This window comes from Sipha flava, unplaced genomic scaffold, assembly GCF_003268045.1.
Source record: "Sipha flava isolate LNK unplaced genomic scaffold, YSA_version1 37_pilon_pilon, whole genome shotgun sequence".
NCBI classification, from domain to species: Eukaryota; Metazoa; Arthropoda; class Insecta; order Hemiptera; family Aphididae; genus Sipha; species Sipha flava.
In genome coordinates this window covers 2,905,983-2,978,071 of record NW_020273087.1, presented here as the reverse complement: position 1 = coordinate 2,978,071, position 72,089 = coordinate 2,905,983, and the positions used below count along the sequence as shown (strand labels likewise).

General features: G+C 30.0%; 5 protein-coding genes and 1 non-coding gene across 8 annotated transcripts; 4 read left to right on the top strand and 2 right to left on the bottom strand.

Moving 5' to 3' along the window:
* The first annotated feature begins 2,441 nt into the window (after nucleotides 1-2,441).
* Nucleotides 2,442-2,523, top strand: Trnas-uga. Its single transcript has one exon. It is a non-coding gene; the product is annotated as a tRNA-Ser (tRNA).
* Nucleotides 2,524-39,959: 37,436 nt separating this feature from the next.
* LOC112688164 (transmembrane emp24 domain-containing protein 7) lies at nucleotides 39,960-41,039 on the top strand. Its single transcript, XM_025561231.1, has 3 exons — nucleotides 39,960-40,257; nucleotides 40,329-40,574; nucleotides 40,663-41,039. Exons 1-3 carry the CDS (start codon nucleotides 40,096-40,098, stop codon nucleotides 40,903-40,905), a joined length of 651 nt encoding a protein of 216 aa, XP_025417016.1. The 5' UTR covers nucleotides 39,960-40,095; the 3' UTR covers nucleotides 40,906-41,039.
* A 3,232-nt stretch (nucleotides 41,040-44,271) lies between these two features.
* On the top strand, nucleotides 44,272-46,053 carry LOC112688159 (charged multivesicular body protein 5). Its single transcript, XM_025561225.1, has 4 exons — nucleotides 44,272-44,515; nucleotides 44,579-44,730; nucleotides 45,173-45,338; nucleotides 45,428-46,053. Exons 1-4 carry the CDS (start codon nucleotides 44,447-44,449, stop codon nucleotides 45,704-45,706), a joined length of 666 nt encoding a protein of 221 aa, XP_025417010.1. The 5' UTR covers nucleotides 44,272-44,446; the 3' UTR covers nucleotides 45,707-46,053.
* Nucleotides 46,054-46,434: 381 nt separating this feature from the next.
* On the bottom strand, nucleotides 46,435-47,246 carry LOC112688236 (putative lipoyltransferase 2, mitochondrial). The gene has a single exon (XM_025561335.1). It carries the CDS (start codon nucleotides 47,200-47,202, stop codon nucleotides 46,525-46,527), a length of 678 nt encoding a protein of 225 aa, XP_025417120.1. The 5' UTR covers nucleotides 47,203-47,246; the 3' UTR covers nucleotides 46,435-46,524.
* Nucleotides 47,205-48,859, bottom strand: LOC112688234 (Werner Syndrome-like exonuclease). Its single transcript, XM_025561334.1, has 7 exons — nucleotides 48,469-48,859; nucleotides 48,077-48,210; nucleotides 47,868-48,006; nucleotides 47,706-47,791; nucleotides 47,497-47,641; nucleotides 47,339-47,440; nucleotides 47,205-47,252 (listed from the first exon to the last, which is right to left on the bottom strand). The coding sequence occupies exons 1-7, from the start codon at nucleotides 48,523-48,525 to the stop codon at nucleotides 47,205-47,207; spliced, it is 711 nt and encodes a 236-aa protein (XP_025417119.1). The 5' UTR covers nucleotides 48,526-48,859.
* A 219-nt stretch (nucleotides 48,860-49,078) lies between these two features.
* LOC112688233 (adenomatous polyposis coli protein-like) lies at nucleotides 49,079-62,660 on the top strand. 3 transcript variants are annotated; one of them, XM_025561333.1, is made up of 26 exons: nucleotides 49,079-49,285; nucleotides 52,090-52,219; nucleotides 52,321-52,403; nucleotides 53,978-54,052; nucleotides 54,136-54,445; nucleotides 54,522-54,809; nucleotides 54,902-55,131; nucleotides 55,225-55,407; nucleotides 55,471-55,619; nucleotides 55,706-55,968; nucleotides 56,051-56,174; nucleotides 56,246-56,606; nucleotides 56,663-56,771; nucleotides 57,308-57,425; nucleotides 57,491-57,576; nucleotides 58,253-58,365; nucleotides 58,440-58,504; nucleotides 58,586-58,673; nucleotides 58,935-58,996; nucleotides 59,064-59,157; nucleotides 59,219-59,359; nucleotides 59,857-59,966; nucleotides 60,049-60,119; nucleotides 60,188-61,078; nucleotides 61,133-61,562; nucleotides 61,662-62,660. In XM_025561333.1, the coding sequence occupies exons 2-26, from the start codon at nucleotides 52,099-52,101 to the stop codon at nucleotides 62,593-62,595; spliced, it is 5,499 nt and encodes a 1,832-aa protein (XP_025417118.1). In that variant the 5' UTR covers nucleotides 49,079-49,285; nucleotides 52,090-52,098; the 3' UTR covers nucleotides 62,596-62,660. The 3 variants fall into 3 exon arrangements, with proteins under 3 accessions (XP_025417118.1, XP_025417117.1, XP_025417116.1); XM_025561332.1 differs by having other exon boundaries at nucleotides 52,071-52,219; XM_025561331.1 differs by lacking the exons at nucleotides 49,079-49,285; nucleotides 52,090-52,219; nucleotides 52,321-52,403 and adding exons at nucleotides 53,382-53,632; nucleotides 53,747-53,903.
* Nucleotides 62,661-72,089: the final 9,429 nt, after the last annotated feature.

Below are 72,089 nucleotides of genomic sequence, written 5' to 3'. Positions count from 1 at the left end.
AAGTGACTGAATAGCCATTCATTATTGTTATAATTGTCTTCATAATTAAAATTTAAAATAAGTTACGAAAAAAAATATATATAAATATATAACACTTGAAATGGATTGAGTAATATATTTTTAAATAGTGTAAATAAACAAAATCACAGTCATATAATTCAATGAAAAACAAAATTATAAATTATAGTCTATGAATGTACTGATATAATATCAACAATAAAAAAAAGAATACTGCGAATGAGGGACGCTATAGCCCATCTGCCCTCCCTGGTTATGCCACTGTGCGATGGCATTGCGTAAAAGCATCAACAAAAACTAAATGTGCTTCACAGTGTATGTTATGTTTGAATTTACTTCTTTATTTTACTTTGCTTGTACTCCAAAAGTGTACCCAGGCATGGTAGACGCCCCATTGAAATACACCGAAACAATATCACTGTACTAAATTTTTAAATTTTGTGATACCACTGATATCTAACTCATTAAAAATTGAATGTACATCAATAAGTTTCAATATTTGAAGTCCGTCAAATCTTTCAATAGGGTTAAATTTATCACTATATAAGTAACGAACAACAATATACAGGTACATTTGTTCACGATCAATATATATAGGAAATAATAGTACAATAATAATACAGAAATAATAGATACTGGTTTATTTTAAATATTTGATATTATTTAGCCGATCATAGTATTTTTAATACTAATTAAATTCATCAATTTGAACTTGATTGCTTATATAAGTTGCATTACTTGCTCCATTTACTAAATTACCCTTAATAATAGGATCATACCGAGAAAGAAGTTCTGTTGTTTTTAAAATTAATCCTTTTTCAATACTGTACTTTTTTTCATTGTGTCCTCTCTTCTTGATAAAGTAATTACAATATCAATGAGTATCTCTTCATAATAATTCAGTTTGAAAGTATTTGTCCTGTGGTTAGCAAGGCTCTGTATTCATAGTATGCAGCTGCATATCCCCTCCATATATGCGCATGTCTATGTATTATATTGTAAGTTATAATCTATCTATTATTGAAAATTAAAATTCTATTTACTCATTGACTGATCAGCGTATAGGCAAAACCATCATACCGGCTGATTGGGAATTTCGGGAAATTTACTTATTTATAGAGTAATACTATGTATTGGTGCAATAAGAAAGGATTTATCAAAAACCGTATTTTTAAAAGTTGAATCCATTTTGGGCTTTGGGCTGGATTTATTAATTTTTTCACTTTCTAGTTACCTAGAAATTATTTTATTTTGTTTATTTTGAGCATTTTAATAATAATCAAATTATATTGAGTTGTATGTAAATTAATACAATATAAGTAAATAAAAATCACTAGAGTATACAGTGAGTGTGAGTTTTTTTGAACTACATTTATTTTTGAATGGAAACAGTTATTATTAATTGCTCTAGTCTAACATAGTAAAGTATCTCTAGGGTGAGGTTGGGTAAATCAGTATGTATCAGTAAGTATTAAACGAAATAATAAAAAGTGTGTAATTTAAGAATTCGTATTCGTAACAATTTTATCAAACATTACTGTATCACAGGATTAGGATTTAAAATAAAAAGCTCTATGCCACATTAGTTTTGTTAATAAAATGCATTTTTACAAAACTTTAAGGCATAATTCTAGTTTAGCAACCTATCGATTTTTTAAATTTTTTTTTCCCCAAAATGTGTGTTCTAGGGTCTTTTATAAGTATGCTAAAAAAAAGTAGCCCAGACAAACTTCGTTTTGATGTCATTGATGAAAAACTTCAAAAACTTCATTTTTTTTCATAACGCGTATTTTTTTTTTAAAAAATACTTAGAATTGAATATTTAATTTTAATTTTCACATATTTACATTTTTATTGTCCCTGTTACTTACTTGAGGTTGTTTTGCATAGCAAGTCGAGGAATATTTTCGATTTGCAGAGCGAAGCGATAGCGACGAGTGCCGAAACACTAGTATAATAGTTTCATTGGCCATTGCCGATACCACACGCATTGTTTGCAAACATTTTTGTTTCATTTTCACACTATTATACAATTTTTAGTGAATTATTCTTTATAAATACTTCGTATGTAGGTGGACCGGGGTCAATTGTTGAAATTGACGAATCAAAATTCGGAAGGGGAAAAATATCACAAAGGACATCACTTCAAGTTTTTGAAGTTTTTCATCAATAACTTCAAAACGAAATTTGTCCGGGGTTCTTTTTTTTTACATACTTATAAAACACCCTAAAAGACATATTTTAGAAAAAAAAAAAAAAATTAAAAATTGATAGGTTGCTAAACTAGAATCGTTCCAAATTTAATATGATTTATAGCTTCAGTCCGTTTGATTGTTTTAAAATGCGTTAACACAAAAGCCGTGAACAGTAATAGCAATAAATAATACCTCTTAAATTTGTAAAATACAATCAGATATTGTAATGCTGCGGTGTCCGAGCGGTTAAGGAGTTGGACTTGAAATCCAATGGGTTTTACCCGCGCAGGTTCGAGTCCTGCCCGCAGCGAAACATTTTTTGCATTTTTATCATCATCACCCACCGCCTTTCCGATCGTGTTCACTCTGCAACTCGTAGGCGCAAGAGAAGACAGTAATAATAAACCATCGAAGACAATCGAATATAATCGCGCACGTTTGTTCACGACAGGTGAATATTACTAAAAACGAACGATTCGTTGCCGCGGCGCGAAGGGAACCGAAAACAAGGTGCGGCTCGAAGAAACTTTAACGCGTTATCTATCTACACGGGCAGGATTACTGCGCATGGAAATGAGCAATAACTTTAATGGAATATAAACTCATCCCGGCCTCGGTGTATTACAGGTTTGTCCGGTGATCGGCCGGCCGGTCGTCATCGGACAACGCGTACACACGAATAATATACTGTGCGCGTGCGTTGTCGTGTATAGTGGTGTCGTCTTCTCTAATGGGTCCATTTGCATGTTTTATCTATAGAGGATTACGTGCCTTCCTGTCCTTTCGCGTCCATTCAAGAAACCGTTCCCATGGATAGCCTCTCTCCAACACACACACACACACACACACACACACACAATATTATTATTGTACACGACGACCGGCCGATAATTCATTCACGTTTTCCTACTCCACCGCCGCCGCGAGTCGAGAGAGTTGAACAACCGACCGCGATTCTCCTCGCGCCATCGTCGCCGTCGCCACTGTCGTCGTCGTCGTCGTCGTAATACCGGTGCACACAATAACGTATCATGTGTACAAGTGCGTAACGGTCGCCGCCGTGCACGCGTATACGCGGCCTACACCGTGTGCGTGCGAGCGGCCGCGCGTCCAGTGTGCTCAAGTTCTTTTATTCGGGTATACGTCGCGCTGTGCGTGCATCGTGTTTATGTATTGTGTACGTGTGTATGGAACACAATGAACGGACATCGTCTGCCGTTGTTATTAGCGTTTCGGCTACCGGACGACCGCCGTGCGCGCAACACGATAACGCACGAGGACGCAACAGAAAATAATAATCGTGTTACGGGATGGTCACGATCAGTTGATGAATGACCGATATCGCTGCAGATATCCCTTCCATTCGTGTACCGTAGTCGGTTTCGTAGAATATTTTATCGAACCCCGTGCGGTGTATTATTACATCCGACTTAACTAATACGCCCACTCCGCGTACACGCGTCCGTTGCCAATTACCGTTTTCCAATTACCGCGATCGGCTAACAATCAGTTAGCAGAGTTATATTAATGAGTTATGAAAGTAAATTCCGTTTGCGTTAAGAATTTTTTTCGAAAAGAAAAAGTTTCTACGCGAATTGTTCAGGTACTTATTGGTAAATCAATCCAATCGGTACAGTAATAATAATGATTCATACACGTGTGCATAACATCGTCAATACAACTAACCAATTACCGTCAATTTTTTATTCATTACGACTTCTTATTCACTCGCGCACTATATAGTATGATGTAAAAACATACAATTATTCGATTAATTGATCTTATCAATAGGTTAATTACGTACTTTATTCGCATTAATAAGAATTCGACCGGGTCGCGTAACGCATCGCTCCTACTACGTCGATGAATATTTTAAGCCGGCAATTTTATTAAATCTGTTCATGTAGATAAAAATTGTGTACGGTATGTGTGTTTTTTCGAGGAATGATCGCATGTATACACATGCCTATACAGAACATGAAAATAATCGTAAAAAAAAATTTGAAGGGCTGGATTACTTATCTAATATGATACTCTGTATGTGGTAACCTTTTTTTTCTGTAAACATTTTTATGGTGAGAGCATATTATGTTTTTATGTTCCAACCATTAAAATGTAAACGACTCCTGCACTTTAGGGTGCATTGTTAATAAGTGTACACCGCACGAAGACTTGCGTGTATTTAGTGCTATAACCAGACGAAAAATGTCGGATTTTAATAACGCTTTTGCTACCGGAAAATATTGTTTTATTGTTTGTTATTTTATAATATAAACACTTTGTTACAGCGTTACAGGTGTTTTTACATTTCTAATATCATAAAAACCAATAGAATTATTTTAAGCACTATACACTCCAAGTGTATGTATACAAAAATATGGACTGGATAATATTTTGTATAATACTTATAAGCATTTATTACATAAGTATATAATATATTATGCCAGAAAAAAAAATCATTTAAGTATCGATGATGGAATTACATTTATGTTGTAGAATTTTATAATTAGTTTTCTTAATCCTATGTTAAATAGTCTAATCCTTTAATAACTGTTTTGGAAATCTTGTGATATTTATGTAAGGTTTTATTTGAATATTTTATTTGAATTGTTATTAAATGTCATCAAAACAAAATATAATTAAGAGTCTTATCTATTTTAAAATGTTGATTTGATGCAATACCTAATTTTTAAACTACCTGAAAAAACGATGATGTATTTATACATGAAGAGGTTATTATCAGTTTAATTATGATAAAAATTATTGAATTTATATTGTGACAGGTTAGAATACCTATAGTTATTATATAATTTTCCTATGATTTTTTATAGTTTATCTAATTAAATATGTATCAAACAAGTAGGTTTGGAATTTTGGAAAGTAAATGTATTAAAAAGTATCATATAAAAATATTTTAGAAATAGTAATATATTACTGTAAAATCAATAAATTTGTGAAAATTGAATTAAATAATTTATAAAACTATGTCTTTAAGAATCACCAATCAATGTATTATTAAAAATTACAATACATATAAAAAACTTTGCATTGCGAAAAAGTGTTCGAGTTAACTAATAAACTTTCTTCTTTTTCTTCTTTAGCTTAACGGTCCCTGTAGGACTTGAGCTGCCACAAAAAATTCTCTCCATTTATCCTTGTTCAATTCCAAGTCAACTGACACATTTTGATATCTTTCTCTACTTCATCTTTCCATCTCATTCGTGCTCTGCCTATTGGTATTTTTTTATGTATGGTTTCCATTAATACTTTTCTTATGATATCATTATCAGCTATCCATACATGTCCAAACCATTCCAATTTTACATTATTATTTTATCTTAAACTATAATGAATGAAATGAAGGTTATGCGTTGCATTTTAAATATTGCATATATAATATAAGTTTAAACCAATTGTAATTAGTTTGTAAATAGTATTTGTCCATATTTTGAACTAATAGTTCTTCATTTATTAAGTAATATATGTCACAGATTATGAATAATAAAATATTTTAATATTTTTCAATTCGAACAAGTACGTGATTTTTATCAATTTTAAATTTGATATTATGTATAATATTATAATACGAATGGTTTTATCTATGAATAATGTATTGTAATTTATTTTTCTTAATACAAAAAAGCGATTATTACAACAATTGGAGTTTTACAAATGATCAAGCATTATAAATTATTACAGACATTTTTTATTTATCTTTCATTCATTCAATATTTATAGGATAACATTTTTTTAATATTATAAGTTTTTTTTTAAAAGAAATGTATTTATTTCTTACAAAAAAAAAAAAAAAATATATATATAAATTTAATATGTTTTGTAAATTTAAAAATTTGAAAGATATATTTCCTTCCAATGTGTAGTTATAAATCCAATAGATTCTATTAGATTAAACAATAACGTATACAACAATAGTTTAATTTATAAAGAAATAGTAATATTTTTACTTTAAACATATACCTATCATTGTATTTAGTAAATACTTATTTCTTGTAAATAGAAACATTATTACATTTAAATAATTAAAAATATTAAAAATATAAAATCGTAAAATTTAACTACCCAATATTTATTTATTTTTACTAAATAAGCTCCCGTAGGCTTAAGTACATTATAGTAAAATAAAATAACATAATGAATAACGAATTGATAAAATTGATAAATATGACATATAGAAAGAAAAAATAACTACAGTTAATACAATATAAAATAATTAAAGCAAGATAACACAAAATTTTAATATGTGGTATTTTTGCAACTGATAATTTATTTCGTAGTTTAGCTAAGGAAATAATTTTCATATATACAGAGGTCAAATTGCAGAGGTCAACAAACACAACACATACGGAATCAACACTCGGGAGGTATATATCATTTACAACCAAGTTGTTGATGCGTTAATTTTTTCTATATTTTTTATAATGACATCAAATTAATAATATTACTAAGGAGTTATTATTTAAAATTGTCTTAGAAACATTGTATATTTGTATTAATACTGAAATATCACTTATTATGCTTATGCATATGTTATGTATGTAAAATGTAAATTATCAATACCTGATAGATTATAGATATATAGGGTGTCTCAATAAGAACGTAGAATTTAAATATGTTATAAATTAAATTAATTTCTTTAAAAAAAAACATAATAAATATATCATTATCTTCAGGAGAAGTTAGGGTTTAATAGTGAAAAACAATATCAAGAATATGACCCTCCCTACAGGCAATTATTCTTTTCATAAAATTTACCATCACTCGATCACTCATTGCCCCATCAAGTTCATTGAGGACAAGACGAATTTCTTGTTTAAGTTCCAAAATAATTCGAACTTTGTTTTGTTAAAATCGTGATTTAGTGTATTCCCATAGGAAAAAAATCACATGGCGTCAAGTCACAAGATCGAAGTGGGTAGCTTTTGTCTCCACGCAACGAGATTAGTCTGTCCAGGAACTTCTCGAGCAATTGAGTGATTATTTCTCTTGAAATGTGAGAAGGTGAAACTAAACATTTTTTATGTTCATTTGGTCCAAATAAGGCCAAAGAAAATTACTGAGCTCAGTAGGTATTCTTGTATGGTTACAACAAAACAACATAACTTGTTACACTTTAAGAGAAACAATCCCTCTGCTGCGTGAGAAGTTTCCGGACAGACTAATCTCGTTGCGTGACCAAAACTACCCACCTCGATCTTGCGACTTGAACGCCGTATGATTTTTTCTTATGGGTATATACTAAGTTACAAGTTTACCAGAACAAAGTTTGAAATGTCTTGGAACTTAAGCAAGAACGAATTTAATGGGGCAATGTGTTATCCCATTAAGTTCGTTCTTGAAAAAAAATGTGTTATCCGGTGATGGTAAATTGTATGAAAAGAATAATCACTTGTAGGGCTAGTAGGGAGGGTCATAAGCCCGATATTTATTTTTCACTGTTAAACCTTAACTTTTCCAGAAAAGAATGACACATTTGTTATGTTTTTTCAAAAGAAATCAATTTAATTTATAGCAGATTTAAATCCTGCGTTCTTTTTTAAACACCCTATATATATTTTAAATATTTATTCATTATATGTGTACATATATAAGTATAATTAACGTATATATATATATATATATATACATAGCAATTAAAGATTTAATTTATACAAATACTGCGAATATAAATTAACATTATCCAAATAACAATTATACATATTATAATCTACTTATCAGTCTTATATATTAAATTTGTTTAAATTTAAAATTTATAATTCTTTTTGCATTCGTTATATATTTTATTTATAAATAATTACTTTGAATTAACATAAATAATTTGCGAATGTAAAGTCAATCAAGTCGGTTAAAAACTAAATCTAGTTAAACAAGCCATAAAAAATAGGTAGATATCTTTATTATCGGATATTAGAAACTACTTTAATTTTTATTCTTGCTTCTTTTTTTTTTTTACTCACTTCCCTCCGCTTTATTTAATCAATTTCGGTTTGCCTATTTTATTTTTTAACATTTGTAAATCTTTGGTGATGACATATTAATGGTAAAACATTTTAAATTTTATGTATTTCATGTATTTATTTGAGATTTCAACTTTTTTTTTCAGTAATTAATAAACAAAAAAATGTATTTAAATTGAAGACGGTAAATAGTCTAATATAATTTACGTTTATTTACCTATTATCTCGGGAGATGTATTAAATATATTATACATCAAGAACCACACTGAAAACAATGTATAAGATACCTAAATATAAAAGGATTCTAATATTACGTTTGAAACATTGACTATATAATATAGATATCGTTGCGCAGTTGTGTAGGTTACCCTATTATTTAAAAATTATTCTCCGACTACATCCATATCTACAGACAACAGTAACCTCCGGGTGATTTCGAAATGAAAAAAAAATGGTCAATAACCGAACAGATCTATATATATACACATACGTATATGTACAACATAATAGTAATCAGGTTATCTGGCGTCAGTTCTACGTATAACGTCTTTACAATGCGCGATTAAAGAAAGGTCAAGTAGAAATAATAACACGAAAAAATAAAAATAAAAATATTATATCGATAGGTTATAATATTATAATAACTTTACTATATATTATAATATATAATAATAGGTATAGGTACCACTCAGTATCGTCTGTGTTTCAGACGAATCCATTGTCCAATAGGTAATATTGTCGATTACAATAAACAATGAAGCAAGTCAAACCGGACGCATTTCGTTAAAAATGTCAAATTTTACGCTGCAGCGCGGTACGAAGGATGCGTAGTAAGGTGCAAAACAAAAGTGTATTACTGATTTCACAACGAAGGACACCCTCATTTACGAGAAGTGGTTTATCGGCGAGGTGTACGTGAAAAATTTGAAGGCATCAAAAAAAATGTTTGATGTGTAAAATCGAATCGGACCTAGACGAAGGTCCCTTGCCCTTCTCGGCTAGAGCTGTTATGTGACGGACGGCGGCGGGCGGCGTGATGATGGAAAGCAATAAATTTCATGACAATCGGGTGCCATTGATGTACACAACGACTATACGGCATGCGGTGCCGTGTGTGCGTGTGTGCGAGTGTATGAATGTGTTGTATGTGCGCGCGCGCTCGCGTCCGTTTTGTCATGGTTGACGCCACCGCAGCATTGAGACGAAAACAATGGTGCTGGCGGCGCTTAAAGTGGCGGTGGCGGCAGCTGGCGGGCGTTGTACACACGGTGACGGTGCGGGTGTACTAGTAGGTTTTCCGTCTGCCGTCAACCGTCTGTGCATATGTGCGCACACGTACACACGCACACACACACGCGAGCACGCACGCACGCACACACACACACACACACACGTGCACACACACACACACACACACACACACACACACACACACACACACGCACGCACATGCACACTGTAGTAGACGACCGGGACGTACAAGAAAAAACAGCCGCCGTCCGCCCGTGTGCAAAGACTGAAACGAGCGCCGACGACCACGACGACAGGGTCGCCCCCGGTAGATAATTACCTCGGCCGCCGTTTCACCTGTTCCTGTGGCGCCATAATCATCCGAATCGCCCCTTTTGTTTTTATAATATTTAATCACGTATTGTACTGCGCGACGATGGTGTACGATCGCGACGAGTATTATCGTATCACTACTATTATTATTGTACATACGAATACAGTTGGAGACATTGAAAAGTGTACGTGTGCTGCGCACGATGACAGGCGCCGGGCGACGGCGCTACCGTGACGGAAAGTGGACGCCGAAATTTCACCGTGTGCCCTACAAAAATATCAAGGGAACCCGACGACGACGACGTGCGATACGTGTCTCTCTGTATACCTGCAACCAGCAGCGACACGAGGCAATGACCTTTTGTGTTAATTCGTCGGACGGCGAGCTATACATTGGACGAACAATCGGGTGGAAAGCAAATAATATGTGTATACCTATACATGTAGTGTTTATTATAATAATAAAATAAATAAATACCCTTTCGCGTGCCCGCTGTCCATTAAATGTTATATCCCGAAAATGTCAAACATGACGACGCCACCGTTCCGCAGACCACTGTAAACATTTGTCTCAACGTTTCCGCTACACGATTCGGACATTTTTCAAAATATATTTATTGTTGGTTTCGAAATTCATGGCCATTCATAAATGTGATCAATGGTAACGATATTAACAATAACAAGTTCGCTATGAATGAAGACGACATACACACTATGCATCTTATTGGATTCGGAAAACCTATCATAATAACCATTCAATTTATTTTTTATTTCAAACTTCTGTCCAAAAAAACAAACGATTAAGTTATTGTTGTACATATAATAAAAGAATAATTTTAGTTCGACAATGAACTATTTATTAAGCTAACTTGATTAGGAATATTTACTCGTTGGGAAATATTTATCATTTGTAATATTCGACTGTATCTACAAAGTTCGAAATCGGTGTAATTTTTATAATAATACTATATAATGTACAAGATACTCGTAATATAAAACGTATATTTCACTGTTAAAAATCTAACAAATAGTCACTGTGGGGAAGTAAACAATATAGTTAAAATTGTATTGACTCTCAAACAATGACAATTCAGATGCATATATTATAAATCACACACACACATGTGTGTGTATATATATGTACGTATTTCACTACAATTTATATTAATTAGTTAATTGTTTATTTCAAGACGTCAAACCTGACCTCATATTTGACCTACAACTTTTAGTGTAAATAGTCAACCAATTAAATATCGTCAAAGTATTTTTATATCAATTATTATACTCCTATGTTTATTATATATAAAATCCCTTTCCTCCCCTAACCTACAGAGTAATTATAACTCCATATAAAATGTGTAACTTTTACATATACATTTATAATTATTGAACAAGTGTAGGCCCGTATTTAAGGGGGGCACGGGTAGGAACATGCCCGGGGGTGTCATGTCTCAGGGGCGGCAAAATATTTTAGCAAAATTAATTTTAAAGATTATGTAACTAATGAAAAAAAATAAAACAATAAAAAAAAAAGTATGTTTTATTATGTTATAATTTGTAAATGAAAAAAAAATTGTATTTTTAATATATTATAATTTCTTTATTAAAAAAAAAAGAAATTGTATGTTATACTAAGTTATAATTTGTTTAATTTTTTAATTAAAAAAAGTATTAAACGATTTTCATTTATAAGTTATATTTTAATATTAAAGAATCTCGATTATGAACGAAATAATAAGTGTTACCTGTATTGTTATAGTTTATTTTTTATGGGAGAGGGCATAAATTATATGCCCGTGGGCACCAAATTTTTAAATACGAGCCTGAACATGTGACTAGAAATACGAAAATTATTCAATAGAAATTTAGTTTTAACATAATATTTATATTTATATGCGAAATATACAATGATCAATATTATTTTATAGTGATAAAAGTATAAGCAAATAAGAACTTAATTATAATATAATACATTGATAACATTGATGAATGATATTTAACTATTAAGGACATAATTTCGACTTTTTTAAACCAAAAATAATCTTCCAAAGCGCAATAGATAAATTCTGAAAAGTGCTTTATAAAAACTAAAAATGCCCTAAAAACTGCAAAATATGCACTAAAAACACATATGTAGTTAAATTTGTTATAAAATCCAAAAAAAAAAAAAAAATCAATAAAAAAAACTACATTCATTTAATCAGTATTACCTAAAACATATTTTCTGCTTATTGACCTCTACGTATTTGGACATCAGAAAAAAAAATACATTTGCATCAAAATCCCAGCCCTATTTATAACTATACTTTTAATTGATGGTCGAACTGAAAACAAATAATGAATTTACTTTACAGTTTATTATACACTTCGTACACTCTATACTTCGTATACTTAGTCTATCAAGTTTCAAAGAAAATAATGGACGTATATTGATGTAATATTATAGGGGTCAACAAAAGAGTAGTGAGGATATGGAATAGAATCATCAATGTTATTTTAATGGTCTTTAAAATATTGTTACGTTGGTTTCATTGTTATGTGTATAAATGTTTTTAAATAGAAACAACGATGAGTTTACGCCATAACAACCGTCATCCAACATGTACGATTTTTTGATACCTCAACAAAAATCACCATGAATTCACATTATATACAACAATTGTATTATTTCTTCAACTTAAGCTTCTTGCGTCCGAGTACATTTTCGTATGATATTAATGTAAGATGGTTTTAATGCATAAATGTAAAAATCGGAACGCCGTTTCTGTACAATGTTATTCACTGAATAAATTATGCAAAATAAATGTGGCGTAAAGAAAATATTGGCATTGGTTTAACGCACAAAACGTTAAGAATACAAGTACCAAGTAATGCGTTTTTAAGATTACGACATGTTATTGCTATTTGCTATACTGGATAAATGCCGATAATTCAAGAGATATTTTTGTTTTTCGTATGAGCCTGCAGAATATAATTTATCATTAAATTAATTCATACTTTTAATGGTTAACCATTTATTTAAAAACTTTAAGAGTATATTATATTCAAATATAGTTCATTAATATTGTTATTTTTTCAAATGAAGTACTTACTATGTATCATCGTTAGATCCCCAAACGGCTCCTGTCAAAAAAGGTTTTACAAACCGGTAAATTCCCTAACGGCTCCCGTCGAAAAAAAAATATACAAACAGGTATAATTGTATAATTGTAAACTCTACAACAATTATTGGACATATGCACGCCTATCTTCCAAAACACCCTACATAAAAACTGCGCGATAATAAAAACACGATCCTTGTATTGCTGTTGTTACATATTATATACAGTTCCTGTGTATCATATTTTTAATTTTAAAATGTATAAAATGGAATACCGAAAATATAGCAGGAGCGTAATGTGCATGTAAGCATTATAAGCACTGCTTGCACTTAAAAAAAAAGGAAAAATAAAAAGTATCTATTGACTATTGTTAGTATAATTACAATTCAAATTAAATCTTTATTTTTTCAACTTTCAACAATGTTTAAAATATGTTTATAAAGATAATGTTTTTGACGAACCCGACAATGTTGTGTTATCGTTGTCCGTCACCCGTCGTGTCAATATTACCGTGAACTATAGCAGCTACAATATACAATAACTACAACTATATTAGTGTTTTATTAATACTTTGTTTTTACGTGTCGTGTAATATATTTTAAAACTGCTTACGTGAGCTCATATGTATGATGTAGGTTTAGAGCCCGTAGAGGGGGCTCATATTAATACAATATTTGTCAGCACTTTGGATCTTGCATACACAACGGTAGTACTGTTTATTTACGTTATACGTGTAGATTATAGACTTTTATCCGTATTATTTTCGAAAACCGCTATGGTGTAATTGAAATGTGTACTCGAATGAGTTTTTATATTAGAATTTATCATTATATCAATTTATTTTACGATGGAGCAGTCATCATGTTGTTCTGGTGTGAATATAAATATTAATAATTATTGTAAATATATAATTCAACAGTTATTAGACAAATCTTTTGGATCTTGTACTTTTGCTGAAAAACAGAATATTTTAAATAAAGGTAGGTCAACTCCAAAACTTTTATACTTAAAAGCGAAATGTAAAAAAAATGTTCGGTATTTTAATTTTTCATATTATGATTGTAATAAATCGGTTATCTGATTGCCAAAAAACCCAAAAATTATATTGTTGGCTTTGTCTTCTATTTTCACACGAATCAAATGTTTGGTCGAACATACTTGCAACGATTAGAATAATTACCATAATTTAAAGCATCTTCACGAAATAAGTCGTATACATATTGAATCTTAAATTCCTTTAAAAAAATTTGGAAGTGTAAAAATAGAAACATGTCTAAGTGAAGTGTAAAAAAAAAATATAGAAAAACATAATGAGATATATTATAATATATTTTCCAATTTTCAATTTCTTAGTTTTACTGCATTTACATATTCTCGGAACCCACACTTCGCCACTGAAATATAAGATATATTGATAATGTAGAAAAAAACAAAACATTGAACTATAGTTTATTGGAAATATTGACAATATAATGTCAATAATTTGTCGATAACAATTTTGCTTATACAATTTAATTTGATATGCGATATGGTACACAATCGTATCAGCTTGAGCAGTTTTTTCAGATTTCATTCTGTTCACGATATTCGCCATTGTTGTATGCGTTCATTTAGTTTTAATATTTTTCTAACATGTTGAAATGTGAAATGCGTGAAAAAAAAATTACCAAAAAATGTTTGGTTTTCTTTTCATAAAAAACTCGCTAGTGATATAGAGCGCTGGAAATGTATAACGCGTGGTTGTAAGTCTTATTTTAAGCGAAATAGTAATGGCGAAATGTACGATGAACATCTGGAACATAACCACTCATATTTAGATAACAATGTTATAAGGAGGAGGAAAATAAATAATAGTTTAAAACGTAAAGCTCAAGAAAATTTGCACGAAAAGCCAGCGAAACTTCTCTGAAGTCAACTTGAACCGAACGATTTAAATGTGTTCACGACACAAGATATCAACGCTATTCGTAAATCTATATATTATGTTTGTTTAAAATCGCTATCAAAATTACCTCAATCGACAGAAGATGCTCAAGATAGTTTAGACATTGTGTATATTAAAACTTTGACGGGTTAGATTTTATTTCTTAATGATAAAGCCTCAAATATTGTTATTATTACATGTAACACCAATTTGAATATTATTAAGGAAAATCGGTGTATTTATGTTGATGGCACCTTCAAGTATTGTCCGAAATTTCCATTCATGTTTTACATATCGGACATTATATACCCCTTATTATCCATTTTTTACCAGATAAAACCTCAGTAACCTACGGAAAAGTTTTCTTATCGTTGTGTGATCACTTAAATTCAGAAGTTGTTTTTGTAGATTTTGAAGAAGCTATTACACTATGTATCACGAAAAACGTGGCCATCGGTAAACATAAAAGGACATAGATTCTATTTGGGTCAAAGTTGGTGGTGGATGATTCAGTCAGTGGGACTTGCTTCACAATTCAGGGACAAAGATTCTGGAATCTGAAGAGCGCTAAAACATTTATTTGGCCTTCCTTACTTACCACCTTCAGAAGTCTTGGATTGTTTCACATATGATTTAATGGTTATCAAACCAAAATACGATAAAGTAGATAAATTTTTCGATTATATTTTTGAAAATTACATTATGCCAGATAGTCGTTTCTCTCCTGAAATTTGAGTTGAGAGTTCATCTTCTTTTTCTTTAACTACAAATGGATGTAAAGTGTTCCACATTAAATTCAACAAAGAATTCAATACTACTCATCCAAATATTTTTAAGGTTATTAACATACTAACTAATATACAAGCTGAAACGAAAATCTAAGCTCGAAGTCATTTTACTACTCCAAGATCGAAAAAAAAACAAAAGCTCGTCGAAAAAATCATTCACGAGTTGCCATCAAATAAAATAGCACGTATGGACTATATAAAAAATTTCTGCCTAACTTCTTTCGACGGGAACCATTTGAAAATTGACCTTTTTGTAAAACTGGAGCCGTTTAGAGAAATGGGAATCGAAAGGGTTACCACCTATCATAGATCTATATTCAATAGTTATAAAACTATAATTTTGAACACAACTACGTAATTAATGTTATTAGGGAACGTACTTTATTGTAATACAAAAATCAAAATATGTACTTAAATATGTACTTATTTTTATTGAAGTATGTAAAAAAAAAAAAAATTAAAATATGTAATAATAACCGCTTAACAAAAAAAAAAAATAAATATAAAAATCTTATCTCTTGTCTAATTATTAAAACAATATGAAACTACATATTCTTTAAGATTTAAAAATGTAAAATGGTGACGATTTGTTCGTAAAATATTTTTGTATTGACTGAATGAACGTCCCACATCAGCAGACGTTATGATAGCATACTTCATATTAATTATATCAAGTAGTGTGAGTTTGACATCCAATAATTCTGTTGGATTTAGTCATTGTAGTATATCTCTAATTATTTTTAAATTTATTAGGCCTTGATTTTTTTCCATCACATATTTACATTTTTCTCTAACTATATTTCCTATGCAACCCTGACATTTTTCTAATTTGTTTTGTGATTCTTCAACAACGCATAAACTTTCTGATAAGGGCATATTTCGAGTTTCCAGTTGTTTTATAGTATGAATCAAAAACACCAAAATTAGCCGAAATTTATGTTAAATTATTTTTTATATTAATATTTTCCATCAAATTATTTGCTTTACCGATAGCGGTGGCAGTTTCAGTATTTAGATTTGAAATTAGGTTTTTAATTTTTTGATAACTTATCACAATGATAATGTTATTATATATTATTGATGGGGGTTTAAAGGTTCATTGGCATTTCGCCTAATAATAAAAACGATTTTTACGAAAACATTTCAAATAACATAATCTACACGCATCACAATTTAATTAATGATTTGTTTGGACGTTTACTAACTTATATTATTAAATTTAATTAAAAAATTATAATACGCATTTTACATAATTCTATTAAAACTGGTTATCATAGTAAATAATAATCATAACCTGACCACACAACATAAAAAACGTAATAACAGTTAACCATTTCGTTGACATTTTATACGAAATAATAGAAATATGCTTTTAATTTTTTCTTAATAAATTACACGAGTGCGCTTTGCTATGAATATATTAAGCACATAATTGATAATAATTCATTTAAATATTGGGCGGAAAACAAAAATATATATATAGTATATTGTGGTATTTTAGAACTATTTGTTGGAAGTTCGTGAATAATAAATTATTATACAGTGAATATAATTTAAATTAAATTATTATCTATTTATAAATAGCAAGTGTTTCATACAGCCATTAAAAATTATTAAAATTCTTTTGTTTTTCATTGTTTAAAGATGTGTACCGTAGTATAAATAAATATACTATTACTAAATAGGCACTCCTTTCACATTTTATTTTTATCATTATTTTGAGTTATAAAGCTACAATATTGTACATTCACGAATTTCATCAATAGAGCATTAAATTTGAAAAATGAGTAGAATACTTTTTTACAATTTTCAGTAATCATGAATAATACAGGATAATATTAAGTCATAAAAGCAAATTATAAGCTTATATATTTTCTGTGCATAACTATAGAAATAAATATATACGTATGAGTCACATTTAAACTAAAGTATTGGATCCATAATATCCATAACTGTCGTCTTAGAACTGTAAGCATTATATAGAAATAAAAGGGTTTATACTGTTTAAATAATATTAAACACAATTCAGAAAATCAATAATTGTTGTTATAGTTTAAACTTTAAACTTGATTTTAGAAATATTATAGAATGAAGCATATGGTCTACTTGAAGATTCATGGCTATTAGTTAAAAATTGAATGATGTGTTTCTAAAAAACTAGATGATATTGGTATAAATTTAAAAAATATACATATGTCATTTTTGTATGGTAGTATTAAAATTTCTAAAAAGAAATTATATAAATAAATTATTTTGTTTGGGCGTGTATACCAAACGACGGTAGACTAATTCTAATTGTCAGCAGCCTATGTGAACGCGCGCCCAACTCTCCGTCCAACGCAACAATCATCGTTGTACCGACAGCGTAGGCGGTGTACAATAAATGTTGTTAATTACGCATATAATACGCAGACGTACGGTGACCGTACACAATACGATTTATTATTGTTCGTGGAGAGGAACGCGTGTATACGAGAAGTGGTGCCCATCGGTACACGCGAAACGTGTCCGGAATTGGGCAGTGCGGCGTCGGCCGATGGGAAAAAGCAAAGTCGCGTCATCGGCGTTGAATATTGAAACGCGGGCGCGCGCGACATAACGTCACTATACCGTCGTCGTCTGCAGTGGCGACAGTGGCAAGCGACAGTGGATTGTAAATTAGGGATTAATTCCACTCACGGTGCGATGCGCGTTCGTGTGTGCGCGCGTGTGCGTATCGCATTAATATCGGCATAATAAACACAACGGTTTTATGTCATTACCATTATACACGTCTCTCTTCATCTTTCCGCCGCCTCTGCGTGACGCGCGTAATTTTCTACCGGTATTTATTTATTTATCGTACATTATTTTCCGTACCGTTGAACTTTGCCGTTTCACGTGTACGGGGTATTCATGCGCGAGCGAAAAATAAAATTTGCAATTTTATTACTCTCGCGCAGTTCGTGTGCGAACCGGCGCCGCCGCGTTTACGGACGATTAACATTTTTGTTTATCGCACGACAATAAAATAAATAGAACGCCCGTTTGCGCCGCGCCAACAGGTAGCGCATAACATGTTTAAACAGCGCGCGCGACCGTATCATATTATGCGCAACCGCACACACGTCTTAAGTAGACTCTCCGCACTACTTGTGCGCGCAGTCCGACGATTTAAAATTTTTCTTATTTTTTTTTTTTTCCTTCAAATTCACATATTTCATGTACACATAATTCTGTCTCGCCGTGCAGTCACCGCGGATCCGCCGAACGTTTAGATTCTAAACAGGACGAATGTTACAACATAAAATATTGCATGGGTGCATGGGCGTGTGGCCAATTAAAATGCACACACTCGAATGATGTACACTAGAAGGCTATTTTTTAGGACTCCGGGATGTTTGACGACCGAGAAAAACGTTACATTTTTAATTTTATCATACTATTATAACTGTTAACGTCATGATATTATCTTACTGAAGAAAACCAAATGTTGTGTACAATTTATCTGTTAATTCATTTAGCTAAAAAAAAAATAAAATTTAAACAACCATTTTAATAATATCATAGGATTATATGTTGTGTAAATATTAGTCACAGAAATATCATGGAGCTACTACTCGTATTTGTTTAACCGAGCTGTGCTTGAATCCATAAGATCTTAATTGCTTATCACGTTTTTCTGAAATTGGTAATCATTAAAAGTAGTTATAATTGTTTCTGTTGCTAAAATTATTTTATTTTTCATTTTAAAATGAATAAAAATACAGTATGTATAATCAGAAAATGTGACGAGGGAAATATTTACATGGCAAACATAGGCGTGCGCGCTGATTTGTGCTTCATGGGATGCCAACAATGCTTTTGGGTCCTAACAAAACGAGTATATTTAATAAACTATCATTTATAAATAATTAAATAAATATAGTATTAATTTTTTATTTAATATTGTAGTATATTAATCCCAATGAATATGTTTTCCTCGAATCTCGTATACTTTTCTCGAATAGCTTCAATTATTTACGAATAGTAATTTTGTAGTCAATTGTGTGAATGTTATATTATCATAATAAGTTTTTGCACGAACATTTAAAAAAATGTATTTTATTTTTTTCTATTAAAAAATGTCATTTACTTTTTTTTATAAATATTTTAGAATTAGTTACATTTAATTCGATCAACATCAATAAATATACGGACTCTTGGAATTAAATTTTAGGACCTTATTTACAACATTTCGAGGAGTGCCCGGGGCACACCCAGCACCACTCGTGCGCAAGCTTATGACGACAAATAAGTATAAAACAAGGAGAGAGGTCCAGTAACAGAAAATTTAAGGAGTAAAATTACAATTTAAGATTAAATAGATTCCTGCGCACCATGGTATTTTAAACCGTTGGATGGGGTTCGTGGTTTTTGTTGTGAGTTATTCCATTTTAAACGGAAATGAGCGGAATATCTTGCGGTAAGACTGAATAATATACATATTATAATATAAAAACAATGTTTATCGGATTGATAATACTAAGATCGAATCTACTAAGAATCGTTTTGTATTTTGTGCTACAATATGTAGATATTTTGAAATCACAAAGCGTATGGAAAATATCGTGAACGTTTTAACAGTGCACCAAAACGTGCGCTTAAATATAAATTATTTTTCAACCAGAGTTCGTTAACAACATTAATTCTCCGTAATACATGCTCGCCTAAACAATATGATGTATATATAGTCCGGGCAATATGTCTGCGGATTAATAATATGCACGCGCGTCTTGCAAGTTTTAACATTCGGTCCGTGATCGGCAGGTTTTACGCGCGCGTATGCCCGGGTACACCGATTCCCGGGTACGTTTGTAAATATTAAACACCGAATGTTGAAAAAAAAAAAAAATGAAAAATACGTGCTGGCATTACAAATAGTTCGTAAGAAAAATAAAAAAATTACGACGAACAGTAAGTACGCACGCATTGCAGCGGTAACGGATTTTACCTGAGACGGAAGACGAACGGCATCCGCGCGCGTAGTAGGAATTCTCGTAGAATCACGTTGCCGGTGCGTTGCGACAGCTCGGTGCAGTGCCCCTTCGTGGCAGACGGATCGGCAGCATCAAGCGCACTGGTGGCGGGCCGGCGTCCACCACCAGCGAATCCTCCCCGTTTTTCGGAACGTGTCGTCGCAACGCGCGAACGCCGCGCACGCCACGCCCACCCACCGCGGAAAGCTTCGCGCGTCGCCGAGACTGACCGCGCGACGTCCGTCTCAATCGTGGCGTCACGCGCGCCCCAACCGCAACACGGCTCGCGCCGCGGCTCTGGTCGTCGCGTACGCGTGTGCCCAACGTGTTTTTCAATCCGCCCCGGAAGAGCAACTCGCTGAAACGTACGACCGTGTACGAAAACACACATCGCGGCCGGTGTTTTTGTGGGATGGAAAAAATACACCGGTCCTACCCGCCGAAGCGTATTCACGTTGGCCTTTCAGACATACGTGTATTATTTGAACTGCATATCTCGTCATAACTATCAAATCGAACTCGGTCGGATACGAATCTCGCATCGGACGAATACAAAAGAAACGCAATATACTTATTTTGTACTCGTCGACCTATCTTAGATCTCATGTCCCGCATATCAGATGTCCGCTTCCGTAATGAAAATGCTTATAATTGAAACGGGAACTGCATCAAAGATATTATTAACTATATAAGTTTGTCACATAAATTACGTTCCTGCGGACTTAGATGTTATGAACAAATACTGAACTATTAAAGAAAAGAGTTCCACCGAAAAGTCATCGCACGCATGCAAAATCCTATGGTTCGAGTAGAATGAACGCTATTTTTCATTACTTATATTTTTGTAAACAAATTGGTTAAACCATAGTTTTGGCGGTTAGTTAAATGTTTAATCGATTCGAAGTGCATTATAAATTAGTGGACGCGTCACCGCGTAGTCACCCATAGTCGCCGCGGTGAAGTTTTTTGACAATGTTTGTATTTCTTGACATTTTTTTTAAAAATATTTACAATATTGTACTTGGTGGTCAATATATAATATTGTACAATCAATCTACGTAAAGCGTGAATCGCGAAACATAGATTATGAATATATTTACATATTATTGATTTGTTTTGGGGAAAAATAAACAATTTATACAAAACATCATAAAAAGTGTATTGGGAACAATATAACATGTAAATTAAGGATTACATTATATTTAAAGAAAATATGTTTGTAAGGTCCAGTAGGTGTTTCATATATAGAGTTTTAATATGAAATATTGTGGAATAATATTGCCGATATTGTTTAATATTTATAATTGTTTAAAGTTTAACAAAATTTACTGAGAAACAAAAACAAATTGTTTTCCATGGTGTTACGTCCTTTTTAACAAAACTATATAGGAACTGAGTACCCCTAAAAATACAATACCGAGGTTCTTGGTATATTACGAAGCTGTGTCAACCCCTGTTAAAAATGTTAGAGTATGTTTCATATCTATACTCGTTAAGCACAATTTAAATCTAATCAAATATTATACATTTTTGTATATTACATAATAACTGTAATGGATATACACATAAATAAGTATTATGATGTGTTATGCTGTTGTGTGGTTTATTTATTTATTTTAAAACTATTTGTAACATATTGACTTTGTTTTTCGGAAGAGATGGTAATATATTTCACAATGACATTGCAGCAATAATTCACAATAAGAACAATTTACAATAAGAACTTTTATTTAAGAACATCGTATTATATTTATTATAAATATATCAATAATTTATAAATAATAATATATAATCAATGAAAAGTAGTCGTGTGTACTTATTAGTACGGGAAAGTATACGGTTTTTACATAATTAACTATAAATATTTTCTTTCCCATATTGAATACAAATCATTAAAGCAGTAAATATTTCAAATAGGAAATTATTATTGACTTATTTTTGATACTATTATATTGGTAGACACTTTAGTTTATATATTCCTCTTATATCCTCACATAAAAATTACGATATTCGAGTGGATGTCCACTTCATCGTCGGATTATATAAATGTATATATATCATGAAAATAATACCACGTTTAATGGTAAAATGGGGACATTTTTGTTATTTTCGTGGAACGAATAAAACTAATTTTATTTAACAAGTGTCTATAACCTTTATGAATCATTATTATATTTATACAGTTATATATAATATAATGGCTTTCTTGGAGTAAAAATATTTTTCATTTACAGTTAAAATGCATTAATGTTGTATATTTTTAATGATAGAAATCATGATTTAATGCACCTATGGTTTATACTGATTTACATGCAGCAAACTTGCACGTAAAATTGTTTCACTGAATGTATAAATTATTTATTCAACTTGAAAACTTTCTTTTAGATATCTTATATCGACAACATGTATAAATAGTATTAAAGTAACTCAAGTAGCTTGTATGCACTTTAGACCTATAACTTTTTTAAATCTACCAAAATATATTTGAATATGTTAACTACTCTGATACCTGTGCAGATAGGCCAAAATATATACTTCAATGTGTGAATATTTCAGTATAAAATCGTCACAAATATACGTCTATTTTATACATTGCTTACAATGAAACTATTTTAATAAACATATCTACTGCGTACATTATACCTGTATATTTACTTCTTAAAATGTCACTTATTTTAGTCCATTATTTACGTTTATAAAAAATAGCGTTCGCAAAAGAATTAATATATCTATATATCTATGTATTAATATATCTCTAAATATTAAAACATGTTATATTGTGATTAATGACATTTTAGTTTATAGATAATATATGCATAAAATTAAGTATGTAGTAATACAATTTAATTTTTAATTATACTCTAAAAAAGTATTTAATTAATTGTACAGCTTCCAAACAACCTAGCCTACACACTAAAATTCATAAAATATTAGTTACATCAGTTCTATGTGTTTGTCCACGAACAATATACATAGCTGGTATTATATTACATTAATAAACCTATACAACCTATAAGGACTTTATTTTAGGTCATTATTTTGGTTTATATTATCATTATATAGTCTAAAATCGTAAGTGTTTTTTGTGGATTATGGTATCATTGTTTCGGGAATATATTTTGAAATCAAATATTCGCAATTCATAAGGTGTGTTAATGATAATGATAATACTGGTTTTATGTTTGAACTTTAAATCTAATATATTAAGACATAAAATAGGATATTTCAACACTTTTTTTATAAAATTATGAAGTTATTATTTATTTATAACCTATGGTATTTTTTAAGCCAAAATTAATGATTATGACAATTCTCTTTTTGCGTACTTTTAGCTCACGATATTATTTTAGATGATTCTTTCAAATTGGTTTAAATATTATAATCCTATAAATACTTAATATGAAAAGTGTTGAAAAATATTGAGTGTACAATATGACTTATAATTTTTCTGTTGTTTCTATTACTTTATGTACTCTAAGAATTTTTTTCTACTACCGAAAAGCTAAATAAAGTTAACTAGTCAAGGGTTAGGTTAGGTTAGAGTCCCTAGATCGGAAACATTGCAGCTGTCTTAAATATACTTTGGTGAAAATTTGGCACTGATTGTTAAAAATATATTATATAATGAAAATACTTTTAAGTTAGGTTTCCATGAATTATTTTACAATAAGCGGTGCAAGTTATCAGGCTTTTTTTCGAAAAACAAAATATAAATAAAAATTATTTTGTTATGTATATATAAATAGGAAATTAAAAAAGTATTGCTATATAGAATTAAATAGTATTTCTACTTTTCAATGTTAAAACATATTACGTGTACTGTAGTAAGGTTTATAGAGCCGATTTACTAACTACCCATTTAACATTTTTTTCTACCCAATTTGAATCTTCTTTCTACTCCTTAAAGTAAGGATTGAACATAAAAAATTACTATTCATGTATAGATTTAAGTTTTAATGCAAACAAAAATTCCGATTATAAAACATTTTCATACATATATTCGGTTTCCAATATTCAAACAATTTATTACAAATAATAAACAATGAGTGGAAGACAGCTTAGCCAACAACAAAAATAACTTATCATTCAATTAATTATTATGTACATTGCATAGGTTTCAGAAAAATTGCGGAGGTATGCAAATTTTGAATTATTCAACATCAATGATATTTTCTAAAATTAGCATGAATGACCATCGTTCATAGTAATATGATGATGTTGAATATATTCGTAGTCTTTACACGGACACTGTAGGCTTCCATAATCCAAACTTGTGCGTAGTTTTTATATTGGCAGAAAGTATGCTAACATAATATAAACATTTTTTTATTTATACTTTATAATAAGGGCATAACTTCAGCTTAAATGTTTATTTTAACACCGCATCATGTATAATCATACTATGGATAAAGGATGTTTATAATGTTTATACTGTATCTGTTTAACTTTGGTTATTTACATGATTTAAGTCAATTAAGTTCTATCTCATATACATGTTTCTATTTAAAAAGTACTAGTTTTCAATTGTATAGATGAACATAAAATTAAAAAAAAATGAGTATTTTTATTAATAGTTTTATTATTTTAATGATAGGTTATAGTTTTTTTTAAAGTGTAAATAAATCACTTTTACGGGAATAAGTATTCTTCATAAAAAAAAAAAAAATAAAAATAAAAAAATTAATAATTGTATATCAAATTTGTATTAACAGCTAAATTATACATTCTGATATTTTATTATGTATAATTTGCATATGTCAACCATAGTCAAGTGCTTATGCCAACACGTATAATTAATGGTTTCACAATTATTTATATATTATTAGAATTATAACTATTTATGGTAGGACACTCGACAATTACTACCTACTTATACAATTTAATAAGACTATATAAATTTGAACTTGCCGTGAAATATTATTAATTTAGTTAAGTTAGTATACGGTAATATAACAATAAAACCTCTGTACCTATTATATAAATAAAAGTAATCCTTATAAACGCTGTATATTAGAATATTATGTAACTTTTAATTTAATTATCATTAGTCTGTTGTAAAACCTTTATTAATTTTTTTTTTTTATTAAAAACTCTACATAATAAAATGTTCTACATGGTAATATAATATACATAATAATAACACAATAATACATTTAAAGTGTGTTTTAAAGTGCTACTTCACTTGTAGGATGTAACTATTGACTGGCATTATGTAGTAGCGGTTATTGCTGACGACAGGACGTCAGCACGTGTATTGGTATAATCACCACGGTTACACATACTGACTGCATCAGGGACGCTACAACCTATGTATGTACCTATGTCTACTGGCATTTATTAATTGTTAATAATGATTTTTCGTAGCCAAATTGTTGTAAATTTTATTCCGAGCTAAAGCCTAGGACGAATATTTTGTTTTCGCCATATTGGAAAAACGTCAACGTCAATACGACTGTAGTATAACGTAGGAAGGAGCTATTACAGTAGTATCAAATAAACACATCTTCACTATATATCTCGGTGTAAAAGTTTAACCAATTTCATATGGTATAAATAAACGTTATTATGTATTTTAGAAATCATGTTCAACAAAACTATATCTATTGTGATTTAATAAACAATACGATGTAAGCAAAAGTTAATCGACTACACGAAGCTGTTGTTGTTACATGACGTAGCATTTTAGACTAAGGTACCGCACTTATTCTTCACATTTATTAAATTACAAAACTATATACTTAGTTGATTACCAATACGTATATTCGGATAATAATAACAATATGCAAAAGCATTGACCCCCGTGGATTGTTTTTTATCCGTCAACATGATCATAGTTTTTTCGCTGAATGGTTAATCGACACTTAAAAAAAAACACGCATGCGTTTGAATATTATGAAACATTTTATGTATATGTAACCGAAAACAAGCAAAAGTGGAAATATTTCTCTTAAGGCTGGTTTCAAAACTAATTATTTAATTATTCAATCGTCATGCAGTTTTTTTTTTTAATTAAAGAATGTATCACGGAACAGATCTTAGGCAAAAATTTAGTTAGATAAAGTTAGTAATTAATCAGTTATTAATTTAAAAAAACCGTGTAAATTGTATAAATATATACATATAAACATATTGCTAACCAAAGTGCTTAAAAAAATAACGTTTATTGTGTGACTATGGTAAATAAAGGTGGGCCTGAAGCTCTTGATCGAACACTTAGAAATTTTAGATCTGATGAACGTTCAATGAGAGATGTGATACTGTTCGCTGGTGATTTTCGTCTAATATTGCCAGTTGTGCCAAGAGGTACAAAAACTGATGAAATAAACGCTAGCCTTAAATCGTCGTTTTTGTCAAAAACCTGAACGTGTATGTGTTTCACCAAAGAACGAAAAATATTGTTTACAAAGAAGTATTATAACCTTAGTATAAATACGGATAGAGATATTATATAAATTAAAAATATATAACAAGAGATTAAAGAAAAAAAGTAGTTTTTTTTTATAAAATATTCGAATACCTTCCGAGCGAAGCCAGGTCGATTCAGCACGTGGATCTTTCTTTCTTTATTATAATTATTAATTGTTTTATTTAAAGTAAAAAGGGAATAGTGATTATCTATACGGCAAACATAGTAAAAATGTTACAAAAATTGTCGAAGTTTAACAATACCAAGTATTGGTGTTTATTATATTTTTTTTGTTACTGTCATTTTGGGGCGCAAGTAAAACCAAAAGTACGATATCGTATTGCGTTTTCTGTTCCGTCTTGCAGGCTCACGATACACGCATCGTACAAACGTGCACTGTGTAGTACAGGACACTGTTTAACGTAATATTATTCTATTCAAATCGTTTTCATACCGCAGCGGAAACCGCCGCCCGGTAATCAAGTCGTATTTATAATGTAATGTAAAAACGAACGTTGCACGAATACGACGAAGAGTCGTCGTGGCTCGCGGCCCCTACGATTGCGGCGGTGGAGGTCGTGAAGACCGGCCAGAGACAAAGTATTGTACGCGACGCCGCGCGGTCGTTAATCGCGTAGCACAAATGTTTGTAGATACTATATTCGGCGGTGACGGAGGCGCTCGTGGTACGGGACGAGGTGAGGGGGCGCAGGTGAGCGCACCGCGGAGCGTCCGCGGGCCGAGAACGATCAGGTGGCGCCTGTGACCGGCCCGGTGTTCCGGCTGCTCCCGTCCACCGACACAATGTCGTAGTACGTAACGTCGTTGTGTCGCGTACGCGCGTGCGGCAGATTCGGCGCGTGAAAATCATAATTGTTGGTTGCGCAACCGTACGCGCACGAGCGCACTCACGGGGCTAGGAGAACATAATAGCGTAATATAACGACGACGACGACGATGATGATGCAATCTAATCGAAGTGGCGTCGACCGATTTCTGCCGTCACCCTTCTTTGCCGTACTACACACTCCTTCGATGGGTTTTTATTTTTTATTTCCACACACACACACACACACTTATTATTTTCCCGTCGGACTTCGCGTACGCCACCGCTGCCGCCGCCAGTGGTAGTACCAAGGGCGTATATGTGTATGTATAACGATATCGGTGTACAGTCTGCGCTGCAGCGTCCTCATCATCAACCCTGCCCCGTATCTCCGTCCCCGCTGCTGCAGTGTTCGCCCTCGTGTTATAAACACACACGTATTATATTATGTACGCGCGCGCGTAAGGCATCGCGCTGGTAATGGTGGTAGCGTTGCTGTTGCTGCTGCTGCTGTTGTTGTTGCTGTTGTTGTTGTTGCCGCTGTTGTAGCCAGTGCCATGTGCGGCAGACTTAAAAGATGTCGGACGCCAAGGCAAAAGGCTCCACACCCATACACGGACGTGCCGGTACACGTGTGTACACGGCGTATACGCACGCACACGTACACACACGGACTCGCGCGCGCCCAGCCGGCCGGAGCCCGCGCGCCAGTACGCCGTCCGCACGAAGACGTCCAGGCTAGCCGCACCGGCGGCAACCGACGGGCGACGCCAACATCATTCTGTCGCCAATATTTCCATTATGTTTCTGTGTGGGTTAGTATATAGTGTGTATATAATATACACGAGCTTACACACACACACACACACACACACACACACAGGCACACGTGTACGACGCATGTTGTCAGCGTGGTGAAAGCGTGCGCGGCGCGCGCGCGTATGTGTACGGGAAACGATGAGGGGGCAGCCCCCTAGAGGTATTATAATATGACTGCGTATCTGTGTGTGAGTGTGTGTACACATATACTGTTTGCCGCCGCTACGGCGTGTGTATATTATGTGCGTGGGGTGAGCGATATTAAAAATAGTTAACGGTTCGGTTGGCTCGGGGGCGCCATAGCAGCAAACACGACGACGACGACGACGACGACGACGACGGCGGCGGCGACGGCGGCGGCGGCGACCAGCATATCAAATATACGCGCGTTGTTTTTTTCCCCCAAATAAACGTATATCGGTTTTTCGATTGCGCCGTATAAGCTTTTTACACGGTACGCGAGAGACTATGTTTTCCATCATATTTCCTCCCTCCGTCTACGCGTTCCGCTCTCATCTCCGTGTACACCACCGTCGTCCACTCTTTCGGCCCCGCCGATTCGTTTGTCTACGCAACACGATCGCGTATCACATTATCCGCCGGACGGTTGTTTACTTGTTTGCAGTGGCGGCGGCAAATATTAACCCGGTCGGTACTAAATAAACAAAATCGGTGCCTACCGACCGACACGGGTTGTGTTTCGGTAAACACGAAAACGGCGGCGACGAGTGGACGACAGTACGATAATAATAATAATGCATTTTATAACTACCGTCTGCGCGCTTGTTCCGCGAACGTCGCACGTCTCGTGAGTTTGCCGCGCCCGCCGCCACGCGTAGCCGGGTGTTATATCAAACACCGACGGCGGCGTCATCGGGTTTATTGCACTAGAAGGGGTTACGCGCACGGAGGTGCTTGCAGGGTTATTGGCCCTCCGGGTGAAACATTATCAAAGTTCGTCTGCTGTTGACGTTTTGTACACTGCAGTGGCCGATAAAATATAATGATGTAATTGTCTGACCGCAGACCGACTGTTATATAGACCGTAAATATACGAGTGTACTGTGCATGGACACGGTTAGTTTTGAGTGGTTGAAAAATGGAAAACGTTTTTTTTTTTTTTTTTTTATGGCTAAACACTTGTGCGGCCAGACGTTCGCCTTCATCGCGTTATTATTTTACCAACCTTACCGCGTTGTAGAAGATGCATGTTTCCGATCGGGGTCCTATTCCCGTCACAGCATCGTCGAACGATATGAAATTTATAACGGATTTCTATTACAATAAGATCTGACCGGACTTTAAAGTACCGTGGCTTGGATTCGTTAAACATTTTTATATAATGTTAATTTCAATGTTAACGATTTGATGTTTTTTTTCTGTACTGTATAAAGGACTAAAAATATTTTGAAAAAAAAAAAAAGGCGTTTATGTCTAATTCGGATTTCGTCTTTCGAATTCTAAAGATCGTATGACATTTTCCAAATCTTGTACAATTCCATGAAATTATAATAAAATTAATTTCCTTGGATGGATCATTCCCTCGGAAAAATTCCGGTCATGCTACTGTCCAATTTATATCAAAACATTGTCGTATATATGACACAGACTTTCTTAAATATTGTTTATTACGTTGTTTTGAAGAACCGTCACCTAACGCCTTCATCAATTATTTAAATCCCTTTACTCTTAATCGATGAGTTATTATATAATAAACATGCATTATTAATGTACATTTTCATAAAATTCAATTATTGTATGGTATAAACACTGTCTTGCGTGTTTCTGTTATACCTCATTAAATTTTAATCAATAAAGAAAACATTTCATCACACTTCAGTTAAACATAAATTTTATTAAACATTTATTAGTGATTTTTTTCTGACCTTGTGTTGTGTCGGAATACTTTTTACACTTGTTCAATTATACATTTAAAAATGACACATTTTAGCATTGTTTTTATTTAACTACAATATACGCAGTTTAAAAGTTAAATCATAATAGTAAAATTGTCATTCATTTCAATACTAGTTTTACTGTAAATTATATTTTTCAAACAATAAATAGACCATTTGGCGTACCTATATGTTTTAGGTTTATGTTGTTATGTTCGGTAAAAAAAAGAAATAAATAAGATTTCAACACTATTTGAAAGTGTGAAAATTCTCATATACAAACCCAGTGGCGTAGTTTCGAGGAGGGTATAAGGGATTTCAACCCCTCCCCCACAGATTTTTTTTTAATGATATTTGATTATTGTTTGTTAATATTTACGTATTATAATTAAATATTTTGATTTTACTATGATTAGGTATACGAGTATATTAAGAATTGAGTAACAAAATAATTTTCATTAAATACGGGGCATAATAATAATACCATTATAAATGCAATATTATTACATATGACCTCGTTTTAAGATATATTAAGAACACTTAAAAACTTACTCTTAAACATCCCCCCCTCTCACCAGAAAAAAATTGTATCTACGCCACTGTACAAACCTATTTCTCGCGAATTAAATCAGAATTTATAATGTAAATGTTAAAATTATATTAGTATTTCTGTATTAGTGATGTAATAAAATTTTTTTTGTACATTTATAAAACTTGTTTCTATTGCATACAAAATTAAAAGGTGTATTCTAAAGATTATAAAAAATAAATATATTTATTGTACAACCGTAGATAGTTGTCTCATAGAATTAAATTTTAGCTTGATAATTTTATATAAGCATCCACCGTTTAGTTTGTAACAAAATTTATCATAGATATGTTTTTAATTCAATTTAAAACGATTTATGAATGTTAGTATTATATATATAATTATTTATATTATTTGAAATATGTGCTATTAAGATACTATGTATATATATTACTGTATTGGTTGTGTAACATTTGACATAACATATGCTTCAATTAAATCTTGTACTTTGTATGTATAATTTATTTACAATATGTTAGTATTACATATAAAGTATACAAGTTAAGGTAAGAAAAGTTGAACAGGAAAGCCACTGACCTCGGGTGACCAAGAATAAAATGTATTCGTTTTTGTCATAGGAATATCGCAGTTGGTAGATTATTCAGGGTTGGATTAGCCCACCGGGCTGCCGGAAAAAGGTGGGCCGATCTTATAAATTGGTAACGGGCCGGTTTCATAAATGGATCATTAATACTTAAATTTTTTTGAAAAATAGAAAAATTGTATAAGAACAAAAACTCTAAAATTATTTTTAATAATAAAAAAAAACCATAAATTTAAAAAACTTTCCTAATCATAGAAACAGACAAGACTTATTTATATCCCATATTTTGATGAAAAATAAAAAATATAAGAGGAAAATTTACTGATGTGTACGAAAAAGTTAAATATTTTTCGTCTGCTATGAACTTGATTTTTAAAAATGAAGATACAACATTCAGAGTTGAAGAAGATTTTAAAGAAATTAGAATTGAAGGAAAACCAAAGTTTGACGAAGATTTTATCAATGATTCTCCCTTATGATTGTACCCAAAAAAATATAAAATTAATATCTGTAACATAACCCCGGATACTGTTATTGAGAGCATAGAAAATAGATTTTTAAAGCAACAAAAAAATTTACGTAGTTGAATGGCTACATTTTAATAACTCAAATTTACCTGAAAATGCGATGAATAAAATAGCTGAGCTTTTGCAGACTTTTCACTAAATATCGATAAAAAAATATTACAAGAACAATTAATAGATTTTGCAGGAAAAAAATTTGTGATTCACTTTCAAAAACATTATTTGAAGAATATAATTGTATGGAATTTAATCTATAAAAGAACGAGGAAGAAAAGGAATCTAAGTTAGCCGAAGAACACCTTGTACATAAATAGACGTGTAAAAATTGTATATTCTGCTGTTATCAAATTTTATATAAGTATAATTTTTATGCTGTAGTATATATATAGAATTATTATTAGCGTACAAGTTTTTGTTAACGTTATCCATAACTGAAGTTCAATGTGAAAGAACATTTTCGAAATTAAAATATATTTTGAACAGATTAAGAAGTAATTTAAGTTAAGAACGTGTGGAAGAATTTATTATAATGTCGTGCAAGAAAGATATATTATATTCTTTACAGAATGTAGATATAATTGAATATGTCGATTTAGGAATAAAAATTGAAATTTGGTGTCCTCTATTGGACTCGTAATATACTTGTAAATGTAAAATAATTTCACTTTGGTAGGGCCGGTAAAATTGTTCAGCCCGGGCTGGGTTTGAAGACACAGTCCAATCCTGCCATCTTACGTTATAATTTTTCAAATTACAGATACTCGTACCACCAGAAGTGTATATACTCGTATATATATATTATACACTTATATACAATTATAATGTATCATTTAAAAACACGAATTGTATGTATAATACTGTAATTTTCTGAAAACGTATAATTTCTCGAAATATGTTAATTGTTAAGTAAAGTAAAGTATGTTAGTTAAAAATTATACTAAATTTATTTTTAATCAAAAAAATGACTACATAGTTTTTCAGTTTGTACTCAAGGCTGTCAACAAAATAATCTTATTTTTGAGGATTTAATAGAAGCGAACATTTTAAACATTTACAAAGTGAATATTGTAATGTTTCATAGTACTGGCGCCAGATGCATGATAATTATAGCTATAATAATGAATAATAGTATACATATGTAATATTTTTGCTTTTTGTTTTACAACATTTTAACTAAGATTTGCAATGTAATATGTTATAACAGTATTTTATGGAATTTGATGATTGTAACAAAATATACATGTTTTTGATTAAGACGTTGAACCTTAAGTATTCTACATTAAACTGCATTGACTGCACTAACAATAGTTATCCAGCCAATAAGAGAAACTAACCTTAACATCTGCTTTATTTAAATATATTATTATCTACACGATTAGAGAGATGACGGAATGCGAAAACATAATTTTCTCTATGAAAACTATATTAACAGACTAATAGAGTATGGTATAGTCATTATATATTGTATATATTGGTTTATGTAAATGCAAAGTGTGTTGAAATAAAACATAAATACTGTTAAAACTAATCCTACAGAACTACTAAATCCATAGTATTACAAAAATTTTGTCGTTATAAAAATATTTTTCGAAATTTGTTTTAAAGTTAATATCTTAAGTTTTATTTTGTTATATATCTGTCACCAGTGTCGGCCTAGTATTTAAAGGATCTCGGATGCATTTCTTCAGAAGGACGCCCAAAAATGTCATCACATAAGATTATAAGTGCTTATAAATAGTGAAAAATATTATCATTTTTTAATGGTGCCCTATTTAAAATATACAAGCAATTGAGATTGTTAGAATAATTATAACAATAGTATATATATATATATTATATAAATAATGTAAATGATACCTTAAAATATACAACTTAATATATTTTTTTTAATGATATACAAGTTGTACAATCAATTTTTTTTATTAACATTAATTTTTAGTTCATCAAAGGTCGTCAGTTATTAAAACTATAAATAATTGATCATAAAAAATATCAATCACGATGATTATTATGATAATTTATAAATCTTTAGAAATGAGGGGGGCTTTCGACACAAATTCGGCCGAGGGCCCCGGATACGTTCACGGGCCAGTGACCATTGCCAGGCTGATATTGTCCGTCACATAAGTATTATAGTACAGATTTTAAAATTTTGAACACAAAAAATCGTTATAATAAGATCGACTTTTGATATTAAAGGATTTAAATAAAATTATACTATTATATACATTGGTATAGTCAGTAATATTTAGATTCACTATTACACCTGACAAATTGATACTGCAGCGGATCACCGTTTGCTAAACATACCAACGTGTTATCAGTAGACTTAAAATTGCTGGTGAATTTAACATGACTTTGTTGAATTTTGAAATAATACGTCGATGGGAATATATTTTAATAACATTAAATTGAATAGGTATAACTAGTATATGTAATTAATGTAACAGAATTAATACTCCCCGAATAATATAAACTAATCGTATTAGACGGCGACGAACTCGACACATTTAACGGTAATTTATTGATTAAAATATGTATAATATGTGTTGTGTATAGCATGTATTAATATGTACTTATATAAATGGAACTTATGATAGAAGAGTATACACAGGCGCCGCGTCGGGCAGACGAACTAAGAACGATTGTACAGCAATGTCCAAGAGTCACGCGCAAACGATACCAATAATAATAATAATAACAATTGAGGTTCGGATTTCGATGGATTTGCATTGTTTTTTTTTTTTTATGGGACACTTGACACTTTATACATCCCAAACAACTATAATTGGATGTACTCGGCGGAGCACATGGCGCTTGCGATTCGTTTAATAATGGCATTTTTTTTTTTCCGGGAACGTTCTCCTTATATTAGATATTATTCAATAAACCATTAACCTCGGTTCCTATATGATTTACCCTGCACGATCTCCCTTATCGAGCTTGCACCCTCTTTTATTTTATTCCACTCGGTTTTTTTTTCTTTCTTTCTCTCTCTTTCCTCCTCACTTTTGGCTGCCATCGAACAATCAATTTCCTCTACTAACCCGGCATGTATATACACTGCACGTACGGCGTGCAGTATTTAAACGCAGACGGTTGACGCCTGCGGCTGTTGTCGGGGGCCCCCCGAAGTCGCGACGAAAGCTTCTTTCCGCATATCTCTCATCCATGAAGTCGGACGACGACGACGCCATACAGTATCTGACGCCGCCGGCACACTCAGACCATTGTCGGCCGCCACTATACTACGGTCGCCGCCATCGCCGCCGCAATCGGCGCGTCGCCACCATCACTCGCGCGCGCGCCGCACACGTGTGTGTGTGTGTTTGCCAGCGCCCCAACTCTTTTATCATAACGCCGCCACTGACGTCCCAAGGATTCTTCTCCGTCGTCGCCACCGCCGCCGCCGCCGTCCGTCCGGCACCGGGTCAGGACTTACAGACGCCCACCGCGTGTTCTCCCGATTGTTTTTAACCCCCGCTGTATATTATATAAATTTATTTATTTATGTGTGCAACATCATCGCTCGTGTATTGCATCCTATGCATAGCACACCCACCGCGCATCAAATTCCAATTTTTTCTTCACCTCTCCGTCACTCGTCCGCGTTAATGCGCAATATCATCTATATCCGCCGCCGCTGACACCCTTCGATCAACAACGCTAATATATTGTATTTGAACATGTCGCGCGAACGATTTACGATCAACTGCAAACATCGGGACCCGACCACGTCGTCGGCCGGCAAGTGCCGTCGCGTCGTACTCAATCACCTCCCTCGCACGTCCTACTTATATTATACTGTGTTAGCACACGTCGTCGTACTTACTCTTGGGATCATGAATAATACTTTCGGATATATATTTAGATATGAATATTTATCATACATACAGGGTTTTGTTCTGAAACGGTTGTTATTGAATTTCAAATAAATGTTGTTAAATTATAATTACTTTATAATAAAAATGTGAAATAACAACAAATAGTTGAATTTCCCCTTCGTTCATCTTGCAGAGTTCTCATAGAAATTGATATGTCACACCGATCCTGGTGACTCAAGCGTGTAAAACGGTCGACAAGCCCAAAATCGATGTCACATGTCGATTCATGTGAGAAATTTGCAAGACATTTGTTACAGGTATTCGTTTTTAGATTCGAAATAATGCTCTAAAGATAATTAGATAATACCTATGTTTTGAAGATCGAAAAAAAATTTCAAAAGATTCTCTATTTGGTCACTCCAGAGAATACGCGTATACTAGTATTTTCGACCATTTCAGGAATACTTTATATCAGGGGCGGCATACGAGCTTTTTTTATCTGTCCCGTACTATATTTTAAAATTACATCATACAATTTTAAAGTTTATCGTCTACACTCTGACTTATCGAAATAATAATTATTATTTAGTATTAAACATCGTTAAATGTCTAAATTTCATATGTTTGTATAAGTATAGCTTTCAACCATAGTTGTTCGTACCGAACTATTTAACTATATCAGTTTATTCGTATCATTCGTAACGTGCTGTCATGTGTGTTGAATTTATTATTTCCGTGTGTATAAATGCTAATTAAAATTCATATTTTGAATGACTTTTTTTTATCTATGCTTTGGCCGCTAGATTTTAATTTTCTAAAAATTGGCCCTCTAGTAACTTTGAGTTGCCCTGCTTTATATATATATATATATAAGGGATGCTGCTATAGACTCAAAATCGCTCAGGACAATCCGAACATATGCAAATACATAAAAATAAGTCAGTTGTGTTCGAGGACCCTTCGGAGCCTTCGAAAGCAAAAGAGTCGTAGAAAATTCAGATTTTTTTTAAAAAAAAAAAATATATATAAGAAGGTTGTGTGAGGTCACATCGCCAATTACACGAGTCAAATTAGTAGTGGTGATGTACACTTGTGTGTGCTGCTTATGTTTAGTAATTAGACTAGTGAACATTATATTATAATACATGTACCTAATGTTGAATCATGTGTAACCGATCGAATTTCCGACGCGATGACAGAAAGATTATATTGCTGCTAAACACGTGAAGACGCATGTAGGTTTATATAAATAAATGCGGTATGCGGTTAACATCGATAGTTGTATAAAATAGATATACCTGTGTAGATACCATACAGACATTCTGCAGTCGGCTGTATACCGAGCTATTCGAACGGTGGCGGTGTTAACCGACCAATAGCGACACCGGGACAAGTTCCTACACTTGACAATAAGCTACATATGAACAGTTAGATACGTGCAGAATTCCTGTATACACAATAAAAGTCAAAATATGTTCAAGTTCCTATTCATAAGACGCACCCGTATCGCGCAAGTTCCTACACGAATATAAAAAAGCAGATTTGTAAGATTTTATAAACTGTAAATGAAAAAAATTAATCCCGTCGATCCTAACGTGTAAAATAAAATACATTACCTCTAAATGATACATATAATAATACGTACCAATAACGTCTAATAATGTCTGGCTTCAATTATATAAAATGTTTGTATTTATTAAGATTATACACACGCCTAAGTATATTCAATCTTAAACAATTCAGACAATAAATTTATTTAAGTCTAGACGAAGGAGGAAGGGAATGAATATTGTGTACACCGTTGTACAAGTAGAAGCATTATATAAAGAGGGACATTCCATTCCAAAACATATTTTATTAATAAAACTATTTTTTGTTCTTAACGCCAACTTATTATCTCGCAGACTGATAATTCTTATATTATAAAAATGAAAACATATACATTTTCAGCAGAAAATACATTTAAAAAATGTTTAGTGAAACTATTAGATATCAATCAAAACAGATATAATTTTGTATATATTTTGAAATTTAACGAACATTTTTATTTATTTTAAAAAAGATTGATGATAAGCTTTTTTTCTTCTTAACATCAGATAGATATAATAAATACGATTATTCCTAGAAGTATAAGTTATAAAATATTACACCAGACTTTCGCTAAGCACCATTTTTCGATTACCATAATTTATGGTAAAAAAATTATCTAAAATCAATGCTATTTTTGTGTAGTAGGCTTGCCACCACACGCCGCACGCGATAATATGATATCATAACAAATTTGGGAACTAATATTAGGTATATTAATAATATTCTGGATCGCTGAAAGCTATATTTCTATAAATACATTAATAATATATATTAATAAATTAAATACATTAATATTAGTTATTGGTACTGTTACTGGCGCCCGTGACAGTTGTAGCCAGTACCCCCCCCCCCCCCCATAAATGCGGCCCTGGTACTACAGTAAGACAGTATTAAATCAGATAATGTTGATTCGTCGAATGCGTTAATTACTTAATTTATAAATATACTACCAATTTTTTCAACTTATATTTTTACGTATAACAAATTATATATAGCTATTAAGTACAAATAGGTATAAAGAGAAAATAAAAATTTACATATAAACGGGCAAATCTTAAAAATTTCTAGGCAAAACGCAAACTGCCAATAAAATGAGCAAAACCCCAGAGAAAAATGTCTTATTTCGGCTTTTCCCCTGTTAAAACCGTAAATTTTTATCGTAAAGGCAAAACCATAGCATCTTAAATATTTACGCTAATATTAAATAAAAATAATTAGAAAATAAATATTATTGTACAAATATAATTTAATACGTTTAAACAATAATAAAAATATTTTGATATTAAGTACTCGTATAATAATAAAAATATAATGCTATAGGTACTTGTATAATGTTAATTTAAAGAATTAAAAATATTGTACATTTAATTTTAAAAATACGATGGTAAAAATATTTTTTTGTTTATTTTTTATCACACATATTGGCACTTGGAACTACACAAAATATTTTGTTGTAACATTTGCATTTTCCCGAATGCACTTAGTTTTGCAAGAACAAAAAATAAATCCTTTTCCTTCAATTAATGGATTTTGAATATTAGCAGCCGTCAATGGTATTTCGATATTCGGTAAATCATTGCTAGTAATTAATTGTTCCTTGCACTGAAATATCTGGTTTCTGACGTATATTGATGACAAAATTCCATTTTTGGTTCCTGTCGTCAATAATACTTAGTATAACACCTACCATATTATATGCATCGACTTATCATCTACCTATCAAAACAAAGCACTGGAATTTTCACTGTTGTTTCGACTATTAGAGGAGAAAATCGATTTTCATTCATTGATTGCATTTTTTTTCGTTTGTGCTATTCATCCACCAGGAGCTATTTCCTGCGATTTTTTAAAATTTTGTTTTTTTTAAGATTGGTTTTCAAAATATTTTTGATTTTCATTCGAAACTTCCATTTTATTTTTATTTTTATTTTCTACAAATAGTAGTAAATCATTTTCGTCATTTAGTTACATTGTTTATTACATCATTGGGTAAAAATTACACTATATATAAAAATGACAAACGTTATTATTTGATTTAACATTAGCGTAGGTATTTAAGATGCTACGGCATTGCCAAAATGTGGTTGTTTACAATTCGGTTTGCCCCGGTAAAAGCCTAAATATGACATTTCGCCAAGGACTGTGGGTAGTTCGCGTTTTGCCCGGGCATTTTTGTAGTTTGACCGATTTCGACTTCTAACCATAATATATATATATATATTCGCTTAAATTGTCAACGTTAGGTTAAGGAAAGTTGTATTATCAGTGGTTACAAATTGTGTGATAAACATTGGTTAAACAAAACTATGGACTTCTTATCACGGGTCTTTTTGTCCAATCAAAGAACACGTAAGCAATCAATGACGTCAGCGGTTTGCAGGTTGCTTGCACATTATCAGTTATAATTATCTCGCCGAAAGAGATTTGAAACCGATCGCATTCATGTTACCTCTTCAATATTGAAGTCGGTTAAATGTTTTGTCTATTGACAGAAACGGCTATTCAACTTCATTCAAAATGATACCCTCGAAAATAAATTCTATAGTCGCACTCTTACTTTCCGTGTATTACATCTGTTCGGTGAGTTCGATCGAACTGACATTTGAACTCCAGGACAAGGCGAAGGATTGTTACTATGAAAATATTGAGAAAAATACGTCGACCACGTTGGAATATCAAGTATGCTGTTGACCAGTTCAACGTTATTGTTTGTCACTGTTAAGAGCTAACCATTTCTTCTCTTATTTCAGGTAGTTACTGGTGGTCAATATGATGTTGATGTTATTATTGAGTCTCCAACCAAAGAGATTTTGTATAGACAAGTTAAATCACAATTTGACAGCCACACATTTCTAGCACCAGTAAGTGGTCCATATGCAATATGTTTTAGTAACGAGTTTTCGACATTTTCACACAAGCTTGTGTATATGGATTTACAAGTTGGCGAAGAAGTTCCTCTTCCTGGCATCGGAGAGCAAGTGACTGTTATGACTCAGGTACACTCGCAGTCTTTCTTTTCCGCTTACTGAATTTATGAAGTCAGTGATAAATGCCATTTTTTTATTACTTTATTGTGTCTTTTAGATGGAAGCGACATCGCAAGATATTCATACATATTTAAACCAAATTATTGATTACCAAACTCATCATAGATTGAAAGAAGCACAGAGTCGTAAACGTGCTGAAGATCTCAATCATCATGTGGCTTTATGGTCAGCTACTGAAACTGTTGCTATATTACTCGTTGCCATTGGGCAAGTATTTATGTTAAAAAGATTTTTTTCAGAAAAAACACCAACACAAATGCAATGCAAGTCAATGTATTAAAACTATTAGGTTGAGAGTTAATGTGTATAATAATTACCAATTTAAAATGATATTGTCTGATTTCTCTATGTGTTCTATTAAACTGTATTTACAAGAGATTAACAATTGAAATATAAAATGTTTGTTTTAACTTATTAATAATGATTTTTTTCGTAGTTCAATATTTTATAAAATTTTTTTAAGATTATTGTGTAAATATTAGTTAAATAAATAATGATTGATCATTGAAATAAATAATTTATCCTTGTATTTGGTACATACATTTTGTATTATATGTAGGTATGTTAAAAACAAATTGTTCACTTAATATCATCTGATAAATACTGCAATATACATTTATATATTTAATAAATATGACATTTTAATATTTTTTTAAATGTTATACTTTATATATGAACTAAATAATGTTTTGTCTATACATTATATTTATTATTATATAAATGTTTTTAAAATCTTAATGTTTTATGTACCTACCATTTAATTTATAAGAAATATAATAAATAACTACTTGGATAGACATCTTATAATAATTTGTGTTTTAGTGGTGTTATTTTAAATATTTAAGGGTAAATGTCATGAATAATAAAACTAATTGCAGGAATTTAAAGATTTTTTATTTATATTTATATGAAAATAAAATGTATTCTCTATCAACATGATTAATTACCAGAAAATTAATTTTTATTAAAAGAATTTACTTATGGGGAAATTTACTCAATTATTTCGTGTGATTTTCTACCACACATCTATCTATGTTAAGTGTTACTATTTTAAACTGATACTTTTTATTCTTAACATGATATCTACTATCATAGAAATAATATATACTTCAATTTTTTCTAGTTATTAAAACATTTATTTTAAACTGCGTCCATACCAAAGATACATCTGTCGCCAACAAACTTTATGAAAATGTTTCTAAACTATTGGTGAAAAAATGTTGTTACCGGCCGAGTAGCAGTAAACTTCAAAGTATGTTTATCGACTACGTATCGGCACATCCAGACCAGTTGACTGGACTATCAATAATATCTTATTCAATTCCTTCGATTTTTATATTTTCATCATGCAATTGTATTATTTTGTGTTCAGCCAGTCAAAAGCATTGACGTGAATTGAAGCGACCTGTTAGTTTTAGTAATTTTATATATTTAATTATATATTTGTTATACATGATAATTCCTATTTATTTTTAAGATTAGTATTTTAAATTATCCATCCCTTCCTCAAAAAAATTAAAGAAAACCTGGGCACGCTCCTTTATAGAAATTATTATGAAATAGTGCTATAATATACCTTAATTCTCCAGTTAGATAGACGTCATCATATTGTAGATCAATCATCAAATTATTACCACTATATTGTTTCCTCGCTAGAAGAGTTGAACCTACCCAAAATCTTTTTTTATTTTGGATTATAAACACACACGCAGCAGCAGCGATCGAAACTTCATTATCGAACCACATTTTGATAAATAATAAATGTTTTATACATTTGTTAATCTGTTCTGAATGCGCGTGATTTTAATTGATGTCCGAAACATTCTGTTGGCGAAAAATGTTTCATGGTGTGGATGCAGTTTTATAAATATAAAACATTCACTATTTTATGAGTTTTGAATTCTTCATGAAAAGAAAAACAATGTAAGTAAAATAATATATACAGTTAAAAAATTACTGTTATAGTGTTCTAATTAAACACAAAAATATAGTAAATTCTTAAAGAATTTAACTCCAAAAGTTAACCATCACTGTTGTTATATTAACTTCAGAGGCGTGTTTAAGGGAGGGGCTGAGTGAGCACTGGATCCCTAAGCGGAATGTGCCTCCAACAATATCATGCCAGGATAGTAAAAGTCATGCGATCTGTACTCATTACCTACAGACAGTTTCAGTACTGTACAGTAGTACAATGTACGTGTTTTTATTTGAATTTTAAATGCATTATTATTATTCATGTCTAAAAAAAAAAAAAGTTTCACGATTTAAAAATTTGCTGTGCTCCCTCGGCCACCAAAGTCTGAATACACTCATAATTAACGTACTTTGTATTGATGTACAACTAGTTTAAATTATTTTTATTTTTCCTTCGAAATTAAGGTAAATAGTCAATAGTAGAGCATAAAGTTATTAGTGAGATGCAGGGTCCCTATAAGGGGGGCTGATGAACCTCGAGTACAGGGGCCCGGCTATTTTAAGGGCCCGTGGGCCTGTTGAAATGTATTTGTTATTTTTGAAATTTTAGTAGAAATACTTATTTTACATTAAATAATATTGTAAAATAACATTATACATATATTTAGTTACCTTCTTTGATAGTTCAAAATGCGGATTAACCAATGATTACCTAGAACAGCGGTTCCCAAACTTTTAGAACCACGGAAACCTTAAGAAATATTTTTTGTTTCGTAAAACCCCAACATCTCTAACTCCAACTTAATACCAATTCTGTAATTATTTGTTTTTGCATTTATTTTTATTATTGAAAAAAAACCAATAATCCAAAAAATGTTTTAAAGATAGTTCATGATTATTGTTTACTACAATTACTGTTCTCAATATTCAGGTACATCTCACGGAACCCTTAGGTTCCGCGGAACACACTTTGGAATCGCTGACCTAGAAATGAATGGATTGGCTTCGACAATCAATTTTGACGAAATCATTACTGAGTTCGCTGAGCTTAAGCCCACAATGTAAAATTTTAACTTAAAAAAAATATATTAAATATAAATTAAAATATACTTATAGGTATATATATATAAATAGTAAATTGTATTTTTGGAAGTTTTATTAAGGCCCGGACAAACATTTAGTATAGGGACTCGAAATTGTATCTGGGGGCCCTGGTGCATGATTATAAATTTAACTCAAGTTTTCTGTGGTATTAATGTTGGCTAAGAAACAAATATCGCCTAAGCTATGTTATAAAAAGAAAATTTAATCTTTCACAAACGCCTTCTGGTCACAATTGTGTTACTTTAAATTTTCAACCAATAATTAATTTTCTAAATATTTTCTACTGTATACACTGTACTATTGTAATCCTGTTGAAGCCAGGTGTGGATCAACTATCATCAAATATAGACAAATAGGTACCGTGGTATATTTGAATTGTGAAATGCCTCGTCTTGAAATTCGAATCACTGCGAGAACCCGCCTAAAACGTAACTATAATTATGGAAGTCTTAATTGTTATTTTATGATGTAAACGAATTATACAAAAGGTGTAATATGCTTCGACTGTTCTATCGGTATCTAAGTGCACTTCGTTATACTCCTGTCGTCAGAATATTACGCATAATTAATCGATTTCGTGATAATATTATCACGGTTTTTCGCATCTTATCATTTATAATATTTATTATTATGTTCCGTTTTTGCTGTGTTTTAGTATCGTTATCGACATTGTCTAATGTTTTACTTGTTTCAATTTAGTGTTCAGTTATAATTGTAGTTGATTTTCATCTATTAAATTGCATTAGTAGCAAACGCGAACAAAATTTATTTTTATTCCCGTTAAAACATATCCACGGAACAAAATGAATCGTATATTTGGAAAATCCAAAGAAAAAGCCCCTCCACCAGACATGGGCGCCGTCATAAAAGGAGTAAATGATTTACAAATTATTTCATTTGTGGTAAACTAATGTGTGCTGATAAAACGTTTAAAGGTAGACGAACGTGCTGAATCGGTTGAACAAAAAATAAATAGACTTGACAAGGAATTGAAAAAACTTAAAGATCAAATGGCCAAAATGAGAGAAGGCCCAGCCAAAAATTCGTTGAAACAAAAAGCTTTAAGAGTTTTAAAACAAAGGAAACAGTAAGCTATAGTATATGTTCCACTACTTATGAATTTATATATTTAATTATATTTCCACTTGATATTTTTTTTTATCAGAATTATACAATTATTAAATATATTGCTTAATTTTTAAATCTAATCTTGACAAATTTTATTAAGTATTAGTGTAGTCCACAAAGAGCGATAAGTTTTAAACTGAAATTTAGTTAAATTTTTTTTGTATAGTAAATTCCAAAAGAATGAATACTTTTTCAAGATAACGGTTTTGATGGAAAAGTAAAACCTTTTAATGATTTTGATCAGCAAAACTATTCTTGCATTTTCTGTAAACAATATGCCATGAACTAATGGTTTTGCTTATATTTTGACCAAACCGTCAATTATTTGCCTCTCAATAAATCTGGGTTTTTAATAATACAATTAAAACATTTTTTCATCAATTCATTAAATTAATTCTTAGATATGAAAGTCAAGCTGAAAACTTAAGAAACCAATCATTCAACATGGAGCAAGCAACTTATGCAGTTCAGTCATTAAAAGATACTCAATCTACTGTTGTAGCAATGAAAACTGGAATGAAGCAAATGAAAAAAGAATTTAAGAATATTAATATAGACGACATAGAGGTGAATATGACAATATTAATATTTATCATGCTTTACGTTTCTACTTGTACAATGAAAATTATTTAAATTAATAAATACATTTTATTTAGGATCTCCAAGATGAAATGGCTGATATGTTAGATCAGTCAAATGAAGTTCAAGAAGCATTAGGTCGAACATATGGAGTACCAGATATTGATGAAGATGAACTTAATGCAGAACTTGAAGCAATAGGTGATGAATTAGCTTTGGATGATGATACATCTTATCTGGATCAAGTCAATGTTCCAGATAAAGATCCTGGAGGACAAAAAGAAAAAGAGCCTAGTAAACCTGGTGAAATTGCAGTTGATGAATTTGGTTTACCAAAGATACCAGCACAGTTTTAAGGACCCATTAACACCATTTATAAGATCAAGCGTTATTTATATAATTTTATTTGTGTAATTTTTTGAAGTTTATTTATTTTATTATCATTTATCACCAATTATGAATGAATTACATTTATATACATAAATAATTAAAATAAATTTGCAATTAACTTAAGTACTGAGATTAATCTTTAGTTATAATTATTGCAAATATTGAGTTACATGACGATCAGCATTACTGCAGATAAGACCTTGTGTTACTGATAATTTGTTTATTTCAGTGTTGAACATACATAATAACTGATAAATATACTACTCTATCTAGTAATACAGAATTATTTTTGAATAAAAAATTTGCTAAAGTAGTTGCTTATTAGTTAACAAGTTTCACTGGCCAGTTCCTTCATGCAAAAATCAGTTCAATAAGTGTTTAAATTAAAATAACTGGGATTTCATTAAATAATACAACACATTGTAATTTTTTTTAAATTTTTTTATAATATAAAATCATATTTTTAATTAAAATATAAATTATTGTCTTAGATTTTAGTTATTTTTAATAAGCTGAGCAAGATTTAAATATCAATAAAATGTGTCATCATAATAAGTTGGAATAATATTAGTTCAATAAATACATTATAATATCAAGTTATAGTTTTACAAGTATAATAAATAATAACAATAACGAGTGTAAAATAAGCATATAATTGTTATAGGTAGGTGATATAATTATATTTACTACACATTAAAAAATAACAAATAAATGGCAGTTAAATAAATTTGATTAAGATTTCTAAACAAATAAATTATTAACATAATAATAATATTCTTAAAAATTATATAACACTATCAATTTTTGTATCTACAATGTTGCATGAAAATGATTTACTAAAATGTTGTAAAAAATAAGGTAATACATCTTCAACAGAAATATCTTTATTAAAAATAGAACTAAGAGAAGTGACACCTTTGCCGGGTAGACCACATGGTACAATATGATTGAACCAAGATAAGTCAGTGTTACAGTTTAAGGCAAGTCCGTGAGTAGTTATGTATCGACTACACCTGATACCTATGGCACAGATCTTATTATTATTTATCCATACTCCAGTATCTTGTGTAGTAGTTGCATTAAGACCATATTTTTCATTGCAAAGGTTTATAATAGTTGTTTCAAGATTTGAAACATACCATCGAATACTGGGTTGAAAGTGCTTTAAATTTAGAATTGGATAGGCAATTAATTGTCCAGGTCCGTGAAAAGTAATAAGACCTCCTCGGTTAGTACGTTTAAACTCGGCACCTAGTTTAATCAAATTGTCTTCCAGTTTGGAATCATACATTTGTTGCCTAATGCCAACTGTATACACAGGTTCATGTTCGACAATAATTAGATAACCATATTCACTTAGGGAAGCAGTTTTTAAAGATTCAGATAAATGGTTTTGCAATTTAAGACATTGATCATAACTCATTTGTCCCAATTTCAATAATTTTATTAGTCTAGATTTCATGATTATTTTACTTCAATTTTTTTTAGATGTTCATACAGTATTAAGGATATCTAAAATTATAAACAGACAATAATTTATTAACTATATGTGATAAGCATAGTTTTAATATAAATTTTATCATAGTAAATATACTTACATAGGCATCAGTAGCTGCATACATACATTGCAGTTGGTTTAAATTTGTATCATGCCAATTTCCCATCCGAATATTATGATCTTTATTTACATCTTTTTTTAACTGTTAAAAAAATTATTTTTAACTTCTGCTTAAACTGTTAACATTTACAGACTTACTAAATTTTGTACCAAATTAACCATACTCCATATAGAACTTGTATCGAAGTTTAAGACTTTATTAGCGTAAGAACCCAAATCAATAACTTTACTTAGAGCTCCGCTGACATCAATATTGAAATCTTTACTGAGTTTTTTGAAATCACTGAAAGTAAAGAAGAAAATTACTATAATAATCATAAGATTATAATACAATCAAAATTATTTACTTTTTAATGTAAACACCTGACCATCTAACCCTTGGATGATTAATCAGATGAACAAATATAGAAGGAAGTTTCTCAATATAATATACCTATATGCATGATTATTAATCAAAGTAGTTGAATTAAATGGATCAACAAGAAGAAATTATAGCTACCGAAACATACATGGAATAAATAACACGTGGAATGGTCAGTACAAATTTGTATGAGAGCAGTTTTTTTCTGTTTTCCAATAAAACTTACAGGCCATTCCATATCAAAACCATACACGACTTCGGACATTTCATTGGAATCAATTTGGGTCCTATATTTGATAAAAAAAATATCATTGAATCAAGAACAAAACGCGTCGATATTCACTAGATAAGACTTACAAAATATCTTCGGCATATGATGCAAGGACATTAGCAAACGCGCACCATATAATTTTCCCTTCAAATTTGATAAATTCTTTGGTCGGTTGTTCCACCCTTTGAACCGGGTTAAAGTGTGTCGTCTTTTGGTTGTTCTACAGTACAAGAAAAATAAGATATATAAAAATAGCTCCACGATAATTGTGTTTCAGAATTGTTCATGGCTTATTAGAAAACAAAATTAAACATTAAGAAATATTATGAACTGGTATGAATTATTTTTTCGTTTACTTTTATCTCGTAGATTTCCCTATTCGGCCACGAAATAGATGTATGTGAGAGATCACTAGCTAGTCACGAAACGTGAATATTGTGGAACAATATATCCGGGTAAAAACAGCCGGTTTTCTTACCAGTTCGGTCATCCACTGCGGAACGTAACGTGTCTCGTTGGATTTATTCCCTGACATCGCGGTCGACGGTCGCTTGTTCTCGGTCTTGACGTGATCCTCGTTCGTCGATTGACCGCGTACGGCTACAACGAACCGAGGACACAGAAATAGTGTACTTTTGCCGGGATGGAACGCAACGGTCAGCGGTTGTTATCGTTAGGCAGGACGGCCGGAGAGCGGACGAAAGTGATATTTTTTCAAAGACACTGAACACACGTGACGCACTCCGGTCAGCTGCTGGCGCGTCGGCGCTGATAACGTTTCAGGTTTCGCCAAGGTCGCGCGCGAAAACGGCACAGCAACAGATCGGCCGGGAAATTCGAAAAACAGCGGAACACGACGCGACGAAAGGTTCCGGGAAGACGGGTCCGAGCACCTGCCGGCCGCCCGTTTTACCCGTCATCGACGTAGCTGTTAGAACCTGCTGCACATTTCGGCTTACGGAATCCCGTTGCCAACCTAACCCGTTGTCAACAGAACACGCGAGCGGCGCGCGCGACAGCACCTACGACCAGGCGGCGGGCGGCGGCAGAGGTGGCCAGCGGGCAATAACAAATAACACGGTGAGTCGGCCGCACTCGACGGCGCACGCACTATCATCCGTCCCGCTGATGTCGCGTCGTTTTCTCGTTCCTCGCGTTTCGCACTTGACCACCGTCCGTTTGAGCCGTTGACGATCCGCCTCGTTCCCGTCTCGATTTTTCCTCGTTCCCGATCCGACCGGTATTTCGGCTAATCGCACACAAACGTACACACACACGATGCCTGTGCGCGAACGGTAATTGAAACATAAATTTCATATTATTTTAATTTTTATTACTATTATTATTATTATTACTATACCCTTGTCTGTCGTCGGTGTCGTCCGTTGGGCAAACTGTTCCGACGGTCCGAACATCTCCGTCTGGTATCCCGGTGTTTTACCCTCGAAAGTTTTACAGTGATCTTCCGCGCGTGATGTTCTTTGTTCTCCTATACCGAAATGTTGTCCATTCGATCTTTGAGTCGAAGGACTTGTACACACTCGGTTCATTCTGTTATTTTGTCATGAAACATGAGTTCAATGATCAGTTATCTTTTGAATACGGCTTTTCCGTACTTTCGAAGTGTATGGATTTTCTGATGGTTCGATTTCTAAACTTCATTCTCGTAGGTAATTCGTTTGGTAGTACATATGTATATATTATGATTCTGGAATTTCTAGTTGTACCGTGTTTTTATACGTAATGTACGATATAATTTTTAATAGCAAACCTATGACTGTACTAAGTGTTTAGTTTTGTCTAAGGAAAAACCACTTGAGGTCTATACGAGTCTCTTATCAATGTTTTAAATATTTTTATTTTGTTTCTAATATATTCCAGTTGATCTTCTTTTTTTATATAATAATACAAAACTAGGTACATAAAAAGTTATTTAATTATAAATTTATGATTTTAATGATTTCACGGTTATAATTTCCACAAATTCAGTTTCTCATAACTAATTATTATTGGTCATTAAATATGTTTGAGGTTGACTATGATAATTTATTTAAATTGCTTTTTAGAAATAATTATTATAATTAATATTAATTAATAGATTTTATCATAAACAGTCATAGAAACTACTTTTGTTCTTCGCCTACGGCAATTATATTATTTCTTATTGAATAATTTCTCTACTTTATTTAATTGTTCCTAATTGTATTGAGTTATCTAGCTATAATTTTTATTAAATTAAAAATCTGTAAAATATAAATAATTTTGTTCTAATTTATTATTATTATTTATTATTTCATTTTATATAACTAAAAATTAAAATTAAATATTCGATCAGCATATTTTTATAAATTATTTATTTAAATTTGCTTACTTAAGCATATTATAGTTAGGTATGTTTTATTTTTTTATGTTGTAAATTATAAACAAATAGTTATTAAAATTGAAAATTGATAAGTACATAAAAAAAATTGTTCAATTAAATTTCATTGTTATGCTCAACATTTTAAATTAAGTTTGTTTGGTATGTATATTGAAACATGTATATTAATATTCACAATTTTCAATTACTAATTTTACTAATTTTATCATGAACTTTAGTTTTTTAGTTAAACATGTGTTTTGGTTTTTTGCAAATAATATCAATGTGTAATTGTTGTTTGCTAATTTACTTATGTTTTTTTTATATTTTATCATAGTTAGAATTTATATATTTGTTTGTTTTTATTATAACTCAAAATTCAGGAAATGTGAATATGATATATGATTATTTAAAAAAGTATTATTTTTATAAGACTACTGTAAATTAGTATCATGTTTATTATAAACATTAATATATTATGATATTGTCACATGTCAAATTCCCTATATAATATAGTAACTAGTGTATTCTTAAAATAAAAGTATGAATAAAATATCTTTGAATATGTTACAACCTGGAAATGTTTACTCTTAAATTTAAATTTAAATTTACATAAATTGAATGATTAAGAAAATATATTTAAGAGCTAAATATTAAAATTAAGAAATTATTTTCTTTATTTTATAGAGTATATTTTGAGTTTTTAAATACATATTTTTTATAAAAACTGCCCTTAAAATGAAACGTATAGACATTTTTATTTAAAATAGTTTCTGCAGTATTCAATTTATCGTGGTACTAATGCTTTGAAATAAAACATCTTGAAATGCTCACATATTTAGTGTATTAGGGTTTCATACAATGCCATCATTATATTGTGTTACTAGTATATAGGCTGGCTGATTGATACTATGGTTATACATTTATTATTTTCTTTACATCTTTGACAATGACTAGTTATTCTAACCACAATAAGTCAATGTCCTTTTTTCCTGAATGCTATTTTCTTCAGACATTCCATTGTAATAGTTTACTACTATATTTTATAAACATTTTAAGCACCTTGTAATATTTTATAGATGTATATACAATACATATACATTATATTACCTAGATATTATAATGAGTATATACTTGATTTTAAAAATTATTATCTTTCATAAATTGTTTTTTGTAATTTAATACTTATTGACTTAAGATGGTTAGAAAATATTCAAATTTGTATTTTATTATGGTATTAATGTCTGTATTTTAAATAAGTATGTGTATATATTTTAAAATTAACACAATATTATTTAAAATAATAAATTGTTATGTTCAAGTTTTTATAATAATTATTTATTTGAAATGTTATATTATGTATAATGTTTATATTATGTAAAAATTAGTAGGTTTTTTTCTTTAATTTTAGATGAATGATTGATATGTACAACAGCAAGTAACATACTATCCTTATATGGATTTTAAATATTGTACACTCCTTACATATTTATGAACCTTGAATCTCCTTATTTGTATTTTTAAAGTTTTGAAGGTTAATAACTGTATTTATATGATAGTTTAAAAAATTGAATTAGGTCGAAATATGAACATTAATCTGATGAGCTTTAGACCATGAAATCATCTTACCCTTGAAAAACACATGAATTACCTTTCTCTTTGAAATATTTATTCATTTTACTATTAAAATCAATTATAAAATGCAATTTTTATTATTTCAGTTAAATTACTATTTTATAGTTATGAGATATGACACTTCCAGTTTCCAGCTATGAAGAGCTATTGGAAACAGTACGTAGTCTTAATCAAGAAACTAGACAACTTCAAAGGCAATTAGATACACCATTGTTAACTCCACATTTATCTTTTGGTAATTTATCTCAATCTAGTAGTAGTACCTAATATATATATATATATACATATATTATTTCCAAGATAATGTATAAACTTATTAAAGTATATTATTATTAGTTGATGAAAACAGTGGAATGCCATCAAGAAACGTATCTTCAAAGATGACTTTATCTCTTGAAAATAAAACTAGTAGTGAACAGGTAAAAATTTGATTTATACATTTTTATCCTATTTATTAGTGATTTAAAATTAAATTTATAGTACATGGCTCACTTTGAGGAGTTTAATAAGTGTTTAAGAATGTTTAACAAGGTGTTATATTACAAGTTATTCAAAAATTGTTGCTATTCATATTTATTTTGTCATTATGTCATATTATAATATACTGGAAATATCATAGGCTTGTCAGGAAATCACCTACTTAAAAATAATAATGTAGACATTAAAATAAATGTTATTGTTTCTAAGTGGTTAAGACTTAGTCAACCATTAAACAATAAGACATACAAATATTTTGTATTGTGTAGTATAAATTATCTAAGGATTCTCTTTTACATGAGTATTATGTTATGTAATTTTTGTTCGATAAAAAAATCATGCATGGTTACCTAAATTTATATTCAACCATATGATGTACTTTTGAGTATCATTTACGAGACAAATTATGAAAATTTTTAGTTGACATAATAATTTTTTTTTCTTTACTTATTTTATTTATAAAAGGTAGAAAGAAACAATTTAAATTAAATAATTCATCTGGTATTTTATACTAGGAAAACTGTATTTAAAGGTAAATTGTAAATTATGTTATGAAATTTCACAATTTTAAAAATTATTAATTGTATTATTTTTATAATTTTGTTAATAATTAAAGTATTGAGACAATAGCTGTTCTTTTATAAAATGTATTATCAATATCTATAGAAAAAAAATAAATAGTGTCTCTCTCTGGGGGTAAAAAATACCACTTTGTCTGTAACAGCTGATTGCCACTCCCTTTCCATTCACCCTAGTTATAATATTGATCAGAATGTAGAACCCTTATACGCAATATACCTTGAAAGTTTCCCTATAAAAACACAGTTTAATTTTTTCATTTGTAAAAATTTCTTTTTTAAATATCAATATTTGTAGAAATTTTCTTTATTGTTTTTATTTATACCTACATATTTTCAATAATGTATTCTGCTAGGCAATCTAGACTTCCTATTCGTTCTTCTTCATCATCTCGTTCTTCTCATATATCTCCATCTCCTTCTATTGATCATGTCCGATCATTATCCAATCCTTCTAGAACGCGCTTGAGTGTTATTAACAAGAACGATAATGATCACATACAAAACAATAATAACAATCATATTTCAGAGAGTTTTAACTATGGTAAAATAGATTTTAATGATGGAAAAAATAATAATGTTAAAACTAACAAGTAAGTTGTATAGCCAAGCTTTTATGGGCTATTGATCATCACATTATTAACTTAATTATTATTTATAACACGCATTATTTTAAATTATATTCAATATTTCCACTTTAATGTCAGACACTCCTTATCTAAGCATCAGTATTCGTTACCATACAATACAGAAGACAATAGACAAGCTAATAATTGGTCAGTCACTCAATCATTTTATGACAACAAACACATTGCTAAACATTCTTACAACAACAATAACAGTTACCTTAAAATAATAAATGAGGTTAGCGTGAGAAGAATCAAATTTCAAATAAAATCAAATTAATATTTGATCTATTAATAATTTTCTAATTTTAGGATCAACGTATAGATAAAGAAAAAAGATCAATGGCTGAAGATAAAGAAAAAGATGAGGCTAAAATTTCTCCTGATGTAAGTTGAGCATAATTTAAAAACTAAAATTGTATTAATATGTTCAGTTTGTAATTTAATCAAAATAAATTATAAATTTAAAGGGTTGTTTACCTACTCCTCCTGGAATTATGGCTGATAAAAAATTTAACATGTGGCATAGTGTAGGACCCACAAACATTTCTTCTAATTCGTCCTTATTACGATCTCAAACATCATCATTAGAATGTGAAAAAGAAGGTCTATCAATGAGATCTAATAGCCAACAACAATTGGGAGCCAAAGTAGAAATTGTTTATAATCTTTTGTCATTATTGGAAAACAATAATTCAATACAATCTTCTTATCAATCTGTCTCAGTACTTTTGGCTATGAGCAAATCACCTGATTGCTGTGCAGCAATGCGACAAACAGGTAAGTTGTATCATAAATTGATTACATCTTTTTGCTTTAATTTGTAAAGATTTTATTTATAAAATGTTGTTCACAGGTTGTGTTCCATTGCTTGTGCAAATTGTTCATGATATGAATGCTGATATAGTGGTTCGACACAATGCAAGTCAAGCATTAAAAAATATTGTTACCTTTAATCAAGATGAAAAACAAGGTCGTAGAGAGTCCCGTGTTTACAAGTTATTGGAAAGTATGAGAGAATACTGTGATACTCCAGTTGTGGTTCTTAAGCAACTGGATATTAGCAAGCATCCTATCACTGCAATTGCAGCATTGATGAAGTTGTCTTTTGATAGCCAACACCGATTTGCTATGTGTGTATTAGGTAAGTTCATAATACTACATGATATTCTTTAATTTTTTTTGAATTTAAAATATTAAAATAATAATTTAATTAAATATTCTTCTTTTTTTCAGGTGCCATTTATACTGTTACTAGATTAATTCAAGTTGATCACGAAGTTCATGGTAGTGAGCCAGATTTAGAACCTAATTCAGAATGTGTGACCTTAAGGCGATATGCTGGCATGGCCCTAACCAATTTAACGTTTGGCGATGCTACTACTAAAACACTTTTATGTTCTTTTAAACAGTTTCTTAAAGTATTGATTTTACAGTTACAAATACAATGTGAAGACCTTAGACAGGTATGTATTATTATTATTTTCTATTATAATAATTATAATTATTTTGGAAAATTTACATTGAATTCAAATTCATTGGTATTTAATTTTATAAAGGTTACTGCAAGTGTTTTACGTAATTTATCATGGAGAGCTGATCCACAAAGTAAAGAAATATTGCGTAATGTTGGAGCAGTTAAGGCATTAATGGAAGCTTCAATGAAAGCAAATAAAGAAACCACAATGAAGTCATTCTTGTCTGCACTTTGGAATTTTTCTGCTCATTCTCCTGAAAACAAAGTATTTTTTATAATTTAAAAAATAAATTTATTACTTTTATTTTTATTTTGTTATTATTTCCAGGAAGAAATATGCAAAGTTGAAGGGGCCATTGAATTTTTGATAAAAACATTAAGTGGAATAGGTTCTTTTAAATCAGTTACAATTATAGAAAATGCTGGTGGAATATTGAGAAATATTTCATGTGTTATAGCATCCCATGAAGAATATCGGTAGATAATCAACTATTGGCTTTAAAGTTCAATAACTTAATGTTTTACCTATACATAAATTTATGTATGAATAAATTTTTTTATAGTGATATTTTAAGGCATCACAATGTACTTGAAATGCTAATGCAACAACTGCAGTCTCCAAGTTTAACAATTGTAAGCAATGCTTGTGGAACTATTTGGAATTTATCTGCACGTAATATTTGTGATCAAACAACAATGATTAATTTGGGAATCATACCTATGTTACGGTCGTTGATACATTCTAAGCATAAGATGATTGCCACTGGTTCATCAGCTGCTCTTAATAATCTTATGAATGCTATGCCTGCATATAATGCTATTCAAGGTTTGCTTAATTTACTAAAATTTAGTAATAAATATATTCAACAATAGTATTCATTTTTAATTATTATAATTATTTTATTTAGATATGAACATAAAAATGAATACTTCAGTGGAGAGTACTTTGCAAAATTCTAATGATACTCATTTGAAAGACTGTGCTGAAGGTACAAAACCCATAGCTAATTGTGATGATTTGGAAGTTCCTTTGTATGTTATTTGTTATTTTATGTACAGTTTAACATTTTAGAATTAATTGTAATCACTATTTTTTGTAATAGAGAGCCAAATGTAACAAAAATCTCACAACTTTTGTGTAACAACATTGAAATTAGTAAAAACAATCCAACTTCTATAGTTAGAAATGAAGAATCTTCTACTTCAAAGCATAATGAAGAATTTGTTCATCACACTGATCAAAATGTTAGCTTCGATGAGAAAGAAAAAAAGTCATCCATTGGGTATGCTGAAACTTCTTTAGATGAAGCAACTAACTATAGTTTGTTATGTGAAGATGATGATAATGGTGAAAAAGCGTTAACAGGAGATACCACACAGACTTATTGTACAGAAGGTACTCCTTACAATTTTTCTAATGCAGCTTCATATACTGATTTAAGAAAATGTGGCATAGAAGATAAGGTAATTAAGTTTAAAGGGTTTTTTTTTTTTTTTTTAATGCAATAGTTATTTTTTAGAACCGTAATGAATCTGATGGAGCAGAAACTTCTGAACAATGTACTAATATACATAATCCTGGAAGTGATACACCTAATGGTGCTCAGTCCAAGGATGAACAAAAAGATGGTAAGATTATATAATGAATACTAGTTTATAATAAACATGGGTTATACTTATAATTTGAGTCGAATATTAAATTATTTTAATCCTTTGTTGAACCAGTGGTGTATTCTCAATATTAATTACAATTTTTTTTAATAATTTTTTTTTTTTCTGTGGAGTGGTCAACTTTTTTTATAAGTTCATTTAATTGTATATAGAAAATTAATATTACAAAAACTTATTATGTATAATTTTCCGGTGATTTTAGGTTGAATACAGGAACAATGATGGAATTTACTATCAATAATTTATAGTGTTCCATTTTTATTTTAATTATGATAGTTTATATTAATTGTATTAATCGATTTTTTATATAAACAATAATACTTTATGTGTTCAACTTTTAAATCTTAACTGACCTCTCAAGTTTAATTTGAGTTTTAAGATTTTGAATTGTTTGATACATGTGTATGATACATTTCATAAATAATTTATAAATGAATCCTAAATAAATTATATTATATAGTGCTGTAAAATGTTAAAAATTCTATTAATTTTAGGTAAAATGGTAACATTTGAGACACCAATGATGTTTTCAAGAAGTAGTTCTATTGCTTCTCTTGGAAGTTGTGAGCCACAAGAGGGTTATATTGGTAGTTCAGCAGTTAGTGAATGCAGGTATTTTTAATTTCATTGATTTTGTTTTAAATATTGTACATTTGTATTGTGTATGTATTTTTCAGCCGTGTCACCAGTGGTTTAGTAACACCTAGTGAAATTCCTGATTCACCAACTCCAACTGTTCCACCTAGTCCTCCATGTTTTAAAAGTAATTAAAAATTATTAAAAAATAAAAATTTGTTTATTGGTGAAATTCAAGATTAAAACTAGATGTTTGATTTCCCTTATTATGTATATTTAATAATTACATTTTAATTTAATTAAATTTGAATTAATATATAACAGCGTTTCTCAAACTGTGGGCCGCGACCCCCTAGGGGTTGCGAGAAGTTTTATTAATTATACAGATTGTAAGAAATTTATGTTTTTTTTTTTAAATTCTATAGACTATAGAACTAATAAAAAATATTTAAATATTTAAATATTAATAATAATAATAATAAATACTTTATTATTATTATAAAGTAGTAAATAAGTAATAAAATAGAAAAAATTTGTTTTTTTAATTTATTTTTATTGATTCTGTAAATGTAAAACCATGGGGTCACGATATATTTTTGGAAGAAAATTTGGGTCGCAGTCCTAAAAAGATTGAGAACTACTGATATTTATGCTTAAAAAATAATCTTCAAATATATTTATAAAAATCTTTTTAAAATGACAAATAATTTCCTTAAGAGGAAAATATTTATTCATTATATTACCAATTTTTAATGACTATAAATTATAATAGACTATTAATTAACAAACATAGATAAATAAACAACATTTTATTTTTACTGTTTATTTTGAGCCCTGAATCATAATTAATAAATTGTTTTTAGGTAATAGTATTTTTGATGATAGTTTAACAATTTTTAAAGAAGAAAAAATGCCTGGAAAAAGTTCAGAATGTACAAGCTTAAGTAGCTTAACCATTGATGATGATTTACGTGAAGTAAGTGATAAATAATATACAATTTTATTATTCAATATATTTTTGTATAACAATTATGAACTTAATGTAAATAGATGAAATCACAATATATTCAAGGACAAAATGAATTACCGTCATTAAACAAAGAAAATAATGTTATGTAAGCTTATAATATTTTAATTTTTATTCTGATAAAATAATTATCAATATTTAAAATTAAATTATTATAATTTTACTTTAGGAATGTTATGAATAATAAATCATTAAGATCTCCATCTTCAGATAAGACCTCTAAATCTTTTCAGTTAAACCAAGTCGGTTTCCTTGAAGTAAGTAAAAAATTGAAGTATCAAATAAAAATAAAAAAATACTGTTAAAAAGAAATTGAATGTGATTTGTGAATAACAATAACCGTGAATAATTGATTGCCGGTAGTGTTATTACTGCACAGTAGCTGTTAGCTTTCACTTCAGTTAACTGGTTCATTTGTGATGGGTCTTGTTTATTTAACAGTTGTTACATCTTATCTTATAAATATATAACTAACTACAATTAATTACATGTTTATTGTTTTATTTGTTTTGTTGCAGTCACCCTCTTCTGCATTTCCTTACTTGCAAAATAAGAATCCAGGATTTATTCCTCACGTTAGGTAAACACAATTAATTTACATAATAAAAATATATTTTTTATAAAATATTATTAATTACTTATTTTAGATCCAGACTTCCAGTTATGGTGCAAAACAATAGCCAGGTGGCAGACAGGTGTTCCGAGTCTATTTTTTCATCTAACAGAATTACTGATAATGAGGTACTATAATTTATATTAAAATAGTTTCTCATGTGTTGTCAAAAAATAATTTAATTTCTAGGGAGATGAGATTGTTGGATTTTGCACTGAAGGAACTCCAGCTAATATAAGTTCAGCTACTTCACATTCAGATTTATCAATGATTGCTCCCTCAGAAGACGGCTCTGAAACCAATGTTATTCTTCGACAGTCAATGAAAATGGTAAATATTGATTGTAAAATTATGAATTGTATACCTATATTTTAGTTTAAAATTATTTTTATTAAATTTTTTTTTAAATTTATATTTTGGTACATTTGATACACAACAATTTTAATTTATAAATAAAAAATTCTTTAAAATAGTTTTAAAATATAAACCATATATATCTGAACTGTATAAAAAATGTAAATAGTAGAGTTGTAGATATAAAATAATAAAATTAAAAGTTAATAAAAAATTTTAAAAAATATTTCAATATAATTTGGTTTAATACATTTTTTTTATATGTCATCTCATATGTAGGTGACACTTTTATTTGCTTATAAGTTATGAAAAAAAATTGAACATCCCTGTACTAGTATATTAATATGAGTGTTGGCATGGAGTAAACTAAAGCAATCCAATTTTCATAGAATTAAAATGATCTGATATATGCTTGAAAATAATTTGTTTTTAATTTATATGTACAAACATTATAAATAAATATGATATTTTAGGTTGGTAAAAGACGGTTATATCAAACACCTAGTAATAAACCTATGGGAAATTTAAATCTTCAGTTTAATCAAACATTTGCTGTATCCACTTCGGAAAACTTATCTTCCAGGTTTGATTTTTTCGATTACAAGTTTGATTACTTTTTAGTGTTAGTTTTATGCTTATTTTTATTGGTTATTTATATATTCTAGGTCAATGTTATTGGATTCTCCTTCAACAGAATCTCATGTATCAAATTCTGTTAATTCATCTGAAATTGAGGGTATATATATTCATTTTCATTATATATTTTGAATATAAAATGAGATTATCTTGTGATTATGTTTTCAGATCCTGTGACAGTTATTAATAATCGAATGTCAACTGATTCCATTGATAGCGAATTTTCATTGGATGACTCTGGTAAATGTGATAATAGAATACCTAGATCTCATTCTTTACAAGATGCACGCACATTGAATAGTGAACCAATGTCTGAGGACGAGGATGATGATGATAATAATGCTTTGTTGGATCAGTGTATTAATGCTGGCATTGAAAAAATAACAAATTTAAAATTAACTGAAGAAGAATTACCAGAGAATGAACAGCAAGAATTGTTGAACCAGTGTATAGATTCCGGTATTAAAATGTCAGCTAAATCCAAATCACAAATGCCAGTTAAAAAAAGAACTAAGAAACAAGATGATGATCTTACTGATGAACAGCAACAAGAGTTATTAGAATCATGTATTGCAGCTGGGATAAGGAATAGCAAGAAATCTTTTAAAACAAAAAATGATGATTCATCTGATAGCGATCAAGTGGCTTTGTTAAACGAATGTATTGCGACTGGTATGAGTAATTTACAAAAAAGCAAACCCAAAGAAACAAATGGTACATTAGAAATAAATGATGAAGATTTATTGAAAAATTGTATTAGCCAAGGTATAAAAAACATTGAAAGAGGATCAACTCGAAATAAAAGAGAGATACCAGTATTTAATAAATATAAAAAATATTACACGCCAAAATCAGAAAGTGAAATTAGTGAATCTACTAGTACGATTACTCCTGGAGATTATGTTTGTGGAGTTAAAAATAAACATGATGAAAGCGACGAATCCACATGGAAGGACGATGAAACATTGACATTTTCTACACTGACAAGCTCTTACCAAAGTGCTAATACTGGTGAAAGTTCTAGACCAAAATTAATAAAATTGGATAAAGGAGAAATAGGTAACACTATAGATATTAATTTTATATTTTAAACTTATGTTATTTTCATATTAGGTATTATATCATCATTGGATTTTGAGGACACACACCTGGATGCAATAAAACCTCCTTCGGATATGGATAGTTTACTATCTATGACTACAAGTGTTCAATCAAACTGTGGTTTTGATAAAAAACGAAAAATTTCTAATGAAAGAAATGATTCATTAGGAAGCTGTACTAATCTTGAGAATATTAACCCTCCATCATACATGGATGAGTTCACTGATTTTGAGATGGAAAACAGTACTACTAGTATATCTAGTATACATTCTGAAATAGTAGATCAGTCAAATGGCGCTCAGTATTATACAGCTGTTGATGATACAACTTTAGTTGATGATTTGCCATCATCTGAGATGTCATCTGACCCTAATTATTCTAGTCCAGCTCAAGTTAGGCGTCGACTAACTCCTAAACAAAAGCGTAATATGAAAAAAGAAAGGTAATTTAACTATAATGCACCTATGTTAAATTTAATAATAATGCAATTATGTTAAAGATGGTAAGTATATAATTGAAAAATTGTAATATTTATTTACAGGTATAATACTTATACTATAACTTCTGATGATAGCAGGGAAAACTCTATGGAACCTGAAACAAGGCCTTCAACTGTAAACGAGTCTGACTCTCATTCTTCTGAAGATGCAGTAAAAAAAATGTCACCAAAAGAAAAATTCCAAATAAAAAGATCATCAGAAAAAGATAGATTTCGTACACGAACATTAGCTGATTTAGATTTAACTCGTATTATACAATCTCAACCAGTAGACAATGAATTTACTTCAACAGAACATTCAAGAAACGGTGTTGATGAAAGTACCACGTCCGAAGGCACAGATGGTTATTCCAGTGACGAAAATGATGTAATTACTCCTGTTGCTTCAGCTAGAGTTGTTAAACCCACTGAAGTAAAGGCTGTTAGAGGTAAGAAAAAATCACGTGGAAGTGGAATACCGATAGTAGCGCGGAGTAGTCCTCAACCAGTTTCTACAGTTTCTAAAAGCTCACAATCAACTCCTACAAAAAAGCCAGCTCCACTGAAAAGGCAAGGTACATTTGTTAAAGAAGAATCACGTATACCAACTCCAGGATCTTCTGGCAAGAAACACACAAGTGTGCCCAATTTGGTTAAACCTCCTTCTAATAAACAGTCAGCAAGTACACGTGCTAGTGGGGTTCGTAATTCAATAAGTAATAATAGTTTAAAAAGTAGCAGTGACCAGTGGACGGGTAGTAATAGTAGTCTTCCAACAATGGGTGGAGTGGCAAAAACAAACAGCAATACTAGTTTAAATTCGAACATATCAGCGACAAGTTCAGGATGCTCAATTAGAACAGCATCTGGTCAAAAGAAAGAAGTCGGTAGTAAGATAGCAACCTTGTGGAAAAAAGTGGAAGACACCAAAAAAAAAAATGTCATCAAGAAAGATAATCGTGTTTGGATTAGTTCAAATATGAACAATCGTATTTAAAAAAAAAAAATTAAATAGTATATTTTATTTACATACATATTTTCCTTCCACTTAATAATTTTCCTTTTTATATTTGTTATTTATACCTTATATCTGTTATTTTATCATATTGAGTGATATTAATATTTTTTTCATTTCATACACCTATTTTTTTTGTATTCCATAGAATTTTGTAATTGTAGAATCTTATCATAGATTATAGTCTATAAATTAAGAATAAATTCTGAACAGGTTTAGTATTAACAATTTCCAATATTACAATAAATAGTAATATTACCAATAGTTAGTCAGTATATATTTTTTTGACATTCAATACATAAATTATAATTAATAAATCATTTTATTTTTATTATTTAATTTACTATCATTTTATTTTAGGTTTATTTGAGTGAGATTATTTATTTTATTGTTTTATTTTTCCATCATAGTTTAATTTATATTTTTATCTTGAAACAAATCATTTAATTATATGATATTATATAAGAGTAATTATTATCGTTATAAATTATCTAAATTTTTGAAAAATTTTAACTATTTTTTTAGTTGAATAAAAAAATTGACTTATTAGATCAAACCCAATAAAATGTGTAACGATTTCCATTGTATCTGTAATAAAAGACATTTTTTGAGACTGATGCAAGTTTAAAGTGTTTAACTTCAGTTTTCTTATTATCATTATTATTAATTATTTTTAATGTCAATAGTAATAAATATTTTTGTATGATTGGTAGTACAATATTATAGAATGTTATGTGGGATTCCGCTTTAAGATGGATGAAATATTCAAACAAATAATAAATGAATGTTTTAGAATACAATTTTAGAAGAAAAACAAATGTGTTATTTATTTGAGTGCTAACTTTTCAGTTACCTTTCCTTGATTTAGTTTTTATTATACAAGTATATTAAAATAATAATTATACTCCTCTGTTAATTTATGTTATTTCATGAAAGTGCACATGTTACACTATGTAAGTATGTATTTACTTATCTCTTTACTATCTATTTTCTTTGGCGTTTACTACCTGAGGCGTATTTAAGTATTTAAATATTAGATTACGAATTTTATGGAAGTACTACTAGCGACCATAGAAGACTCCAATTTGATCATCACTGTGTTAGGCTTTTGCTTGTTTAGTGGGCGTTGAGAGTAGAGTGGCTGTCAGAGGAATGAGAAACTAGTAGTATAACAGGAGAGTGGATGAATTATATCCTTGTGAATAATAATGCCATCAATTATTTTCCCAATATTGAGATTGCTATGATAATATATTTCTCATTAACAGTTGCCAATGGCAGTGGAGAGGTTATTTTTAAAGTGGAATTATTTTACGCTGATGATTATTGAGGTGATATTTGAACACAAATATGAAGATATAAAATATTTCAGTACCATTATGATCATGGTTAGACTTAAACAAATTGACCACTTGCATACACATTTACATTAATGATTATTTTTATTGTTGGGTATATAATGTATATTGTGTGTATTGTATTTATTATGTATTATAAACAATTATATTGTATATAATAATAAATGCTGACTACATAATATTTCTTTTTTTACTGTTAATTTTTTTTGGCGATACATTATTAATAATTGTTTTGTTTTAAAATGAATTTAAGAAACTTAAATTTTTTTTTTATTTAATAAATATATCTTTGGAGAGGGTGCAAAAAAAATTAATGCACGATCACTAATGTATACATTTCTGTACTCATATGATAGGGCCTGCATTATAGGATAGAAGCCAATAAATCTTAAATACGGTCCTGTTACCTACCTTAAAAATTGTCTTAAGTTTGTTATACAAACTAAATATAGACTTATAGCAAACAAAAAATGTATTTAGCATTAACATAGTAATGGTTAATAAATTAAAATATAGTCGTTTGACAGATATATTGAAATGCATTTGGTTTCGATTTTAATGAATTATGTATCATGTTAATCCGTAATACCATTGATTTTATAATATTATAAAACCAATGGTTACACTATGTTATGTGTAGTATCAAATTGTAAAGTGTCATAAGCAACGAAAATTATCGGCCAGAGAAAAGATAATTCATCAATACGTTTGATTTTCATATTGAATTAATAAAAAGAAAAAAAAAGGCCTTATTAAAGATCAACTCCTCCTCTTTCCGAATTCAAATATTAAATGTTAATCAATAGTGAAAGGTTCGACGAATTTTCGTTCTCGGTAAAATGAATACATATAAAAAAGTTTATTTCGTTTTTCTTGGAAAATTTCTGTATAACATCGATTTTATGTTGAAATACTGCAATCCAAAGAACTTTTTTTATTGTGTATGTTAAAAGTACAACTGGGTAGTTCGAGGAATAATATACAAAAGTTTTAAAAATACGGTAACATTTACTGCATACCGGTTTGCGACAAAATCGAATATTTGTTTTCTTCGTTGCTCAAAATCTAATAATTGTAACATGTAATTTTCATGGAAGCTTAGCTTACCTCACGGTTTGCTAAACATGGTATATATGTTAAAAAAATTTTTTAGAGCTATTTTAAGACAATTTAAATTTTCACGTTTACATAGATTTGTTTTTGAAAACGTCGATAAAATAATTTTGTCTTAAAAATGTATTATATATAACATCATACATATCTTTAATAATGAAAGAAAAAATTGAGCTTAATATTAAAAAAAAAAAATTACGTGAGTTGAAAGCATTAAATTTTGACAAAATGATAAAAATTATAAAAATACGTTACAATTTTTGTTTTCAAAAATTCTTAAAACTTACAATTTTATACTCAAGGTTTGAAAATTAAACACAAAATTTTTCATATAATTTTCTTTAAAATCAAAAAAAAATTTAAAAAATACTGGATATTCGTTGCAAAATGAAATTTTTATGAAATTGAATATTTTAAGGAATTTCCATTAAATGAAATAAGTTATTTAGTTTAAGACATTTGATAGTTTCGAATTATTTGAATGAAGTTTTTGCTGTTTTAGGCTTTTGAAATTTTCAATCTTCTCAAATTTATGGTTTTAAACAGTTTAACGTTGACTATACTTCATTAAAATATCAAAAAACATATTGGATTTTGTTTTGTAAAAACAATGCGACTTATATTATTTTTAAATGCGTGATTCAATTATATAAATTCTATTTTATGTTATTTCATTGTAATTTCCCCAAAGTCCTACCAAGTTTACCTAAAAATAATTGCAACCATTTAAAACATTTGGAGTTTTAAACATTTTCTTTAAAAAAAAAACTAGATTTTCATATTATAACAAATCTTTACCTATATATATATATATCATTTAAATCTTATAATTTACAAACAAATTAAAATTAGGAGTTAGAAAATAGAACATGATCGTATAGTTACTTATTTTTCTCGTCCAATTAGTGGTTTTCAATCGATTTTTTTCGAATTAAATCAATAAAATAATTAGTGAAATAAATATATTATAAACAATTATTATGAATGATAAAACACTGAGGAGGGACATATTTTTCTCTGCATACTCTGAAAATATTTTTAAATTTTTGTTTAAAACTACGTTTTTCTTGTTATTATATATCTGAATGCGTTTTTTTGTGATATTTACACCATTATATTGTTGTATGTGTTTTTGTAGTCTTATATTTGTATAATATTTTTGTTAAAAAATTATAAGTAAACGAATAAAATACCATCAAGATATTTCTATATAATAAATTCCTATATGAAGGTAGCGCGAACCTGGTTCATTTGCAAGACTACATAGTTTGACCTACTGGCTACGTAATATATGTAGTATAGGCTCTATCTATTCAATTTACGTTGTAAGCGTATCCTGCATTATTGATTTTTCAATATTCCAGCATATTGTTACTTGAAATGGATACTTCAGTTAATGATAATAACGGAATAGAATAATATTGTTAAATACAATTTTAATGTAAGCCGAAAAATAATATAAAATTAACAATTTAAGCTTTAAACTTTTCTCAAAAAACTATAACTGTACGAGTGATAATATAATAAAAACGTTAACTCTAAGTATAGTATAAAAAATTAAATAATGATTATTTATTTATTGTATTATGGCATTTCTGAGTTATATTGCTGTTATTGGCATGTATAATAGAAATCTTCAATGGTTAAAATGCTCTTCATAGTGCTCTTACATTAGTAGTACAGTTTTTAAAGTTATTATTGATTGAAACATAATCGATTTGGTTTCTATGTTTTTCATCCGGGGATACCCACGTTAGGTTAGTTATGTTATTAGTTAGTTATGGATGTCTTTACGAGGAAACATCGTGCTCTTTATATTCCTTTTATTCCTCTTCCCATTGCAAAATTTATTAGCAAATTCCCATTACTGTTGGCTTTTTTTATGTAAACTATGGCCCCCAGTGATTGCTCTGTGTTACAATTCTTGTCCTACCTTTGTATTTTAGTCTCCTATGATTATTTTAATGCTTCCCGATGAAGAGTCATAGACATCTTTTAGAGTAACATAGAATTATTCCTATTCATCATCTTCTGTAGGCGCATGTACATTAATTATTACCATATCTAAGCCATTCGTTTTTAAAGTTATAGTCGATATTCTTGGATTGATGTCTTTGAAGTTTTAACTCTATATATTATCAGCTTATGTACAACGAATCCTGTGCCTAACTTATGGCCCTTTTCACTCTTCCCATTAAAGATAGTGGTTTGTGAGATTTTCTCATTTCTTGCAACTTCCCATCTAACTTCCTGCAGAGCTAAAAGTTTTATTCCATATTTTTCTATTTTTTTAGTTAAAGTTAATGCTGATACGGCTTTATGCAGTGTTTATATATACTTGTTGCCCCAAAACATATTTCCGTCCGTTTTTCTAATTAATCTAGTCCGAGGCTTTGGGTTTGAATCTTGATTTTTTTAGAGCAGGTTATTAGCCTGCTGCAAACCTTAAAGGAAGACCTCGACAATTCTAGAGTTCTCGGGTGGCTATTGCAACATATATTGCAGTATATTGGGCGATTGGGACGCAACTTTCCCAACGCCGTTGACTGGGACCCGCGGGACTCGCACAACCGTAACCAAAATATTGGTTCCCTTATGATAGCATTATAGTAATATTATTATTTCAATATCAACAATTTTATTATGACAAACTGAATATCATATAATTTTAATATTGATATTATTCTGTTATTGAAATACTGAAATTGTTTGTATTTGTTTGTAATGATCCGGTTTTTTGCGTTTGCTTTTAGCACGTATTTGCTTAAAGTATACACGGGCAATAATGTTAATGTACAAGAATCTTTCTCGAGGTAATATTCATAATAGTTGTACATTTATGTCTTCTTAGCGACTGCATATGAATATCTTTGAACTAGGCAAAAAGTCGATCGGGTCAAATATCTTAGTATACACTGGTATTTGGTATGTAGAATTGCTCGAGCTTAGAAGTGTTAACATGGTGAACGTTTCTCACGTAGTAAAACAGAAGCACTCGTCGTATTTTATAGAAAAAAAATTTAACATAATACATTTTAATATATAGTCTGTTAATTAATTGGAAACCCAACCACTAAAACTAATGATTTAAAGTGAATATTCGAGTTAAGTTTTTTTTTTTTTTTAATGTAATATTATAATAATAATCTTTTTACGATGACTTTCAAAAAGCATTAAAAATGTTTACTTTTTTCACACTTTCAATGTAAATTCGATAATGAACTTATTTCTTATTGACATTTCATGTAATATTTGTATTTATTTTTTCAATTTTGTTTATCTTTAACTACTTTAAGCAATTCAATATTATAAGATTTTTGTATTTTGAATATATAGTCAACCCATGTTTTTGTTTGTTATTAATGATCTAGGATAAATGGATGTAACCGTTAGGACGTGGGGACAAATGGACGTTAAAAAAAAATATATATATAAATCAGTAAATAAAATAAATAAGTTAATTATATTTATTATAATATGTAAATTTTAATACCAAAAACGTTCATTCAAAAAAACTTCACCATCGCGATTTGAATTAATTAATGGCATCTTACATGCACACTTGAATGCAATTTGTACACGACTAACATGGTTATAAATGTGTATTGTCGTGTTTCGTGTATCACCGTGTTTCGATAATGTGTAATAATTATAACAAAGTGTAAAAACCAATAAGTTATATATATTAATATAAAAGGTACCTATTGCCAAAACGATAATATTCAATAAGATTTGATATTATGATACGATACCATTAGTTATATTATGAACATAAATATCAATGGTTTTATAACTTATAAACATATATATATATATATTTTTTGACGTCTATTTGTCCCCATGTCCAAACGGTCACGTCCAAATGGCTACGTCCATTTGTCCCTATTCGTGTTATTAATTATGTGGCCAATAATAATAATATAATATTATTTTGGTAGTCTCCACGAAAAAAAATCTATTAGAGTGAAGTCTAGTGATCGGTTTCGCCATTTTTTTTTTTATCAATTTCAAAGGACAAAGGAAATTATTATATTTTAACCCATATTTAATATTACCAGAACCTATAGTAACTAATATATTTATTATACACTGGGTTGTGAATTTCTGATAAATATACACTTTTATTACCTATATTATCTTATTATATCTTCTTCTTCTCTTTAGCCTTTTTCCCAACTATTTAGGGTCAGCCACCCTTGTCGATTACAATATTATCTTATTATATATATATATATATATACATAAATTATTAAATACACATATACAATAACTATTTAATTTAATAATATCTTTGTCGACATCTCTCAATTTCATTAATTTTTATACTTAGGTATTCAACAAATATATTTGTATTATATAGTTTTGAAATAAAGCCATGATGTTATCCCACCATTTTTGATTATAATATAATTATTTTCGGATATCGATACCGAAACTAACAAGAGCATTGCAATGTTGACATCGTATTGAATTACTGATAAATATGATATTGTTGGCCTGTAATTACAATTTGATTTTCTTTTCCATCGGCAGAAAAAAAAAAATTATCTAAAATATTTGAATAAAAGTTATTATTTTACATATTATCATTTAATCATCGTAAAATATATTTTTAGATAATTTGTTTTATTTAATTCGAAATAATTTTACTATGGGAAATTTCATAGTATTAAGTATTATTTCATTTTAGTTGGCTTCGATTTATTAGAAAACAAATATTTGTAAGAATATATAAGATCCTTGGAAATTGAAAAGTAATTGAAATTGAGTTCAGGGGCGTATTTGAGTTGAGGCCATGGGGAGGAAGGGACGAAACTAATTTTTCTTCAATACAAACTTAAAAATAATTTACAGTTTATTACAGGGACGTACACAAAGGGGTGGTTTTCGGGTCCGGACTCCCCATTGAAATTTCTACATACTCAATGGTTTAATAGTAAATAGTATATAGTGTATTTTAATTTCCCATTATTTTCAATATACAAAGGTTATAGATTATATAATATACCTATAATGTATAAACCATGTTTAATTTATACTGCTTTTTTAATATTATTTATTATTATTCATTAAATAATGTATTTTTTTATTACATTTTACTACCAAATAAAAATTGATTTCAAATTATAGTACCTACCTATTATAGTAAACCTTTGTGCAGAATATGTGTAACGTGTGTATAACTATTGTGACTATTACTATAGTTATTAACAGTAATTTATTGGTATTGAATTAAATCATAATTATAATTAGAGAATAGATAAAATAAAAATGTTGGACCCCTCTAAAAAATTCCTGTGTACACCCCTGATTTATTACCTACAGCTCATGTTCTTGTTGCTCATTCGAGCGAATAAATAAAAATACAAGTCCCAAGTTTAATTTAATATTTATTTAATAAATATATTTAAAATCTACTGCATATAAAATAAGTATTAATAATAACAACACAAATAGTTATTATATTAAAATTGTACCTTCAGTCTGAATCCTGTATAAAAAAAATAAAGAACAAATAATCATAGTAGTAATAGAACCTATTAATTATTTTTTAAAAACTTTAAAAAACAATTAAGATAGGTAACTTAATTTAACAAATATCTAAGTAGAAAACAAAAGGTTGGTAAGTAGTCAAATAACAAATTCCAAACTTCTTTTTTTCATTTTGGCAAATTTGTTGATTGTTTCATCAATGAATACAATATTTTTATGCACATGCAGCAAAGCCAATTCTGTTAGTCTATGCTGGCCTATTCTTGATTTTAACCATATTTTCAATTTACAAAAATATATTTTTGGCCAATATTTGCAAGGTAAAGAATATGGAAACAAATATTGTCAGTTATTATGATTATTATTTGGGTTAGGGGCTTCTAGCTCTATAAAATACACAAAAATACCCGCATTTGTGCACAAAAAAATGACTAAATACCTATGCACAACAAAAAGTACTAGATATTATGTTGTAAAAAAAAATAGGCAAGTAAAATTATTAAGAACTTATATAGCTGTAAGAAATACAAAAATATACAATATGCATAAATACACCAAAAAATGTCTAACTAGTAAATGTATGGTAAAAAAAGTATTACTTTAAATTACTTTATATTATCTGATAAATACCTCGGTTATGTTTGTAAATGTCTATAACCGTAGCAATATATGCGGAAAAAAATACCACTATTCGTTCCAAAACCAAAAATGTTATGATATATGAAGATAAACAAAAATTGATACCCGTGATCAAATTGACATTATTGAATTTATTATCATATTATAATGATAGACTAGTAATTTATATTCTTAATTATTTACACATTACATTTTTTAAATAAATCATTGTATTATATTCAAAAAAAATACAAGCCATGGGGGGACGATTGCCCTTTTCGCCCCCTCCTCAAATACGCCCTTGATTGAGTAATAAATGGCTAATATTAATGTCGCTAAAAATAATATTACATGGAAAACAAAATTATTATTTGTCATTTTATACAATACAAAATGTAAAAAACAGTTGTATGTGTTTGCATAGGTAATGTTCGTCAATAATATTTGAATATATCACATGTGCAACCGCTACAATTCGTCGAACAGCATTGCTTCGTTGCGCGTTCAGAAAATTAAACCCTTTCCCGGGGGTGTATGCTGTACGTCGCAGTAACTAGTACAAGAGATAGTGACAGAGTCCAAGGGCGGTTTAGTGATTTTTTCACTATTATAAGATCTGGTAGGCTCACTGTCACACGAGCAGACTCCTCGATTATACGATTATATCGTAATAGGAAATATAATAAATGCAATTAAGAGAAGAGTGTACTTACGCGAAACCGAGTCAAACGGTGAATATTTTAATTTTTTACATATAATTTCATTTAGTGACAAGGGGGGGCTCAGACGCGAATCTAAGATCGTGGATCATGGAGGTTGCGAGACTCCCCAAAAAAAAAACATCAAAATTAGATCTTTCGTGTTTATTAATGAATTATTATTAATGAATAAATT

Excerpts from the sequence above, each read along its gene's own strand:
- LOC112688164 (XM_025561231.1), top strand. The coding sequence starts at position 40,096 with ATGATACCCTCGAAAATAAATTCTATAGTCGCACTCTTACTTTCCGTG. Across the intron at positions 40,258-40,328 it reads CGACCACGTTGGAATATCAA|GTAGTTACTGGTGGTCAATA; the intron begins GTATGCTGTTGA and ends CTCTTATTTCAG. Across the intron at positions 40,575-40,662 it reads AAGTGACTGTTATGACTCAG|ATGGAAGCGACATCGCAAGA; the intron begins GTACACTCGCAG and ends TGTGTCTTTTAG.
- LOC112688159 (XM_025561225.1), top strand. The coding sequence starts at position 44,447 with ATGAATCGTATATTTGGAAAATCCAAAGAAAAAGCCCCTCCACCAGAC. Across the intron at positions 44,731-45,172 it reads GTTTTAAAACAAAGGAAACA|ATATGAAAGTCAAGCTGAAA; the intron begins GTAAGCTATAGT and ends ATTAATTCTTAG. Across the intron at positions 45,339-45,427 it reads TTAATATAGACGACATAGAG|GATCTCCAAGATGAAATGGC; the intron begins GTGAATATGACA and ends CATTTTATTTAG.
- LOC112688236 (XM_025561335.1), bottom strand. The coding sequence starts at position 47,202 with ATGAAATCTAGACTAATAAAATTATTGAAATTGGGACAAATGAGTTAT.
- LOC112688234 (XM_025561334.1), bottom strand. The coding sequence starts at position 48,525 with ATGTCAGGGAATAAATCCAACGAGACACGTTACGTTCCGCAGTGGATG. Across the intron at positions 48,007-48,076 it reads TCATATGCCGAAGATATTTT|GACCCAAATTGATTCCAATG; the intron begins GTAAGTCTTATC and ends TATCAAATATAG. Across the intron at positions 47,792-47,867 it reads CCACGTGTTATTTATTCCAT|GTATATTATATTGAGAAACT; the intron begins GTATGTTTCGGT and ends TCATGCATATAG.
- LOC112688233 (XM_025561331.1), top strand. The coding sequence starts at position 53,382 with ATGTATTCTGCTAGGCAATCTAGACTTCCTATTCGTTCTTCTTCATCA. Across the intron at positions 54,053-54,135 it reads AGGCTAAAATTTCTCCTGAT|GGTTGTTTACCTACTCCTCC; the intron begins GTAAGTTGAGCA and ends ATAAATTTAAAG. Across the intron at positions 61,563-61,661 it reads CGTAATATGAAAAAAGAAAG|GTATAATACTTATACTATAA; the intron begins GTAATTTAACTA and ends ATTTATTTACAG.